Source organism: Lampetra planeri, chromosome 18, assembly GCF_965212315.1.
Source record: "Lampetra planeri chromosome 18, kcLamPlan1.2.h2, whole genome shotgun sequence".
Lineage (NCBI taxonomy): Eukaryota > Metazoa > Chordata > Hyperoartia > Petromyzontiformes > Petromyzontidae > Lampetra > Lampetra planeri.
In genome coordinates, this window is record NC_136124.1 from 8,307,692 (window position 1) to 8,379,780 (window position 72,089).

At 53.2% G+C, this 72,089-nt stretch overlaps 1 protein-coding gene across 1 annotated transcript; it reads right to left on the bottom strand.

Annotated features, from left to right (window-relative positions):
- Positions 1–22,838: 22,838 nt before the first annotated feature.
- On the bottom strand, positions 22,839–56,138 carry LOC144723718 (homeobox protein otx5-A-like). The gene is made up of 4 exons (XM_078602658.1): positions 55,585–56,138; positions 46,283–46,515; positions 29,370–29,521; positions 22,839–24,347 (listed from the first exon to the last, which is right to left on the bottom strand). Exons 2-4 carry the CDS (start codon positions 46,380–46,382, stop codon positions 23,706–23,708), a joined length of 894 nt encoding a protein of 297 aa, XP_078458784.1. The 5' UTR covers positions 46,383–46,515; positions 55,585–56,138; the 3' UTR covers positions 22,839–23,705.
- Between the last annotated feature and the right edge of the window lie 15,951 nt (positions 56,139–72,089).

A 72,089-nucleotide genomic window follows, 5' to 3' on the forward strand; every position in this document is an offset into this window, starting at 1 on the left:
TCTCAGCGGCATTGGGAGTCTCACTCATCTCTACGTAATCCACCAACCCTTGCCTCCGAAGCGCTGAAAGCATTCTGGCTTCGAGGCTGCATGCAACGGCGGTGTGGCCAGGTACTCACTTCAGGCTAAGTCGACCTAGATGTGGCCCAGGACCGATTCCGATAATCGTCACTGGTGTTGGTCGTGAGCGGGAATCGAACTCGGGCCACCGGGTTCGTAGCGCAACGCGCCACGACCCAAGTGCCACGGGTTGCCTGACTGAGACGACTTGCAGATGCACCACAGACACACAGCCACAAATATATACGCACACACGTAGACACACACACACACACACCTACACAGAGATAAACAAACATACACACACACACAGCCATAGTTAAACAAATATGTACACACGCGCAACACAAAGATCCCTTTATAGCCTGAACAGACTTGTGGGGAAAGTGCTGTGAGCGAGCACCTATGACGGCAGGCACGGCACACGAGGGGGTGGGTGGCAGAGCCGAACACACACACAAACACACACAAACAGACACACACACACAGACGACACACACACAGGACACCCACACAGACGACACACACACACATACAGACGACACACAGATGACACACACACACGACACACACAGACGACACACACACAGACGACACACACAGAGACGACACACACAGACGACACACACACACACGACACACACACACACACAGACGACACACACACAGACACAGGTGAAGCCTCTGAGTGCCCAGCACCAGGAGGTTCCAATTAGGCCGCGCGGCTCGCAAATGAGGGAGGAGGATGAGGAGGATGCGCGCGACCATCCTGCCACCTCCACCCGCGCGCAGACTTCTTCATCTTCGCTGCCGGTCGCCGGAGACGAGGCGTGACCCATTGCGTGCCAGAGATTTGCATGAATTTGAATGTCGTTTTTGCATTAAACCGAGACGCGCATTAACATAACCGCCCCCACACACTCCACCTGCTCCTCGTCCCCCGCGTTCACCGCGTTCCAGGTTCACGCGCCGCCCGCCTGCGCGTGAACCACGAGCGCGGCACGCACGCACGGACACGCGTGAACACAAAGGCAAAGGTCCCCCGTATAGCCTTCAGCAGACTTTTGAAGCAAGTGCTGTTCGCGAGGACCTGTTAAGGACCGGAACGGCAGGCGAAGGGGGTGGGTGGTCAGCGCCACGCCCGACCGCCTTTGTCTCCCCAGTGGTGATGTTCACACAAAGACAAAGATCCCCCGTGTAGCCTGAACAGAGTGTAGGGGCAAGTGCTGTTAGCGAGCACCTATGAAGGCGGGAACGGTACACGAGGGGGTGGGTGGCCAGCACCACGCCCTACCGCCTTTGTCTCCTCAGTTATGATGTTTACACAGCGCACCAGGTACTCATTTGAGGCTGATTCGACCTAGGGGAGGCCCAGGACCGGTTCACACACCGCATACATACACACACACGCAGACAGACGCATACGAACGCACACACGCAGACGACACAGAGTCTCATCCGTCCTGTGTCCAAGCAGCGCACTGCGTGTCAAAATAACACTTGGCTTACTGGCACCACATTTGAATTCCCTCCCATCGTCGTTTCATTACCCACTCTCTGCTAATAATAATAATAACCGTGCTCAATTGTGAACTCTTATCTATGACAACTTTAAGTGATGTTTGGTGAGGGCCGCTTGGGGTTTTGGGCTTGTGATTAGCAACTGAGATCTGAACACACACCCAAATACACCCACACTCAGATACACACACAACCAGATACACATAGACCCAGATACACACACACAGACCTAGATACACACAGACCCAGATACACACAGACACAGATACACCCAGACCCAGATACACACACACAGACCTAGATACACACAGACCCAGATACACGCACACAGACACAGATAAACACAGACAGAGATACACGCATACACAGACCCAGATACACACAGACCCAGATACACACACACACAGACACAGATACACACACACACACACTCAGACCCAGATACACGTATACGTAGATTCAGATACACGCATACACAGACCCAGATACACACATACCCAGATACACACAGACCCAGATACACACACACAGACCCAGATACACACAGACCCAGATACACACGCAGACAAAGATACACACAGACCGAGATACACACAGATAGAGACACACGCATACACAGACCCAGATACACACACACAGACCCAGATACACACACACAGACAAAGATACACACATACCCAGATACACACAGATAGAGACACACGCATACACAGACCCAAATACACACAAACCCAGATACACACAAACCCAGATACACACAGACAGAGATACACACACACAGACTCAGATACACACACAGACCCAGATACACACACAGACCCAGATACAAACACACAAAGATACACACAGACCCAGATACACACACACCCAGATACGCACAGACCCAGATACACACAGAGACACACGCATACACAGACCCAGATACACACACACAAAGATACACACAGACTCAGATACACACACACAAAGATACACACAGACAGAGATACACACACACACAGACCCAGACACACAGACCCAGATACGCACAGACCCAGATACACACAGAGGCACACGCATACACAGACCCAGATACAAACACACAAAGATACACACAGACCCAGATACACACACACAAAAACCCAGATACACGCAGTCGCAGATACTCGCAGTAAGTAGCGAGACCACAGCAGAGGCGCTGTGCGGCCACGGCGCTGCTGCTGGGTCCAATCGAGGACACGGGGGCGCTACGATTCCACCACAAAGCGATTGAACATTCCCCTCGCAGCTCACGAGTATGCCGTCGGATATATCATCATCAGCCATGGTCGATGCGATGCTGGATGAAGGCCTCCCCTCTCATCGCCGTGCGATGTCGTAAGCCACCCTGCACGTTAACTCATTGAAATGCCTCGATCTGTTCCGTGCACTTCCTTCTATGCACGTTGCCTGTCTAAACCCGCACGCACACGCACGTGTGACAGCAACATTTCACTGGCTGTTATCACATCCATGGCTGAAAGGTTGAAAAACTTTTCAATGGATAGAATTCACGGGGCGTTTTTGTTCATTTGTTGTTGACTTAGGGCCGTTTCAGCGGTCGTATACAACAACAACAATAACAACAACAACAACATCGTTCTTTTCTGCCTTCGAGTGCAAAATTATTCTCGTGAAATCACCACGTGGCTGATGTTAATTAATTAATTAATCCAACAACGTTGACTGAGAATCTACGTGTCCCGTATACGTGTTCTTGTACGAATATAAATGCGCGTGCTTGTGCATGTATGTGTACGTATGCGCGTCTCTACTAGATGCGCGCAACTACAGTGTTCGTCACCAGGGAGACAAAGGCGGCCGGGCGTGGTGCTGGTCACCCACCCCCTCGTGTGCCGTGCCGGCCTTCATAGGCGCTACTCGCTAACAGCACTTGCCCCATCATGCTGTGAAAGGCTATGCAGGGGAGCTTTGTACTTATACATATTTGTGCCTATGTGTATACGTAGGCCGGCAGTACGCATGTACGGGTACATGTTTGTTCATATCTATGTGTGTTTTAAGGCGGCTGCATTTTTGTTACGACGTAGCGACCTAAATAGGTGCTCTCTAACAGCTCTTTCCCTAACGGTGTATGGAGGCTACCTGGGGGATCTCTTTGTATGTTGTGTGCATTACTGCACGCATCGAAAGACACTGGGCACGATACTTAATAGATCAATGTGTATAGGTGCATCTTTGTATCTATGTGTACATTGATGTCGATATTTGTATGCATAGGTATATACGTGTGAATAAATGTGTGTATGCATGCACGTGTGTCTATCTGGACATATAGATACGATTTTATATCAAAGCATATGTGACTGCACACACATGTATGCACGCCTGTGTATATGTGTATGTGCGTGCATGTGGAGAGCGTGTGGGGAGCGGTGGTGTAGCGGTTAGCGCGCTGCGCTACGAACCCGGCGATCCGAGTCCGATTCCCGCAGCACGGCCAACACCAGTGACGATTATCTGAACCGGTCCTGGGCCTCCCCTAGGTCGACTCAGCCTCTAATGAGTACCTGGTACGGTGTGTAAATATCACCACTGGGGAGACAAAGGCGGTCGGGCGTGGTGCTGGCCACCCACCTCCTCATAGGTGCTCGCTAACAGCACTTGCCCCTACAGTCTGTTAAGGCTATATGGGGGATCTTTGTATATTTGTACGTACATGTATATATGTGTACGCGTGTGTGCGCGTGTCTGTCTTTGTGTGTGTGGGGAGCGGTGGTGCAACGGTTCGCGCGCTGCGCTACGAACCAGGCCACCCGCGTTCGCTTCCCGCCCACTGCCAAAGCCAGTGACGATTGATCTGCAACGGATAACAGCACTTGCCCCAACAGTCTGTTAAGGCTACACGGGGGATCCTTGTCTTTGTCTGTGGGTGTGTGTGTGTGCACGTGTACGTGTGCGCGTGTGTGTGCACTCGTTACGCTTGAGTGGTCAGGGCAAACGCGTGTTGACCCGCGCGGCCCCCGTGTCCCGTAACCCACACACACACACGCGCGATCACACTCACACGACAACACACATACACTCACATCAAACATGGATATATACGGGATCCCCCCCTCCCTGCCCACCGCAACGCATCATTATACTCAACATGTATGGAACACAAACGGAATCAATTCATGTGCGCATCTGTAGTCTGTTCTCCCCCCCCAAACCCACTCCGCCACCACCTCCACCTCCCCTTCTCTTTTTATATTTAAAAAAAATACATTTTGACAGGCAATTTGGTTACAATTACTGGAGCTGGTAAAACCAGTTTTCTAGGCTGCGCTTAAATCCGCCTGCGAGGATTACAGCCATCAGACCCCACGCACAATCCCCCCCGGGGGCAGCCCTGCCCCTGCGCTGCCCATGCCCGATGCATATGGTCCCCCCCCCCCGTGAAACAGCAGAGTCGACGATAAAGGCGCAGCCCTGCAATTGCCTCGCCTCGCACCATGCCGGCGGGAAGCGCCTGCTCGCCCAGAGCTACGGACTCGCGCGGTGGCGGTGGTGGCGGTAGTGGCGGTGGTGGTGGTGGCGGTGGTGGTGGTGGCGGTGGTGGTGGCGGTGGTGGTGGTGGCGGTGATGACGGTGGTGGTGGCGGTGGCGACGGTGGTGGCGGCAGTGGTGGCGGTCGTGGTGGCGGTGATGACGGTGGTGGCGGCGGTGGTGGCGGTGGGTCCCTGAAAATCAATCGCCCATCATCCACACCATCATCCGCACCATCATCCGCACCGCATACAAACCTCACGCGTTGCCTCGCCGGGCCCCTCACCGACACCCACCGACGAACTAGCACGCCACAACAACTGAATGGTCGACATTGTCGGGGATTTGCCAGGAGGAGATTCGTTGGGGCATCTCCGCTGCGCTTGACCATCGGTCGTGAAGCTCCGCATGGCTGTGCCGTGGCAAGTGGTTCTGCGGCGAGCAGCCCACAATGTTGGGAGCCGCTGCTCTGAACGATTCGTGATCCTCATGGCGGTACCCCGGGGTACCCGATAATACAAAATAGCCGATGCAATTAAATATGTTATTTCTGGGGTGTTACTTAACTCCGCGGCTGGGGTAACCAATCAATCCGAAATCGGTGCCACTCCGCGATGTCGAAACGACAAACGTGAGCAGAACAAAATCCGTTCTCGAAAAATTCAACTTTGAATCGTGCATCGTGAGTACAGCTCGTCGAGATGAGTCGATTGCCGCATCGCCCACCATCAACAGACTAAAACGACTGCATCGCGGACATTATGCGAGAGCCGGGGTCCTGTGGTAGTACCCCGGGGTACTGCCATGAGATTCATTTGGTGGCTTCCTCCACGTGCCCACACTTTGTCCCGGCGCACGCGACCTGCTGGCCGACTTTCTGCCTTGAGCTCATGTGTGTGTGCAATGCGTGTGTGTGTGTAATGCGTGTGTGTGTGTGCAATGCGTGTGTGTGTGCGTGCACTGCGTGTGTGTGTAGGTGCAATGCGTGTGTGTGTAGGTGCAATGCGTGTGTGTGCGTGTACTGCGTGTGTGTGTGTGCGTGCAATGCGTGTGTGTGTGCAATGTGTGTGTGTGTGTGTGCAATGTGTGTGTGCAATGCGTGTGTGTGTGTGCACTACGTGTGTGTGTGTACGCTATGTGTGTGTGTGTGCAATGTATGTGTGTGTGTACGCTGTGTGTGTGTGCAATGTATGTGTGTGTGTGTGCAATGTATGTGTGTGTGTGTGTAATGTATGTGTGTGTGTACGCTATGTGTGTGTGTGCAATGTATGTGTGTGTGTACGCTATGTGTGTGTGTACAATGTATGTGTGTGTGTGCAATGTATGTGTGTGTGTGTGTAATGTATGTGTGTGTGTACGCTATGTGTGTGTGTGCCGTGTGTTGAACTTCTTTCGCAGCGTACGTGGCCAACCGTGATAATCGGAGGTGCGAAAGAAGGCCGAACAAACTCAACACAAAAAAAGCAATTCTAAACTCATCTATACGGCTGAGTGGACAGAGGCGATGGTGGTGGTGGGGGGGGATGTGGGTGGTGGGGTGGTGGGGGGTTGGTGGGGGGGGGGGCGGTGCAAGACTCTCGCACCGTTGCGTCGACTGCCGCGCCAGCCACGGAGATGGCGTCAAACTTGGGCCCTTGTAGTCGCCGGTACAGGGCGCGTGGAGGGTAACTCTGAGTGGGGGGGGGGGGGTAACTCTGAGTGGGGGGGGGGGGTAACTCTGAGTGGGGGGTAACTCTGAGTGGGGGGGGTGGGGTAACTCTGAGTGGGGGGGCGGGGTAACTCTGAGTGGGGGGGGGGGGTAACTCTGAGTGGGGGGGGGGGTAACTCTGAGTGGGGGGGGGGGTAACTCTGAGTGGGGGGGGGGTAACTCTGAGTGGGGGGGTGGGGTAACTCTGAGTGGGGGGGGGGGTAACTCTGAGTGGGGGGGGGGGGTAACTCTGAGTGGGGGGGGTAACTCTGAGTGGGGGGGGGGGTAACTCTGAGTGGGGGGGGGGTAACTCTGAGTGGGGGGGTAACTCTGAGTGGGGGGGGTAACTCTGAGTGGGGGGGGGTAACTCTGAGTGGGGGGGGGTAACTCTGAGTGGGGGGGGGGTAACTCTGAGTGGGGGGGGTAACTCTGAGTGGGGCGGGTAACTCTGAGTGGGGGGGGGTAACTCTGAGTGGGGGGGGGTAACTCTGAGTGGGGGGGGGTAACTCTGAGTGGGGGGGTAACTTTGAGTGGGGGGTAACTCTGAGTGGGGGGGGGGGGTAACTCTGAGTGGGGGGGGGTAACTCTGAGTGGGGGGGGGGGTAACTCTGAGTGAAGGGTAACTCTGAGTGGGGGGGGGGGTAACTCTGAGTGGGGGGGGTAACTCTGAGTGGGGGGTAACTCTGAGTGGGGGGGTAACTTTGAGTGGGGGGTAACTCTGAGTGGGGGGGGGGGGTAACTCTGAGTGGGGGGGGGGTAACTCTGAGTGGGGGGGGGGGTAACTCTGAGTGAAGGGTAACTCTGAGTGGGGGGGGGGGTAACTCTGAGTGGGGGGGTAACTCTGAGTGGGGGGGGGGTAACTCTGAGTGGGAGCGGGGGTAACTCTGAGTGGGGGGGGTAACTCTGAGTGGGGGGGGGGTAACTCTGAGTGGGGGAGGGGTAACTCTGAGTGCCCTCCACGGCGCGTGCGTTCCATCTCCCAGTCCCTGGCCCCGCGACCGCGGTGAGCTCAGCGCTAAGAACCAGCGGTGTGGAGTGGTGGGGTGTGGTGTGGTGTGGAGTGGTGGGGAGTGGTGTGGTGTGGTTTGGTGGGGTGTTGGTGTGGTGGGGGTGGTGTGGTGTGGTGGAGTGTGGTGGGGTGTGGTGTGGTGTGGAGTGGTGGGGAGTGGTGTGGTGTGGTTTGGTGGGTTGTTGGTGTGGTGGGGGTGGTGTGGTGTGGTGGAGTGTGGTGGGGTGTGGTGTGGTGTGGAGTGGTGGGGAGTGGTGTGGTGTGGTTTGGTGGGGTGTTGGTGTGGTGGGGGTGGTGTGGTGTGGTGGAGTGGAGTGTGGTGGGGTGTGGTGTGGTGTGGAGTGGTGGGGAGTGGTGTGGTGTGGTTTGGTGGGGTGTTGGTGTGGTGGGGGTGGTGTGGGGTGGTGGGGTGTGGTGTGGTGTGGAGTGGTGGGGAGTGGTGTGGTGTGGTTTGGTGGGGTGTTGGTGTGGTGGGGGTGGTGTGGTGTGGTGGAGTGTGGTGGGGTGTGGTGTGGTGGGGTGGGGTGTGGTGTGTTGGTGTGGGGTGTGGTGTGGGGTGGTGGGGTGTGGTGTGGTGGAGTGTGGTGGGGTGTGGTGTGGTGTAGTTTGGTGTGGTGTGGTGTGGTGGGGTGTGGTGTGGTGTGGTGGAGTGTGGTGGGGTGTGGTGTGGTGTAGTTTGGTGTGGTGGGGTGTGGTGTGGTGTGGTGGGGTGTGGTGTGGTGGGGTGCGGTGGGGTGTGGTGTGGTGTGGTGGGGTGTGGTGGGGTGGTGTGGTGTGGTGGGGTGTGGTGTGGTGGAGTGTGGTGGGGTGTGGTGTGGTGTAGTTTGGTGTGGTGTGGGGTTTGGTGGGGTGTGGTGTGGTGTGGTGGGGTGTGGTGGGGTGTGGTGTGGTGTGGTGCGGTGCGGTGTGGTGGGGCGTGGTGGGGTGTGGTGTGGTGGGGTGTGGTGGGGTGTGGTGTGGTGTGGTTCGGTGCAGTGTGGTGTTGTGGGGTTTGGTAGGGTGCGGTGTGGTGTGGTGGGGTGTGGTGTGGTGGGGTGTGGTGTGGTGCGGTGTGGTGGGGTGTGGTGTGGTGTGGTGGGGTGTGGTGTGGTGGGGTGCGGTGGGGTGTGGTGTGGTGTGGTGGGGTGTGGTGGGGTGCGGTGTGGTGTGGTGGGTTGTGGTGTGGTGGGTTGCGGTGCGGTGCGGTGTGGTGTTGTGGGGTGTGGTGGGGTGCGGTGTGGTGTGGTGGGGTGTGGTGTGGTGGGGTGTGGTGTGGTGCGGTGCGGTGTGGTGGGGTGTGGTGTGGTGTGGTGGGGTGTAGTGGGGTATGGTGGGGTGTGGTGTGGTGGGGTGCGGTTCGCTGGTGCTAGGGTCAACGTGTCTCGCCGCTTCCTCCACCTTTTGTTTCGTCCTCGCGATGCCACTCCGGTGGTGAGTTGCACTGCAGGATATATACTGTTTATTTATATACAGTATATATACACTGTGTATATATACTGTATATACACTCTGTATATATACTGCATAGACCGAGTAGAACAACATATGTATTCCCACGGTGTCAATATATTTCAGTGAATTGCTTCCTTTTCTCTATTTCGCACTCATACCATTGTCTGGTTTTGTAGTTTAGTTGGTGACACTTGCTGACCCTCCCCTGTTGGGCACGCGTGAAAAGAAGCCTCATGGCTCCGCGGATTCCTCCAGGAGAAATTAAGATTCTGATTCTGAAAAAGATATTGTGTACAGCAATTATCGGCTTATGGACAGGCGTGCGTCGTAGTGGTAGTGCCTTACACTGAGTGGGCGAACGAGTCGGCAGGAGGGGAGAGAGAGGGAGGGATGAGTTGGGGGGGGTCGGGTGGCAGAAGGCGGATCGCTGCCCGGGATTGGGTAGTCAGAGGGCCGCGTGGAGGGTACGAGGGGAGACAGGGGTCAGGATCGGGGTGGGTGGGTCGCGTTGGGAGCGATGCGTGGCTGGCACGAAGCCCTGGTGCCACGAGCTGAAAGGGGCCTTTAACTTCCGCAGTTCTCGTCGCTCTGCGTCGGCCGGCACCTGGGCCCACTGCCACTCGCGGTGCCCTTTGCAATTGCAGCGTCTTGCACTCTTGGCAGCTACACATTGTCTAAATGCTCGCATAAGAGAGAATTTATGACGCAATCGGTTGTCTTTTTTACACGCTTTTATTTAACTCACGCTGTCTGTTGTTGTTGTCGTATCCTCAAATATTGTAATTAAAATTTAAGCCACTTCCCAATGTGGCATCTACTGCAAACTTGGTATACTTGTGTCATTTTGATGACAATACTATATTCTATCATTAAAAATAATATATATATATATTTTAAACATTCTTTTTATATGTTATGTTTCGGCTTGGGTCTAATTGTCCACGGTCAACTGACGTTGGCTGTAAATCACCACGCTCCCTTACGTTATAGCAAGCTACGGGGCCACTTCCTGGAGTCGTGGAGTTCTGCCATTACGAGTACGGTACATTTCATGAAAGTGTGTTTTAAAAAAAATATTTTTTTAATATTACTTATCACATTTATAAAAACAATCTTCAAAAGGTATTTATCTCTGATGTGTTTATACCCCTGAGTCAATGGCTGGGGCGAGTCTCTCCCTCCACAGGACACCCGCTGTTGGCATCCTCGCAAAGTGGTACTCACTTAACTGACCCCTGAGTCAACTCCTAAACCAGGATTCGAAGTCGCGGGAGTCTGAAGCGAGTCGCCAGCTCCACCGCTGAGCCACCCACCAGCCGAACATGATCCGGCGGCTGAGCTATTGCTCAAGAAAAACGAGTTTTTTTTTTGTCTTGAGTTTGCTCTCATTTCGATTTGCCCCTGTGCCACACTTTATTTGTTTTGTCATTGTGATGACCCCCGGTATCTCTTGCCAACGAGACTCATCCTGGTCTCTCTCGAGGTCTCACCACCGCGTTACACAAATTAACTTGAACCTGAAACTTGCACTGCCACCATCGCAGACGTCCTCCCCGCACTGGGCGCCCTGTGGCTCGCAGGCAGCGCATGGACAACGCGACGTGTGCGTGCCTCCAAGGGGTCGACTCAGCCTCAAATGAGTACCTGGTGCGGTGTGTAAACATCGCTACTTAGGAGACAAAGGCGGCCGAGCGTCGTGCTGGCCACCCACCCCCCTTCGTGTGTCGTTCCGAGCTTCATAGGTGCTCGCAAACAGCACTTGCCCCGACAGTCTGGTAAACGCTATACGGGGGTGATCATTGTCTGCGTTGTATTTGTGTTTGTATCTTCCTGTGTTTGTGACTGTGCGTGCCTTCATGGGGGCTCGCGAACAGCACTCTGCCCGACAATCCGTGAGGCTGCACGGGCGATCTCTGCAAGTCGCGATGTGAAGCCTCGACTCCCCGATTCTCACTCTGTAATCCCCTATGACCTCGCTCCATTCACTCCGCGTGTTACACGCTTAGCGAGTACACCTGCACGAGTGCTGTTTGTGGCTGGCCACTTGCAATTTTGGGGAACTTTGGGGTCTGTGCTGAGCAGCCGTGATGAAGCAAAACATCGATATTCTAAATACACACATAGCTTGTCTGTACATACACACACACATGATGTGTGTGTATGTATAGACACATACGACTTCTTCATATCAGCTGTGAGACAGATATTGCCCTGCAGCAGTTTGGCCAGGAGCGAACTCGTACTGCTCAGCACTGCGGGTTCCATCCCGACAGACGCGTGTGCTGTTTGTTTCTGGCCGCTTTGCGTTTCGATCTTTTGGGCCTGTGGCTAAGCTACCGTGATTAAGTGATATAGCAAAAGATGGTTGTGTATGTAATATGTCACATATGCATGTTACATTTTCCATTCTACATGTAGCGTGTAACATGCTACATGCAGCGTGTAACATGCTACATGTTACATTCATCCCGTAGGCGTCACCATGCCCGCCGCTTTCAGAGGCCGGACGCTGTGAACTCCTACAGAGAGCGGCAGTCTCTCTCCGTCTCTCTGTGTCTCTCTCCATCTCTCTCCATCTCCCTCAGTCTCTGTCTGTCTCTCTCAATCTCTCTCCATCTCTCTCCGTCTCTCTGTGTCTCTCTCAGTCTCTCCATCTTTCTCTGTCTCTCTCCGTCTCCCTCCGTCGCTCCGTCTGGATCGTTCTGCATCGCACCATCCAGTGACGCGGGGTGAAGTTTCCAAGCGGCGCTCTTGCTACCGAGTCCCAGAGGGTCGACGGCACGGCGCGTTAAATATCACACATCGCCTTCTCATTATATAGTTTTTTTTTCTGATGTGCCTGTGAAACCCAACAGCATGAATAGAGAATCAACAAAAACTAACCCCCCACCCACCCAAAACCCAACCGGGCCTCCGATACAAATCATCCGACTTCCAGCCAAGTTTGCACCAACTTACATCGCACGCAATCGCATCAACGACCAATGCAGCGCCGACTGTCGTCGAGCACAGTTGCGGGCTGTGGCTTTTGAAGTGCAGTACACACACACACACACACAAAGACAAAGATCTCCCGTGTAGCCTTAACAAGCTGTTGGGGCAAGTGCTGTTAGCGCGCACATATGAAGGCCGGCACGGCACACGAGAGGGTGCTTGGCCACCATCACGCCCGGCCGCCTTTGGAGCGCGCCGCGAAAACCAAGTGTCGATGGCTCGCTGTTGGCAGGTCACGGGACAGACCCAAGTGCCATGAGTTGACCGTCTGAGATGACTGCCAGTTGCCCCAGCCGTGTTCCTCGCCGTGGCAACTCGCCGCGTCTTACGCGCCCGTCGCTCCGCTCGTTGTCGTGAGCGCCGCTCCTCCGCCCTCCGTCGTTGTTGTTGTTGTTGGAGGGCGGTTGCCTCCACCTGCCCAGCGGCGTTCTTCACGAGCCTCCTCCTGGAACACACCCATCTGCATGTGGCATAATCGCACGCACAATTGGATACGCGCGCGCGGCTGCGCGTCGCTCGATGTGTCTCTTTGAATCTTGATTTGAAGCTTTCGTGACTGCAGGAATCCATACTCTTTGGTTCCTTCGGTAAAGAGTACGTCTCTTTTTTGGTTATTTCGGTAAAGAGTACGTCTCTTTTTTGGTTATTTCGGTAAAGAGTACGTCTCTTATTTGTTTGTTTCGGTAAAAAGTACGTCTCTTTTTTGGTTCTTTTGGTAAAGAGTATGTCTCTTTTTTGGTTATTTCGGTATAGAGTACGTCTCTTTTTTGGTTCTTTCGGTAAAAAGTTTGTCTCTTTGAACTCATTAATTCCACGGCGTGCGTAACGAGAGACGGCGCCGAGGCGAAGTCGACTCCGATCATCCAAATGTCGGGCGGCACCTGTCACGTGGATTCGCCTCCCGAGTCGTTGGCGCTCCTCCCTGGAGGAACGCTTCGTCAACGATCCCCGAACGACCGCGTCGGCTCAGAACTAGTTCCTCGTGGGCGTTATCCGCGGGACACCAAACATTACCCCCCCCCCCAAAAAAAACACATTAATGATAGTTTGTTTGGCGTGATGTGCGCGTGTGTGATGAGCACCGCGGGTTAATCGAGGATCTCAGTGTGTGCGTGTGTGCTTGTTTGTTTCGCTGCTATGTCAGTGTGTGTGTCACGATGGGGGGTCCTGTGGCTATCGGTCATCGCGTCATATTCTACGAACCCGGCGAGTACCGGAGTTCGACTCCCGACCACGGCCAACATGAATGGCGGGACTCTATCTGAACCGGTCCTGGGTTCTCGCCCAGGTCGACTCAGCGTTAAGCGAGTACCCGATGCGGTATGCAAACGTCCTGCGGGCCATTCTTAATAGGTGCTCGCTAACTACACTCGCTCCTACGGTCTACACGCCCCAACAGGCTGTGTGTGTGTGTAAATGTGCATGTGTGAGTCGGTTGTTTGTTCTGCGTGTTGCGATCAATCACTCCGTCGTGAAACAACACATCGAGTGTGAAGTCGTCTCTGCACGTGGAGTGAAGCAGCGGCCTCGGCGCTGAGGGATCGTGCGTGGAGGATATCAGAAGCACACACACACAGCCCCCGTGTAGCCACACACACACACACACAGCCCCCGTGTAGCCACACACACACACACACAGCCCCCGTGTAGCCACACACACACACAGCCCCCGTGTAGCCACACACACAGTGTAGACACACACACACAGCCCCCGTGTAGACACACACACACAGTGTAGACGCACACACACAGTGTAGACACACACACACAGCCCCCGTGTAGACACACACACATACAGTGTTGACGCACATACACAGCCCCCGTGTAGACACACACACACAGTGTAGACACACATACATATCCCCCGTGTAGTCACACACACACAGTGTAGACACACACACACATCCCCCGTAAAGTCACACACACACACACTCCCCGTGTAGACATGCACATGGCCAACCAAGGAGATGGAGCAATGCAACACGGCCATGCTCAGCTGCTGTGTGGATTTGTACATCGCAGGATCGTTAGAGGTGTCAGCTTGGTGAGGCCTGATGATTGTGGTGATTGTGGTGGTGATAGTGGTAGTGACGGTGGTGGTGATAGTGGTGGTGATGGCCGTGGCGATGATGGTGATGGTGGCGATGATAGTGGTGCTGATAATGGTGGGGATGGCGGCGATGATGATGGTGCTGATGATGGTGAAATGGAGTGGTAGTGATGATAGTGGTGGTGATGATGATGGTGATGTTGGCGGTGATGGTGGTGATGATTGTGGTGATGGTGGTGGTGATGATGCTGGGAAGCGGTAGTGTCGTGGTTAGCGCGCTGCGCTAGGAACCTGGCGACCCGGGTTCACGGCCAAATCCACGATTATCTGAACCGGTCCTGGGCCTCCCCTAGGTCAACTCAGCCTCAAATAAGTACTTAGTGTAGTGTGTAGTAAACATCGCCCCTAGGGAGACAAAGGCGGCCGGGCGTGGTGTTGGTCACCCCCACCTTCATAGGTGCTCGCGAACAGATCTTTGTCTTTGATGGTGGTGATGATGGTGATGATGATGATGATGGTGGTGATGATGATGGTGATGATGATGGTGGTGATGGTAGTGATACGTGGGGTCCTGTGCCCTTCTTTTCGGGTCGGATTCGCCTCTTGAGGAACCGGCGGAGATTCCGGCGAGCGTCCTGGCGCGTCGCCCAGTGCTGGTGGCGGTGGTGGTGGTGGTTGCGACACCGCTGAGATGACGCCTCACTCCCAGACAAAAAGTAGTCCGCCTCACTCCCAGACAAGAGGCCCCGTGAAGTCACAGCTCCGCGTAAAGTCGCGTCGAGAAAGTGGCGGAGTGAGTGGTTGAGTGCATTGTGGATTGAATGGTTGAGTGAGTGATGGAGTGATTGGCGGAGTGAATGATGGAGTGAGTGGTTGAGTGAATGATTGAGTGACTAGGGGAGTGAGTGATGGAGTGATTGGTGGAGTGATTGGTGGAGTGAATTGTGGAGTGGTTGAGTGAATTGTGGAGTGAGTGGTTGAGTGAAACAATGTGCAAGCGGTCACACGTGCCTACACTTATAACAAATAGACAGCTAGTGTCCGTCCACATTCAAGTTAGACGCAGAAAGTAGACACCGGTTCAGAATTTACTAAACACAATTACACAACAGCTGCTGCTGCTAATCGTTAGTGCGCAACGCCCATAGGGCGATGGACTGAACTCTACAGAGTTTACTGGACTCGCATGGAGAGACGGACTCTTGTCTTTGTGTGAAAATAAAATTAAAAAAATTCTGTTTCTCAAGGTCCTCCACGACGGCACCTGGTGGAGCCTGGTTGGTGCTTGGAGAGGCGGCGACCACCACCGCCAGGGCTTGCCGGGTGCGGCAGGCGAAGTGTGTCAGGCGAGGTGCGGCAGGCGAGGTGCGTCAGGCGAGGTGCGGCAGGCGAGGTGCGGCAGGCGAGGTGCGGCTGGCGAGGTGTGGCAGGCGAGGTGTGGCAGGCGAGGTGTGTCAGGCGAGGTGTGTCAGGCGAGGTGTGGATGACGAGGTGTGGATGGCGAGGTGTGGCTGGCGAGGTGTGGATGACGAGGTGTGGCTGGCGAGGTGCGGCAGGCGAGGTGCGGCAGGCGAGGTGTGGCTGGCGAGGTGTGGCAGGCGAGGTGTGTCAGGCGAGGTGTGTCAGGCGAGGTGTGGATGGCGAGGTGTGGATGGCGAGGTGTGGCTGGCGAGGTGTGGCTGGCGAGGTGTGGCAGGCGAGGTGTGGCTGGCGAGGTGTGGCAGACGAGGTGTGGCCGGGAGGTCGCGGCACCCAGTCACTTCCCCACGTGTTCGGTGGAGGCGAAGGATCTTCTCCGGGGGTCTCCGGGGGTTTTGTGCCCACTCGAAGTCAAATTCTCCTTCACGAAAGTTGCGCAACGCAGCAATGCAAAACAATCTTGAGGCTCGGTTCATGCTTTCCTGGCCACCGGGGAGAGATGGAGCGATGGAATTGATGAATGTGCTGCCTCGTGGACTCCCTCACCCCGTGATCGTGAGCGGTGGCGGCGGCGGCGGCTGGGCGAGGTTCTCCATCCAGCAGTGGAGTGACCACGGTTAACGATGGTGATTAGGTTTTACGCGTACCTGTGTGTTTTTACACCCTACCGATTAAAATTACAAGTTACGTAACGTTGCCATTCTACTCCGCGCCCCTCGCTATGTAAATACGTTTGAGCTAATTCACCGAGGCATCCAGAAAACAACCCAGGCATGCCGGGGGGGGACGGGGGGACGGTGGGGTTGGGGTGACACTCTATTCCATCCAGACGGGACAAGTAGGATCCACATTTCTGCTGTGCCGCCTTCTCCTGGCCAGCCAGGGCACGGCTCATCATCGATGACAACCCTCGACTCCACGGCGCTGGATTACATGCCAAGTGCGTAGCCACCACCGCCGTGTAATGGCGGTAGTTTGAGGATACTTCGCCGCGCTGGTCAATGCGGGCGATGCAACCCGATCATAATGAAGACATCGTCCGCAGTTCGGCAAATATGCGTGTGAAACACGAGTTGTTGAAACAGGATGAGAATCTTGATTTGTCCTGGAGGAATCCGATGAGCTATGAAGCTCTTCCCCCCCCCCCCCCCCGCATAGATGTCCAGTTAGGGGCGATTCAGCAAGTGACATGAAACGTCGAGACGACCGGGAATGCGCCCGAACCAAGCAGGTCGCAGCCTGTCCAGGGCCTGTACGAGCGACTCATCCCGAGTTGAGCCTCGCCACGCGAGACGCGCGCGGTGACCAATCCAACACGGGACTCGCCACGTGGCCGTCATTCACCCGTCAATCTCTTTACATCTTTCACCGCCCCCCCCCTCCGCCGGTTCGCATTCGCTCGCGTCGACGACCATTCGCTGACGAGGCAGCCCTCGTGCATTCGGGCCCACCACGCCACCCCCCATCGGGGCCGGCAGCGCGGCCGATGCGAGCGACGATTTTTTTTTAAATGTGCGTCTGTCCGTCCCATAAGCGCTTAAATCCGCTTCTTGTTTTTGATGTTGAACTGGAGAAGGGGGTGGGGGGGGAGGCGACTTCCATCAGCACTCTGGTGACGCCCCCCCCCCTCGAACCCCCACCCCCTGGGCCCCCCCCCTCCACTCCGTCGACCACACTTTAATGCCGGGTGTTGTCATCTACGGAATCAATTGCTTAATAAGTGGCGGCGAGGGGTTAATGCAACTCAATTTGGATTAGCAAGCCGGAGCGAACCCCGAGATGTCTGCAAAGCGGATTGAAACATCTCCCAAATTAGATGAGTGGAAATGGAAAGCGACGGACGGACGGACAGACGAGGCGCGGACAGACGGAGGAGGAGACGCGATGACCCACTTTGCAAGAGCGCGGAATCGCAGCGCTCTTCAGCACTCACGCCTCCCTTGAAGGGTGAGGCCGCGAGCGTTAGCGGTGCTCAGCGTGGCTCACACACAAAGGGCGTCTCTCTCTGTCTCTCTGTCAAAGTGAAATTACGCGGTGGTCATTTGTCAAGGAGTTGAGCGGCGCTGGGGTGAGCGCGCCGCGCTACGGAGCCGGCGGCCACCTGAGTTCGATTACCGACTACGGCTGACAGACATCAGTGGCGAATGATACGATAACCGCACCTGGGCTCCCACCCTCTTCACCAGTTGTTGCTGTTGTTGTTGTTAAAGAAATACTTTTGTTTACCCACGAAAACCTCACCGAATCTCGCGACTCCTTCTTTCAGTTTTTTTTCTTCGCAATCCTGGCCGATGATTGCTATTCACATTCCGAATTGAGTAATTTGCGGGTATTCATCTTATTGGTTCTTTCGGTAAAGTCACGCAGAAGGGAAGTAATAAAATAATAAAAATAAAACATAATAAAATAATTCTCACGACGTTTCGGCCACAACGCAAGCAGCCGAGTATTGTTTAAAATTAATGTAAAACGTGCACACGTACACCGGCGCACAATGACCTACACTTGCGAATTACGGTTATGCACCCGCAGTATTAATTAAGGCGGCCGCTGGCTTTGAACCGTGAACCTCTGCCACGACAAGCGGCAAAACGCAAGGCTGCGTCTCGGCCGAACGTTGTGGTGGGGTTTTTTATTTGCTCTCGGTTCGCCTCGCTCTCTTGAGTTGTTGATTAACGTTGGCGGCCCGAGTGTTGACTTTCTACAGCTGGCTCCGAATGTACGGATGTGTGTACAGAAATGTGCAAACTTCTTTCGCACCATACGTAGCCAACAGTGCTAATCGGAGGTGCGGGTGGAGCCCAGACGCGCGCGTGATGCGTTGCGTGGGAGTTGTGTGTTGGGGGGAGCGGTGGCGCATTGCTTAGCGCACTGCGCTACGGACCCGGCCACTCGAGTTCGATTCCCGCTCACGAACAATTACAGCGGCGAATATTTGAACCGGTCTTGGGCTTCCCCTAGGTCGACTCAACCTCAAATGAGTATCTGGTGCAGTGTGTAAGCATGACCGCTAGGGAGACAAAGGCGGCCGGGCGTGCTGCTGGCCCTCGTGGGCCGTGCCGGCCTTTATCGGTGCTCGCTCACAGCACTTGCTCCAACAGTCTATGCGGCTGTACGGGGGATCTTTGTGTGTAGCTGTGTGCAGCTGTGTGCAGCTGTGTGTAGCTGTGTGCAGCTGTGTGCAGCTGTGTGCAGCTGTGTGTAGCTGTGTGCAGCTGTGTGCAGCTGTGTGCAGCTGTGTGCAGCTGTGTGTAGCTGTGTGCAGCTGTGTGTAGCTGTGTGTAGCTGTGTGTAGCGTCTGATCCGTGGGACTGCATTGAAGCGAAATGAGCCTTTAAACAGAGTATGATCATTATTAAAACGTATTATTATTTATATTCTTTGGGTCTTTCGGTAAAGCCACGTAGATAGAACAAATATACGGCATGAATAATACTAAATACCCATTAATAATTTGCATTATTATATTGTTTAGACTGCCGCATTCCTCCCTGCGCGCCGTTTCGGTCCGGCATTGGTGCTTGTTTGACCATACTTCACCACGCTGGTCTCAGCGAAGAGATGGGGGGCGTAGGGTTATCGAGAGGGAATCTCTCTCTCTCTCTCCCCGTACTTTTCGTTTGCATCGCTTATCCCAAGGATGGGCGACCGGCGGCTTCGAAGCCGCATGCGGTGGCCCTTTAAGGACCGCCACCGTCTCCTATTCACCACGCAAGTGCATTGCGGCTCTTGAAATATTGGAGGGTTTTTTGTTGTTGTACCGAATTCGAAATAAAAGTCTCTTCTTGTTGGTCTGGTTGACGACCCCCCGTGGTGTATCCAAGATCGAGGCGAAGTACCGGCACGTCATGCTCGATCCCCACCATCCCTACAGACAGTCTATGGGGGGGGGGGGGGGGCTGGTCCCTGCAGACAGTCTATGGGGAGGGGGGCCTGGTCCTTGCAGACAGTCTATGGGGGGGGGCTGGTCCTTGCAGACAGTCTATGGGGGGGGGGGCCTGGTGGTACCGCGAGCTTCCAGCGCGGGGTACGCGTGAATTGCGAGCGGCCACGTGCGTTGAGCGCTTCAAGGGCTTAATGAGCGTGGCCACGTGGTCGCTATTAAGACAATGAGAGGGCACGGTGTAATTGTCGCGCGCGTGTTTACACTGAGCGGGCCCACTCGTTTGATTGCGGCTTTTGATTTAGAAACACCCCCGGCCCCTCCCCAAGCCGACGTGTGAATGTACGGGGGTGCTGTGGGGAGCGGTGGGACAGCGGTTAGCGCGCTGCGCTACGAACCCGGCTGACCCGGGTTCGATTCCCGCTCAAGGACAACACCCGTGACGATTATCTGAGCCGGTCCCTGGGCCTCCCCTAGGTCGACTCGGCCTCAAACGAGTAGCCGGTGCTACTCGCTAACAGCGCTTGCCCGGGCGCTTCGTTCCAGGCTGTGTGGATATGTGTAGCTGTGTATTTGTAGAATTGTAATAGATGTGTGTGTATATGTCTCTGTGTGCTTGATTTTGTGTATGTGCGATTATATGTTTATGCCTTTATACTGTATACGCGTGTGGGCAGCGGTTAATGCACGGCGTTACAAACCAGGCGAAGAATTCGATGCCTCTGTATGGTCACCACCAGTGGGCCACGATGTGAACCTGGTGTAAACATCAGCGCTGAGAAAGACAAAGGCGGCCGCGCGTGGTGCCGCTAGATAAAGGTCGTGCGCCGCATTTAGCGCTTGCTACAACAGCACTTGTCCCAACCGTCTGTGTGGGCTACACGGAAGAGCTTTATCCTTGTATATGCTGTGTATATGTCTGTGTGTGTCTATGTACGTGTGTATAGTTCCCTGTCTATGTTGTTGCTGCGTGGGTGTCATTTTGTATTTGTGTGTACGTTTGTATACATTTCTGTGTGTCTGCATCGATGTCTAGGTGTGTAAACTAGGGAGACAAAGGCGGCCGGGCGTGGTGCTGGCCACCCACCTCCTCCTCGTGTGCTGTGTCGGCCTTCATCGGTGCTACTCACTCAGCACTGCTTCTGCAGTCTGTTAAGGCTATATGAGGGATCTTTATCGATGTATATATTATATGGATATCGGTAAGTATATATACACACTATAGACACGTCTGTGTGTGCGTTGTAAGGGGTTAGGCGCAAAGCTTGCGCCGACTGAATTAAGATTAGAGACATGAAAATCTTAACGCTTAGACCGAGAATGCTTGCCCCTCCTCTCATCCCCCACGACCACCCCCCCCCTCATCACTCCCCCCCCCATCACCCCCCCCCCATTACCCCCCCCATTACCCCCCCCCCCATCACCCCCCCCCCCCGCTCCATCACACCGCGTAGCGCAGAGTAAAGCAGCCCCAAGTGCGCTGGCTCCGCGTGTTTACTGATGATCGGTTCCCTCCGCTACCTTGCTCTGTAGGTGCGTGTGAATAGCGGCCGATCCTGGGCCTCCTCTAGGTCGACTCGGCCTCAAACGAGTACCTGGTGCGGGGTGTAGTAAACATCGCCACTGGGGAGACGAAGGCGGCCGGGCGTGGTGTCGGCCACACCCACCCCCTCGTTTGCCGTTCCGACCTTCAAACCTGCTCGCTAACTTGCCCCAACAGCCTGTGAAAGGCTCTGGATGCTGAGATTAATTTCCGACTCGATATTTTCCGAAACACTTGCTTAGGCTGCCTTGCCCGAGTAGGCACTACCACTAGACCTGCAAGGCACGTCTAGTGCATAATAAACCTATACGATTGTACCCTATGTCCCTATAACCCAGCGCACATGTTTATATGAATGTGTAGGGAACATTGGGGGGAGATGATACGAGGTGAATTTTGCGTGTCCCACATAACTCCCACTGCAGCGATCCGGACTGTTCCTGAATAGGGCCATGCAAACGAAACGTCGACTTCTCGCTTCCTGCTGTCATGGATAATACATTTGATTGATAGTGTTTTCACATGCATGTACGTTTGCTTATTTATATACAATTGCATGTACATCCACTCTGCTTTGTATGTATCGTGGACTGCGATATACACAACACGTGTGTACTTTATAAACACACGCGAAGTATAATGCGTGCATACGCATGGTGCGTGCATACGCTGTGGCGAGCGCACTACCACCCACAACCCCTCACTTGCCACCCCGTTCCTTCCATAAACCCGCACTGACCAGCGTGGTGAAGTATGGTCAAACAACCCCCCGTGTCTGACAATGCATGGCGAGGCCGTCAGTTAGCAGAGGACTGAGAGAGGAGCTGCAAAGGGTTCATGATTGCAGTCATTTGTCGTGCTGAATTTCAGCCGCAGCAGTCCAGGATTACAATAACATATCACGTGCACCTCATGACTATCAGGAATATAGGAGATACAGTAACATTGCAGTATTACCGATAGATGTAGCTTGGCAGTCTAGTGGCAGTGCCTTACGCCGGTAAGACCAACAGCAGGGCGGCTTAGCTAGCAGCGTTCGTGAACATACCGAGTTCGATGAGTCTCTGCGTGCGTGCGTATGGATATGTGTGAACACGTGTGTGTATGTATGGTCCTGGGCCTCTCCTAAGTCGACTCAGCCTGAAATGAGTACCTGGTGCGGTGTGTAAACATCGCCACTGGGGAGACAAAGGCGGACGGGCGTGGTGCTGGCCACCCACCCCCTCGTGTACCGTTCTGGCCTTCATATGTGCTCGCTAACAGCACTTGCCCCGACAGCCTGTTAAGGCTATACGGGGGATCTTTGTCTTTCTATGTATGGATGTGTGTGAACACGTGTGTGTATGTATGGATGTGTGTGTATGTATGGTGGGGAGCGGTAGTGTAGCGGTTGGCGCTACGCTGCGCTACAAACCTGGCGACCCGGGTTCGATTCTCGCTCACTGGCCAACACCGGTGACGATTATCTGAACCGGTTCTGGGCCTCTCCTAGGTCGACTCAGCCTCAAATGAGTACCCAGTGCGATGTGTAAATATTGCCACTAGTGAGACAAAGGCGGCCGGGCGTGGTGTTGGCCACCCACTCCCTCGTGTGCCGCGCCGGCCTTCATAGGTGCTCGCTAGCAGCGCTTTCCCCAGCAGTCTGTTAAGGCTACACGGGGGATCTTTGTCTTTGTGTGTGTGTGCATGCGCGTGTCGGTGCGTCCGACGAGTTCGAGAGGACATCTGTGGTCTTTCAACAACTTTATTTGTTCCTCTATGCAACACTCATTTACAAATTTCCGGTCATTACAAACTGACCAAAATAGTTCTTGGATAGAGGATTAACGGGGGGGGGGGGAGGGGGTATTTTCGCATCATTACATACATTACAGAAAAAAGTTTAAAAATCCCAAGACATAATAATTTGACTACCAAACTAAAATAAATGGAATTCACTACAGCTTGATGGGCTATTCATCTCTAGAGCGGGAAAAGAACCAATGCCTTCGTAATTACAATGCGGACGGCAGAAGTGACGGTGATTTTAAATAAATTAGCTCAATAAACGGGAAATTCAGCTCCGGGTCGCGCTGGTGCTGTCTCCAATTTCCGGGCCACTCGACTCCACTGCTCCTCGAAATGCCACGCAGCAATATCGCGTTGCCCACAACTGTTTTTTTCTTTTTAATACATGACACCAACAAAAATAACATATAACGACGACATGAGGCCACTCAAAACTATAAGTACGTGGTTGGAAAAAAAAATATGGCAACTGAAAACCGGACACAAATGGATTGTCAATTTAAAATGTCAAAATACACTGCGGCAAGCTACATTCTAACAAGATTGACACGAGTGAGTGTGCGAGTGTGTGCGCGTGCGTGCGTGTGAGCGTATGCTGCGCAGTGTCGGGGCACGTGTACGAAATCGTCCTTGTAGGAGATAGCTGTGATTCTTCTCTGTAGTTGCGATATCCGGTCCGCACCGCCCATCGCTCGCCACTCGCGAATTCGGAGCCCACGTGCGCGGGAGTTGGTCGCGAACCGCCCCGCTGCGTCGGCAGCGGCCACCCTCGCCCCGGCAACGCCCCGGGTGGCCTCGCCGCGCCTCTCAGAGCACCTGGAACTTCCACGAGGACGGCTGGTCTTTGTAATCCAAACAGTCCGCCGGGTTGAAACCAAACTTCCACGACGCCGCCTGTTCCTTGTAGTCCAGGCAGTCGGGCGAGTTGAAGGGCAGGCCGCCGCCGGCGTACCCGGGCGCCCCCAGCGCCCCCCCGTGCGACGCGGCCGCTTGGCCGATGTGGCCTCCGGCCATCGACGAGGCCATGGGGCTGAGCGTGGCCCCGGCCGCGGGCAGCTGCGGGTGGACGGACGCGGGCAGGTAGGAGCCGCAGTCCACCCCGCCGAAGTACGAGCCCGAGCCCGAGTAGCCGGCGGCCGCGGACGCCTGGCTGTACGCCTGGCTGTAGGTCATGGCGTAGGCAGACGAGCGCTGCATGCAGGAGGCTGCCGTCGTGGTGAGGTGGTCGCCCATGGGCGAGATGGAGGCGGGGCTCCAGATGGCCACGCTGGCGGCCGAGGCTTGCGGTGCCGCGGCGCTAGACGATGGCGGCGTGTACTGGCTGCTCGCCGTGCTCTCCGAGCTGCTCTCGCGAGGCGGAGTGCTCTTCTTCTTGGCCGCGCGCGCCTTGCTCTGCCCGCCGCTCTGCTGCTGCTGCCGGCACTTGGCGCGGCGGTTCTTGAACCAAACCTGCGCGACACGCCGCCACACGGGGGACACGGACGCCACGGCCACGCGTTAGAGCGGCGGGGTGGGCGCGCGGTGCGTCGCGACGCGTTTGCGGTGGGGCAAGGACGTCGCCATGGAGTCAACATTGGGGGGTGGGGGGGGACCAAATACTTCCAGGGTGTCTGGGGGTCCCAACCCAGAAAAATATCTAAATTTGAAAATTCATGTCCTGCTTAAAATATTTTAACATTCAAGAACACCTGGGATGGACTTTTAAATATTTTTTTACAATAATGTCGAATAATGTATTGTATTACATTGCTCTGTTTTCACTTTTTTACCATTTCTTGTTTCATTGTACGTAATTTCAGAGATTAGGGATTAAGAAAGTACAACCATAACCTACAATCATATTAACAGAAATCTATGCATTGATGTATATGAAGACAAATCCAGATATTGTGGCCAAGGTTTAGCAAATTGTTATTTTTATTTACATAGCATAGCATTTATTTTTTAATAGCAATATATTTGGGGGGGGGGGGACATTTTGAGCATATTTGAATATTGGGGGCATGTGTCCCCCCAATATATATTATAATTACGGCCTTGCGGTGGGGAACCAGCTCCTCTCAGATGGGGTCAGGTGGGGGGCAGTACAGATGTTGTGTGGGGGGGGGGGGGGCACCGTAGTGACCGCTAAGGAGGAGAGTGAACCTGTGTGGGCTGCAGGGACATCTGGTGGTGTGGCACACCCCCCCCCCACCACCACCACGACACGTGAGCACGTAGGCAGTCTGCTCAATGCGGAGGGGGGGGGCATTGTGTGAGGAGGTGGTAACGAGTTTGTGAACGCGACCCTCGTTCCGTGACGATGTCGCCTTTCAAGTAACGGAATGCGTTGTGTGTGGGTAGCACGGTGGTTGGCAAACCTGTGCTACGAACCCTCAGTTCGATGCCCGTTCGTGGTTAACACGACTCTGCAAGCGATATCCGATCACGTCCAAGCACCCACCCCCTTCACCAGTCCGCACTGACCAGCGTGGTGAAGTATGGTCAAACAGACGGCGACGACTCATGCTGTATACATCGTGGTGACGCCTTCACCCGCTGGTGGCTAAAGAAAGGCTGCAAGTTACGTTCATGCCGTCGAGATACACTAACGAAGACTTAACAAAGCTGTGGCGGCAATAGAATGGTGCCCGTCCCGAGAGGAGTCGTGTAGAGGCGGAGTTGTGTTTGTTTGCATACATGTCCCGTACACTATGTTGAACTTCTTTCGCACCGTACACAGCCAACTATGCTAACGGAAGTGCGGGAAAAAGACCACAAACTAAACGCAAAAAGCCGTTCTAAAGAGCGAATTAGTTTTCAATTTAGATGTAAACGTGCCTAGCTCCAGTCGCTTCCTAATGTCGGAAAGAAGAGCGTTCCAGACGGCCGCAGAAGCGCGATGCAGTGGCCACCGTCTTTGTTCGATGGCTACAGCCAAATGCCATTGCGAGAATAACCCGAGTTGGCGTGGTGATTCATGATTCATGCTCCCTGACGACATCTGAAGGGTATTGTGGTTCACTCGTGGCGAGCACTCTGTGTGTGTACTGAGCGCGACCTTCCAACGTATTCGTTCGGCAACCGGAAAGCAACGAAGCTCGGTATTGGTGAACCCAATGCTGCTTGGTGAAGCCCGAGACTGTTTCAAATTGGTTTTATTGAACCGCGTGATAACTCAATGGGACCAGGATAGAGTCTCGATGGAAAAAAGTATACCCGAGTTACCAAAATCACAAAAGCAAAATAACCCAAATAATTGACAACAATACAGCAAAGCGAAATCTGTGCAAAAGCAACGGCGGCACGTGCAATATATTGCAACGAGCGTAGATCGGCGTTAAATCATGAATTCCCTGTCGTGGGCAGAGATTCTTACTTTTCGCCCGAGACATGAAACGCATGCACGGCGACTCTCGCCTCCGAAGGAAACGCTTCGCCGAGGCCGCTGAGCGAGCAGCCATTGTGAGGACGCGCGTCGCGTCTTTAGTTCATGCCAACGAGGTCGACATTTTGTAACAAACAAACAAAAAAAAAACCCTGAATATATTTCGCCTCGATAATTAACGTGGCCGCTTAACCGCTCTACCGTTTACAATTGTATGCGGTGACCCGTATAAAAACCATACATCGGATAGGCGTGTAGTGTTGGGCAGGTATGTGCGGGGCTGCTTAGATGGGGTCCTCGCCTGTAACATCGGGCAGTTCACCAGCAGCATTGATTGGTTCAAGCAAAGCCTGACTGCTGATGAGACACGGTATGTCGCAACCCGTCCGGGTTGTTGCTTGTACTGAATCAAAATGCTGCTGTAACGGCGCCACTCCCCCGTTAGGCCGTGTTCGGGTGATGGAAAGTGTCAACCGGCAAAGTAGATTTTTTCGTTTCGACGTGGAGGGGGACTGGACAAAGGAAGATGCATTAATCGTCGTCTTATTGTTGTTTACGTTGTTTAGAGCGTGTCACTCCAGTGACGTCACTAGAGGGCGCTCCTAAAACTCACTTCTTGTTTAATCGCCCAGCCCCCCCCCGCCCTAAGTGACGGTGATAACAACCCACGTGGCACACCACGCGACTCGCCGGATGGACGTGTGGTTCACAGCAACAAGAACAACACACATGTTGGCGGGGTTTAAGGAAAGTCTACAACGATTTATTTCGTTGGGGTGGGGAGAAGGAGGGAGGCTGATGCGAGGTTCGGCGGAATCCACATTTTCGCCTAAAATTGTGTACGTAAAAAACGATTAACTTTTTTTTTATTTAACCAGGTAAGGAGCACTGAGCTAAAGAGCTCTTTTTCAGAAGCGACCTGGCCACGAATGATAAATCAACGAAGTGGCTTATCACGTGGACATTTATAGCAGCCAAATACTCTAAACGCGTGACGTCAATTCTAAATGTGGGGGGGGGGGGGGGGGAACTGGAGGCGCCCGGGTAAAGATTCATGCGACCACGGGGAGATCGTGCAAACTACAAATATACAGCAGCAGCAGGCGTTAGCGTCGCGATCGAACCCACGACCTCCTGTATACCAGGCGAGGTAGTTAACATCTCCTAGCCACCGTGATGATGATGAGAGAGAGTCGCGCAAATTCCAATTCCAAATATACAGCAGGCGTCAGCGTGGCGATCGAACCCACGACCTCCTGTATACCAGGCGAGGTAGTTGACATCTCCTAGCCACCGTGATGATGATGAGAGAGAGAGAGACACGCAAACTCCAAATATACAGCAGCAGGCATCAGGGTCTGGATCGAACCCACGACCTCCTGTATACCAGGCGAGGTAGTTAACATCTCCTAGCCACCGTAACTCCCGACACGGGAATCGCGCGGATCCAGTGGCGCTCACTCGGAATTCGCCCGAGCTCGGCTAAGCGGGGCTAAGCGGGGCTAGGCCTGTCCCGTGCTGGGAAGGCGACCGCTATGCATGCCAGGCACGGGGTGGGCTTCTGCGGGGCGACATTCTCACAAACTGAATAGGTCGAATTTGCGTTCGCAGTGAGTTTACTCTGCCACCAATACCTCATTCGTAACACGGTCGGAAAACTGCGGATTTGCGAGCGCAGTGTTCATGGCAATTGCGCTAATGAGCTCAGAGTGGGAGCGTACAACAGCAGATGCTGTGTTGTCGAAATCAGCTTGATTAAGCAATTAAACATATTTTTTTCGGAACAGAAAAATCCGTAATGCAAACAAAACCCCATCAGACAGATTAAGTGCGCGTTGTGTGCGCGGTGTGTACGTTATGCAGTTACAGTGCATTATTTAAATGTTTATGCGTGCTTGCAATCCTCCCGGATTATACGCAACGCAACGGTAATCCCAGAAATCGCGATTTTAATCCGAATAAAGTCTCTGCCCGTGTTCGATTCCCTATTCCCATCAAAGCAGCCAACAGCAGCAGCAGCAGCCGCCTTCGCGTGGAGGGGCCTCGGTCACGTGGCGACAACTCTACGAACAATGCCGTGTTGTGTAAATAAATAATGATCATCTATTATTGGCATGAGCAGCACTTGGTCGAGAACGGCGTTCTGCGTCAACTGCACCGCCTCCTATGATGGCACCGCAATGAGATTTGCCTACTGCGGCATTCGCCTCTTGTGTCGAACAGAGGGCCCCCAGAGTTGAGATGGCACGCTCGCCCCCAAGATCGTGCGGTAATCCAGAAGCATTGCTTTATCGGAGCTCGACTCTGCTGGTTAGAGCCACAAGGTTTGAAATCGGTCCGGAGGTTTTTTTTTTGTGCTCGCGTAAACGAACGCCGCTCGATGATGTTGGTGCGGAAAGCCAACAGGCCGACGGGGACTCTGCGGCGCGTGTGTTGTGTGTTCCACGTGTGGAGAGACAGAGCGGCGGAGGAGCGCTGCGTATTCACGCGGTTTGCGTTCACCCACCTTGAGCTCGCGTGTCTCAAAGAGCGCTGAGCCTACTCGTGCTCAGATTGTGCGCGCGCATTTACTTGGGAGCGGTGGCGCAGCGGTGAGTGCACTGCGCATGTGAAACCGAAAAATCCGCGTACGATTCCCGGTAATGTGAAAATAAAACATCAGTAGCAAGTGTCATGCACGCCCCGAGGTTCACGGTTTGATCCCAGCGGCCGCCCCGATTAATACTGCGGCGTGCGTATTAACCGCAATAATCCTACTGCGCGCAGTTTGCTTTGCCCACGGTGAACGTTAGAGATCCCCTGACGCCATTCGCAAGAGGAGGCCATTGTGTGCCTCGGTCAAGGTTCAAAATCTTCACATTGGAAAATTACACCGCCAAATGTTCCCCAGGTGGGATAATTAAACACAACAGCAGCAGCAGCGACGATTGCCCCATCTGCTGGCAGACTCGTGCCCCGGTTCGCCCTGACGAACGAGACTCATCCTGGCCGCTAGAGTTCTCACTACGAGGTTACACAACGCCAACTTGAAACTCGAGCAGCGCTACGACTGCAGGACTAGGAGGTGAGGATGACGATGATGATGATGATGAGGAGGAGGGTACCTGTACGCGAGACTCGGGCAGGTTGATCTTGAGCGCCACCTCTTCGCGCATGAAGATGTCGGGGTATCGCGTCTTGGAGAAGAGCGCTTCCAGGACGTCGAGCTGGGCGCGCGTGAATGTCGTGCGCTCGCGGCGCTGCTTACGGTTCGGCCCTGGGGGGGGGGGGGAGAGAGCTGTCAGTCACCACCTCGTCACTCTTCTACCGCTGCTACTGCTACGACCCCCGTGGTTACTCGACTCGTGAACTCTGCTCATCGTTGATGACTCTCTACCAGACTGTTCCGTCTCATCCACACCGTGGTCAACCACCACACCGCAGGTCGCGACAACAACAACAACCGCCTTTCGCCACTAAGTGGCGGTGACGTCACCACGACGCTTGTGCCAGGCCATGTGCACCTTGAGGCCACGTGAAGTGTCGAACGCCCGCGTCGCGACAACACACTCACCCACCTACCCACCCAGCTACCCACCCACTTACCCACCCACTCACTCACCCACCTACCCACCTACTTACCCACCCACTCACCTACCCACCCACTTACCCACCCACTCACCTACTCACTGGCCCACCTACCCACCTACTTACCCACCCACTCACCTACTCACTCGCCCACCTACCCACCCACTCACCCACTCACTCACCCACCTACCCACCTACTTATCCACCCACTCATCACTTACTCACCCACCTACCCACTCACTCACCTACTCACTCACCCACCTACCCACCCACTTACCCACCCACTCACCTACTCACTCACCACATTGCAGGTCACAGCACTTCGACGTCTGCTTCTTCTCTCGCACTGTCCCACTTTGAAATTCCCTCTCATTGTCTATTCACCCAAACTCTTACGAATATAAACTTTAATAGTGCTGTTTGTTACTGGCAGTTTGGCGCTTTGGGCTAGCGGGCCTGTGCCCAGCAACCGCGATAAATTAACAAAAACACCGTCCTCTGTGCGCGTTGTTGCATTTGTGTAACGCTACCTGTGATCGCTGCCCCCACTTGGCCCGCGACTTACGGTGGATCAGAGGGGATATGCGGGGGGATCTTTGTCTTTGTGTTCACGCCCCGAGTCGGCCAACACCGCTCGCACCAACACCGCTCGCAAGTTCGCGCGCCGAGCTACGAAAGCCGCCCGCCTGCGTTCGACTCTCGGCCACGGATAACGCCCGTGGCCCAGTGCTCTCAGAACTTGTCCTGCGTCTCCCACTGCAGTCAATAAATAGGTGACCTGGCGCGCTCTGCGCTACATTCATTGAATTCATTCAAGTGTCGACTCGTTCTTAAATGAGCGATTGCTGTGGGGTAAAAGAGTACCGGGGAGACAAAGGCGGCCAGGCCTGGTCCTGTATTAAAAGGTGCTTTGGAAACAGCACTTTGCCAACGTGGGTTATATGGGGGAGCTTTGTCTTTGTGTCCAGAGAAGCCTCGCCCAATCTCAAGACTCTTGTTCTAAGGATGGATCCACGCATGGGGCCGTTTGACCACTCCCATGAATGGCGGTGTGCGTGGTGGGTGCACAATGGACGGATGAATGGGGAGCACAGGTGGCACATCTGCCGGTAGCCCGGCAGGGTATCCCATCCCATCTGGGGCTGTCCCATATGACCACCTGCCCGCGGGCTTTTGCCACGTGACCTCAAGGTGCACCGAGCTTGGCCCAAACGCCGTGGCGACGTCATCGCGAGTTTGTGGCGAATTGCTGCCTGTTGTGTGTTTTACGTACGCGGCGTGTATTTGTGTACGAGTGACTTAGTGCGTGAGTGAGTGTGAGTGAGTGGGTTGGTGTGTGTGAGTGAGTGTGTATGAGTGTGTTGGTGTATGTGAGTGAGTGTGTATGAGTGGGTTGGTGTGTGTGAGTGGGTTGGTGTGTGTGAGTGTGTATGAGTGATTGAGTGAGTGGGTTGGTGTGTATGAGTGGGTTGGTGTGTATGAGTGTGTGAGTGATTGAGTGAGTGGGTTGGTGTGTATGAGTGTGTTGGTGTGTGTGAGTGGGTTGGTGTGTGTGAGTGTGTTGGTGTGTGTGAGTGGGTTGGTGTGTGTGAGTGGGTTGGTGTGTATGAGTGGGTTGGTGTGTGTGAGTGGGTTGGTGTGTGTGAGTGGGTTGGTGTGTGTGAGTGGGTTGGTGTGTATGAGTGAGTTGGTGTGTATGAGTGAGTTGGTGTGTGTGAGTGGGTTGGTGTGTGTGAGTGGGTTGGTGTGTGTGAGTGGGTTGGTGTGTATGAGTGGGTTGGTGTGTGTGAGTGGGTTGGTGTGTGTGAGTGAGTTGGTGTGTATGAGTGAGTTGGTGTGTGTGAGTGGGTTGGTGTGTGTGAGTGGGTTGGTGTGTGTGAGTGGGTTGGTGTGTGTGAGTGGGTTGGTGTGTATGAGTGAGTTGGTGTGTATGAGTGAGTTGGTGTGTGTGAGTGGGTTGGTGTGTGTGAGTGGGTTGGTGTGTGTGAGTGGGTTGGTGTGTGTGAGTGGGTTGGTGTGTGTGAGTGTGTTGGTGTGTGTGAGTGGGTTGGTGTGTATGAGTGTGTTGGTGTGTGTGAGTGAGTGGGTTGGTGTGTGTGAGTGAGTTGGTGTGTGTGAGTGGGTTGGTGTGTGTGAGTGGGTTGGTGTGTGTGAGTGGGTTGGTGTGTGTGAGTGGGTTGGTGTGTGTGAGTGTGTTGGTGTGTGTGAGTGGGTTGGTGTATGTGAGTGGGTTGGTGTGTATGAGTGAGTGGGTTGGTGTGTGTGAGTGAGTTGGTGTGTGTGAGTGGGTTGGTGTGTGTGAGTGAGTTGGTGTGTGTGAGTGGGTTGGTGTGTGTGAGTGGGTTGGTGTGTATAAGTGTGTTGGTGTGTATGAGTGGGTTGGTGTGTATGAGTGGGTTGGTGTGTGTGAGTGTGTTGGTGTGTATGAGTGTGTTGGTGTGTATGAGTGGGTTAGTGTGTGTGAGTGGGTTGGTGTGTGTGAGTGGGTTGGTGTGTGTGAGTGGGTTGGTGTGTGTGAGTGGGTTGGTGTGTATGAATGAGTGGGTTGGTGTGTATGAGTTGGTTGGTGTGTATGAGTGGGTTGGTGTGTGTGAGTGGGTTGGTGTGTGTGAGTGGGTTGGTGTGTGTGAGTGGGTTGGTGTGTGTGAGTGGGTTGGTGTGTGTGAGTGGGTTGGTGTGTGTGAGTGGGTTGGTGTGTGTGAGTGGGTTGGTGTGTATGAGTTGGTTGGCGTGTGTGAGTGGGTTGGTGTGTGTGAGTGGGTTGGTGTGTGTGAGTGGGTTGGTGTGTGTGAGTGGGTTGGTGTGTATGAGTGTGTTGGTGTGTATGAGTGGGTTGGTGTGTGTGAGTGGGTTGGTGTGTGTGAGTGGGTTGGTGTGTGTGAGTGGGTTGGTGTGTGTGAGTGGGTTGGCGTGTATGAGTGGGTTGGTGTGTGTGAGTGGGTTGGTGTGTGTGAGTGGGTTGGTGTGTGTGAGTGGGTTGGTGTGTATGAGTGTGTTGGTGTGTATGAGTGGGTTGGTGTGTGTGAGTGGGTTGGTGTGTATGAGTTGGTTGGCGTGTGTGAGTGGGTTGGTGTGTGTGAGTGGGTTGGTGTGTGTGAGTGGGTTGGTGTGTGTGAGTGGGTTGGCGTGTATGAGTGGGTTGGTGTGTATGAATGAGTGGGTTGGTGTGTGTGAGTGAGTTGGAGCGTGTGGACGAGTGTGTCTTTGTGTTGCTCAGGAGCGTTTCCGTGGCGAATATTTGAACCGCTGCGTCAACATCAGCACGGGGAGACATTGGCGGTGGTGGTGGCCTCAACTCCCCTTTGTGTGCCCTGCCATGTTGCTCGCACTTGCCCCAGCAGCCTGTTTGGTCTACACGGGGCCTCTTTGCCTTTGTTGCTATCGGTTCGCGGTGTCGCTTGCGTTCGATTGCCGGTCGTGGCGAGTTTCACCAGCACGCATCCTGCACCTGCGTTGGGTCCACTTCGCCTTACATGAGTCGACTGCTGTAAACCTGCTGGTGCATGGTGGATGTTGTTGTTGTTGTTGTGTGTTCAGTAGAGTGGAGACGGCGCTGTATTGGCTACACTCGGCTGCGAAAACCTCGCCTCCTCCGCGAGTTCGAGGCGTCGTAGTTGTGCTACACTCGGGGTGTGCAGCTTCTTCGCTTGCTATCGGCTTTAGCGTCACACTCCACTAGAGACGAATTGCCAGGTTCATTGTTGACGGAGGCAGTGGGAGTGTTTGTTGTGTTGTTGATGCCAGGAGAGTTACAGAATGATGTGCAGCTCGTGACCGACCCCCTGCCCGAGTTCTGACCCATCAACATCCGCGTCGTCATTTTGGTGGCCCGAAACGAATTCCACAATGTTGGCTTTCGAATCGCTATAGTTGGAAGCGCAGATCGGACAAATGTCATGCTTTCTACTCCTTCTAGAACGTTCTCAAGATGTTATTACATCAGACACTTGCGCATCAAGCGACCACCATCTCCATGTGCGCGTCTTTGTGTTTTTTTTGTGTGGGACTTCTAGGTTGACTCGGCCTTAAATGAGTACCTGGTGCGGTGTGTAAACATCGCCACTCGTGAGACAAAGGCGGCCGGGCGTGGTGCTGGCCCACCCCCCACCCCCTCGTGTGCCGTGCCGGCCTTCATAGGTGCTACTCGCTAACAGCACTTGCCCCAAGAGTCTGTGAAGGCTATAAAGGGGGTCTTTGTCTTTGTATGTGAACACACCCAGTGTTTTACAAATACACAACATGCACACAATGTTCTATGTCTTTGTTATAGTTCCGTGTGACCATTAGGGACACTAAGACTACAGACACGTGACGTTAATCGATATTGTGGACTGAATCGGTGATGTGTTTTAACATTTGTTTTGTAGAAAAACCATTACAATAAAAAGACGCGTTTTCGTTTAAAACATTTAGCAACCCTTACCATAGAACTATAATCGTATATAACTATAATTGTACTTGTCCATTGCATCCAACTCCCGAAGCCGTGGATCGTCACTTGGTCATCATTGGGCTTGAGCCGGGAATCAAACTCGGGTCGCCGGGTTCGTAGTGCGGCACAGAGCTGCGGTGGCGAGATGTTTACTACCTCGCCTGGTATACAGGAGGTCGTCGATCCGATGCCAACCCTAATGTCTGTATATTTGGAGTCTGTGTGTCTCTGTTCCCGTGGTCGTATTTGTCTTCGGGTCCTCCGGATTTCCCCTCCACATTTAGAATCAACATCACGCGTTTAGAGAGTATCTGTCTGCTGTAAATGTCCACGTGATAAGCCACTTCGTTGAGCTGTCATTGGTGATAGCCAGTGGGCTTTACCTGGTGATTTTTTTTTTTACAAAAAAACGAGTTTAAATAGTAACAGTGCTAAGGTAACGCACGTTACGCCTGCCTAGAAGCCCGGACACTTTCGCTTGCCCTGCGCTCTTGACGACGATGTCCGTGTCTGCAGTACAACAGCCTCATTGACACTGATGGCTGGACGGGAGCCGCGCGAGTCGGGCCGCACGCGAATCGAATTGAGAGCCACGCGGACTCCGTGTGAACCCGACAGCGCCGGTAATTGATTATAATTAATTGTTATATCCGAGCCGACCATAAATAATTATCACCGCGTTTCACGATTAGAGGCACGATAAATGACTTCCACTTAATTCCAATAAAATATGTATCTTTGATGGAATTCAAAGCGCGCCCAATGCATTCATTAACGGACGAAAGAGATGCCGATTAAAGACTGGGGGGCTGGAAGGGGGGGGGCTTGCCCATCTTTCTTGCGGCTTTTGCGTCGCACTCCACCGGAGGCAATTTACTCGGTTCACTGATGACGGAGCTCCTCGTATATTTTGTCGGTGCTTAGCATTGAAGGCAAATCGATGTAGAACGTCAGGCTGAGCTTACACTGTTGAGTACAAACCAATCAAACTCCGGCTTGTAATTTTGGGGAACGAAATTTTAAGGTTTATTTTTTTATTTTATAATTTTTAAAAAACGTATATTTGTTGCACAATTCAGCTTTCTACCGCTTATAGAATAAATGATCTATTTCGCTCCAGTAACTCGTGCGTGTGTGCACAGCAATGTGTATTTGTAGGGGGGTGTAATTAACGGAGGGATGTACACGTTCATGTATAATTCGGCCAATCGATTTTCCAAACACGTTTAAAAAATACAATTGTAACCCGAGTGAGTTTAATCTGTAAACTGTGTATTATTCTCTCCACTTCAGCACTTTAACCAAAAGAATCGTAATAATTGAACTCGGCTGTCATGAAGATTATTTTTCGATTTAAAGCTTTCGTGACTGCAGGGATTCATCTTCTTGGTTCTTTCGGTAAAGTCACGTAGAAGGGAAGTAATAAAATAATAAAAATAAAACATAATAAAACAAGATTATTTTGCTATTTGCATTCAAAAAGGACGCGATTTTATCGGCTACTTAGGGCTCAGAATCGGCACACACAGAGCTCGCGAGCGGGTGGTGCGTCTCGGTCAGTCAACCCATAACACCCCGGGTCTGTCCCGCGACCTCCTGCCAGCATAGAAAGCCTTCGGCACTCGACGTGATAGCCTCACCGTGCACCTATCCTGGCACCAAACGCTGTTGTGAAGTCGCTGCCACTCAGCGTCGAATGGCGGCTATTGTTGCGGTTGCATGGCAGCAAAGTTGAGATGATCACGGTTTAGCGAGATGCCTTCATCCAGCAGCGGATTGATCATGGCTGGTGATGATGATGATGATGATACACGCTCTGATGTACAGAATAAGGATTCTGCACACGATCTCAGCTGTCCTTGTCAAACTAATATTGCCTCCAGTGGTGCATCGCTACAGTTGAATGAAGTCGTGTTGCGCTGTGTAGATGTGTACGGCTCTCTCGGCTCACGTCCTCACTGTAACATTATACGACTGTTTACTTCGCTATAATTTAACTCGCAGTGAGTTTTAATTTTGGTGGCTTTTTCTGCTCGAATAATTGCTGATTTCATTGCGATAACGCGATTTGGGAAATCAGTCACGCCGATTATATACAGCATTGAATCTACATACATATATATATAAACACACACACACTCAAGATTAGCGCACACACACATATATATAAGCATCATAAACGTTTCTCGCCCCCACACACACACGCACAAAACAAGCATTCAAGAAGCAGTGATAATGGCACAGAGAGACACACACGAATCCACGCGTGTCTAAGTGAAGTGGAACTCGTCCGTACTTGGAACTAGACATCCAGGAGACGCACGGTTGTGATGCAAGTTTGAGTAACCTCCAATGCAGCAACATCGAGACGTCATCCCGTGAATTCTCCGTGCCACTGCGTGATTCACTCTGCGTGCCACTGCGTGATTCACTATCTGTGCCACTGCGTGATTCACTATCTGTGCCACTGCGTGATTCAATATCCGTGCCACTGCGCGATTCACTATCTGTACCACTGCGTGATTCACTAAATGTACCACTGCGTGATTCACTATCCGTGCCACTGAGTGATTCACCCTCAGTGCCACTGCGTGATTCACTCTCCGTGTCACTACGTGAGTCACTCTCCGTGTCACTGAGTAATTCACCCTCCGTGCCACTGCGTGATTCACTCTCCATGCCACTGCGTGATTCACTCTCCGTGCCACTGCGTGATTCACTCGCCGTGCCACTGCGTGATTCACCCTCCATGCCACTGCGTGATTCACCCTCCATGCCACTGCGTGATTCACTCTCCGTGCCACTGCGTGATTCACCCTCCGTGCCACTGCGTGATTCACCCTCCGTGCCACTGAGTAATTCACTCTCCGCGCCACTGCGTGATTCACTCTCCGCGCTCTCTGGCCACTCGAGTGGCAGTCCACGGCGACACTCACTAGAGAGGAGAGTGAGGAGAGAGATGAGAGAGAGGAGAGTGTTTCTCACGCCGCCCCGTGACTCATACCAATCAGCCTCTGCGTCGTCAATTGTTAGTGGCCCGAATGGCGATTGTTATTTTATCGTGGAATTTGTACAACCTCATGAAAACTATAGACTCGACTTATGCGTGCATCCAATCTCAGCTCGCTAACCCGTCGACAACGTGGAGAATTCACATCACTCCTTCACGGATTCATCTTTGCAATGCGTTCACAAACGTCACGCGCACCGCGGCTTCACGCCCTCTCTCTATCGATCAGCGCACGCTACGGGGCTGAACTGCACTCCCTCTGCAAATGCGAAGTGTAGCCGGGGTGGGATTCGAACTGGGAAGTTTTGTTTCTCGCAGGTCCCGATGGGAAGGCAGTCGCCCTCTGTGCTCGCGACGACGCAATTGCGCTTACGTAACCCAACTGTGGTTGCGTGGCGATGCCAGCGAGTGTGATTCATCAGCGCATACCACCAATCCCCACCACGTACCCGCAATCCACGTGTACACAGAGACAAAGATCACCCGCATAGCCTTAACAGACTGGTGGGGCAAGTTCCGTTAGCGAGCACGTGAATTCTTGCACGACACACGAAGGAGGGAGGTGGATGCCAGCAACACGCCCGGCCGTCTTTGTCTCCCCAGTGGCGATGTTTACACATCGCACCGGGTACTCATTTGAGGCCGAGTCGACCTAGGGGAGGCCCAGGACCAGCTCAGATAATCGTCACGGGTGTTGGCCGTGTCGCCGAGTTCTTAGCGCAGGGCTCTAAACGCTCCCCGCATACATAACACGAAGATGTACAAAGACAAAGATCCCCCGTGCAGCCTTTAACAGACCGTTGGGGCAAGTGCTATGAAGATCGGAACGGCGCACCGAGGATGATGGACAGTGTTGCCAGCACCATGCCCGACCGCGTCTGTGTTCACAGCGGTGATGTTTATTATGCACCGACCTCATTCGAGGTTAAATCGACCTCGGGGAGGCTCAGGACAGCTTCAGAGAGTTATGCATCGCTCATGTTGGCCGTGAGCGGTAATGGAACTCGGGTTGCTGGGTTCGTCGCGCAAACCACTGCGCCACCGCTCCGCACACGCGTGCTAGGCAAGCGCAAAGTCACACACACACACGCGTTGCATCGTGCACTTTCAGATGCACTTCTGCGGCCGTCTGGAACGCTCTTCCTTCCGATGTTAGGAACCCACTGGAGCGATGCACTTTTAAATCATCTCGATTAAAAACTAATTTCTTTAGAACTGCTTTTTGTGTTTAGTTTGACGGTCCCGGCACCTCCGATTAGGACGGTTGGTTAGCTACGGTGAGAAAAATGTTCTGCATCCATGTAACACACAAATATACATAGGTGTATACACACGTACACATATGCATAAATGTAACAATATAATGTTTTAAACTTACAGGCTACGCGCGCACGCGCACCGACCAACACTTAGAGACGTAACATACACGCACACTCACACAGGGAGGCATACTCAAATACACACTCACAAAGCATCCGTACACATACACACTTACACATGTACACATTCGCACGAGTGAACAAACACAAGTACAAAGACAAAGATCCCCCGTATGTCCTCAACAGAAGTTTGGGGCAAGTGCTGTTAGCGAGCACCTATGGTGGCCGAAACGGCACACGAGGGGGTGGGTGGCCAACACCACGCCCGGCCGCCTTTGTCTCCCCAGTGGCGATGTTTACACACCTGCACCAGGTACTCATTTGAGGCTGAGTCGACCTAGGTGAGGCCCAGTACCGGTTCAGATAATCGTCACCGTTGGCCGTGAGCGGGAATCGAACTCAGGTCACCGAGTGCGTAGACGCTGCACTACCGCTCCTCACTACACAGGCTCGCACTTACACACACACAGGCTCGCACTTACACACACCCCGGTTCGTACGCGTCCCTCTCAGCGTAAGCGATGAATGGTGCATTGCACGCGGAGGCGAGTCGTGATTGGCTGAGGAGGTGATGATGGCTTCTCCAGCATCACGGAGACGAACGTAACAACAACAATAGTCAAATAATTAACAAAAAATAAACTCAGTTTTTGAAAGATCCGAGGCTGGGCACGGGAGAGCCACATTTTAACGAGACCACAAACAACACAACACGCACGACGTAGCACCAATACACACGCATACAAAGACCTGGTCGCGTTACATGAAGACCAACATGAACACAGCATCTAAAGATAGAGGAGCTCACGCCAAGTGGGAAGTTGTGATGGTGTTTGAGTCGACACAGAATGACACACACAGCCGTCTCCATGGAGAGTGGGTCTCGCGTGCCGGAACCAGAGAGTGTGCAGTGTGTGTGTGTCACGAGTGTTCTCTGTGTATGTGTGTGTCACGAGTGTTCTCTGTGTATGTGTGTGTCAATAGTGTTCTGTGTGTGTGTATCACGAGTGTGTGTGTCACTAGTGTTCTCTGTGTGTGTGTCACGAGTGTTCTCTGTGTATGTGTGCGTCAATAGTGTTCTGTGTGTGTGTGTATCACGAGTGTGTGTGTGTGTCATTAGTGTTCTGTGTGTGTGTGTCACGAGTGTTGTGTGTGTGTGTGTCACGAGTGTTCTCTGTGTATGTGTGTGTCAATAGTGTTCTGTGTGTGTGTGTGTATATCACGAGTGTGTGTGTGTGTCACTAGTGTTCTCTGTGTGTGTGTCATTAGTGTTCTGTGTGTGTGTGTCACGAGTGTTCTCTGTGTATGTGTGTGTCAATAGTGTTCTGTGTGTGTGTGTGTATCACGAGTGTGTGTGTCACTAGTGTTCTCTGCGTGTGTGTCACGAGTGTTCTCTGTGTATGTGTGTGTCACGAGTGTTCTCTGTGTATGTGTGTGTCACGAGTGTTCTCTGTGTATGTGTGTGTCAATAGTGTTCTGTGTGTGTGTCACGAGTGTTGTGTGTGTGTGTGTCACGAGTGTTCTCTGTGTATGTGTGTGTCAATAGTGTTCTGTGTGTGTGTCACTAGTGTTCTCTGTGTGTGTGTCACGAGTGTTCTCTGTGTATGTGTGTGTCAATAGTGTTCTGTGTGTGTGTGTATCACGAGTGTGTGTGTGTCACTAGTGTTCTCTGTGTGTGTGTCACGAGTGTTGTGTGTGTGTGTGTCACGAGTGCTCTCTGTGCATGTGTGTGTCAATAGTGTTCTGTGTGTGTGTGTATCACGAGTGTTTTGTGTGTGTCACGAGTGTTCTGTGTGTGTGTATCATTAGTGTTGTGTTGTGTGTGTGTCACTTGTGTTGTGTGTGTGTCACTAGTGTTGTGTGTGTGTCACTAGTGTTGTGTGAGTGTCACTAGTGTTGTGTGTGTGTCACTAGTGTTCTGTGTGTGTGTGTCACGAGTGTTCTGTGTGTGTGTATCATTAGTGTTGTGTTGTGTGTGTGTCACTTGTGTTGTGTGTGTGTCACTAGTGTTGTGTGTGTGTCACTAGTGTTCTGTGTGTGTATCACGAGTGTTGTGTGTGTGTCACTAGTGTTCTGTGTGTGTGTGTCACTAGTGTTGTGTGTGTGTGTGTGTCATTAGTGTTCTGTGTGTGTATCACTAGTGTTGTATGTGTGTCATTAGTGGTCTGTGTGTGTGTCACTAGTGTTGTATGTGTGTCATTAGTGGTCTGTGTGTGTGTCACTAGTGTTGTGTGTGTGTCATTAGTGTTCTGTGTGTGTGTCACTAGTGTTGTATGTGTGTCATTAGTGGTCTGTGTGTGTGTCACTAGTGTTGTGTGTGTGTCATTAGTGGTCTGTGTGTGTGTCACTAGTGTTGTGTGTGTGTGTCATTAGTGTTCTGTGTGTGTGTGTATCACGAGTGTTGTGTGTGTGTCACTAGTGTTCTGTGTGTGTGTCACTAGTGTTGTGTGTGTGTGTGTGTCATTAGTGTTCTGTGTGTGTGTCACTAGTGTTGTGTGTGTGTGTCACTAGTGTTGTGTGTGTGTGTGTGTCATTAGTGTTCTGTGTGTGTATCACGAGTGTTGTGTGTGTGTCACTAGTGTTGTGTGTGTGTCACTAGTGTTCTGTGTGTGTGTGTCACTAGTGTTCTGTGTGTGTGTCACTAGTATTGTGTGTGTGTGTGTCACTAGTGTTCTGTGTGTGTGTGTCACTAGTGTTCTGTGTGTGTGTCACTAGTGTTGTGTGTGTGTGTGTCACTAGTGTTGTGTGTGTGTGTGTCACTAGTGTTCTGTGTGTGTGTCACTAGTGTTCTGTGTGTGTGTCACTAGTGTTCTGTGTGTGTGTCACTAGTGTTCTGTGTGTGTGTCACTAGTGTTCTGTGTGTGTGTCACTAGTGTTCTGTGTGTGTGTCACTAGTGTTCTGTGTGTGTGTGTCACTAGTGTTCTGTGTGTGTGTGTCACTAGTATTGTGTGTGTGTGTGTCACTAGTGTTCTGTGTGTGTGTGTGTCACTAGTGTTCTGTGTGTGTGTGTCACTAGTGTTCTGTGTGTGTGTGTGTCACTAGTGTTCTGTGTGTGTGTCACTAGTATTGTGTGTGTGTGTGTCACTAGTGTTCTGTGTGTGTGTGTCACTAGTGTTCTGTGTGTGTGTCACTAGTATTGTGTGTGTGTGTGTCACTAGTATTGTGTGTGTGTGTGTCACTAGTGTTCTGTGTGTGTGTGTCATTAGTGTTCTGTGTGTGTGTCACTAGTGTTCTGTGTGTGTGTGTCACTAGTATTGTGTGTGTGTGTCACTAGTGTTCTGTGTGTGTGTGTCACTAGTGTTGTGTGTGTGTCACTAGTGTTCTGTGTGTGTGTGTCACTAGTATTGTGTGTGTGTGTCATTAGTGTTCTGTGTGTGTGTCACTAGTGTTCTGTGTGTGTGTCACTAGTGTACTGTGTATTGTTACAAGTGTTCTGTGTGTGTGTCACTAGTGTTCTGTGTGTGTGTCATTAGTGTTCTGTGTGTGTGTCACTAGTGTTCTGTGTGTGTGTCATTAGTGTTCTGTGTGTGTGTCACGAGTGTACTGTGTATTGTTACAAGTGTTCTGTGTGTGTGCTGTATTTCTCACCGCATGCATATATGTCAAGGCCCCTTATTTCCGAAGTGTGTATACCAATATGTATATACACCATGCGTAGTATGTATATACGTGGCCTATTTTGTGCATATATGAGTGGCATATGTAGGTGCCCACGTGTCTAAGTAAATGTGCGTGGATCTCTCTCTCCTTTCTCAAATAGAGCGGCGATCGGGGAATTCTTTTCCATCTCAGCCCTGTCCGCGACATCGACTCAACAACTTTGCATCAGATCCTCCTCCTCCTCCCCAGTTGCATCCGACCCTTCGCATTGCTCACGGGACTCACAATTCGCCCACTTCGCCCGCTGTTTGTGGTGTCTGTAATTGCCACAGTCAGAACACAGTCTGCGTCCCGTGTTCTCAAGACGTCTGTCTGTGTGTCTGTGTGGGAAGCTGTCGTGCAACAACGGTGAGCGCGCTGCGCTACGAACCCGGCGACACGGGTTCGATTCATCGCTCACGGCCAACACCGGTGGCGATTGTCTGAACCGGCCCTGGGCCTCCTCTAGGTCGACTCGAGCTCAAATGAGTACCTGGGGCGGGGCGGTAAACACCGCCACTGGGGAGACAAAGGCGGCCGGGCGTGGTGTTGGCGTGCCGTGCCGGCCTACATAGGTGCTCGCTAATAGCACTTGCCCCAACAGTCTGTTATAGGCTATACGGGGTATCTTTACATTTGTATATTTCGCGGTATATAAATATGTGTGTACGGAGCATTGATCAAGTATGTGATTCGCATTGACGTGTTCACACATACACATGCATTGTTTTGTAAGCATACGTGCAATATACATGTGCTCGTTTAAGGTTGAGTCGACCTAATGGAGTCCGTGGACCGGTTCAGACATCACTCAGGTCGCCGCGGGCACATCACCGTGTATGGAATCACGTACGAATACAACACGCACGCGTACGTATGCAACGCGCCGTGTGCATAAGAAGCGTGTGCCTCCCCTAGGTCGACTCAGCCTCAAATGAGTATCTGGTGCGGTGTGTAAACATCGCCACTGGGGAGACAAAGGCGGTCAGGCGTGGTTCTGGCCACCCACCCCCTCGTGTACCGTTGCGGCCTTCATAGGTGCTCGCTAACAGCACTTGTCCCTACAGTCTGTTAAGGTTATATGGGGGATCTTTGTCGTGTGTGTGTGTGTGTCCACATGTTTGTAAGAACACGCTGAGTGTGTGTGGGCGCGTGGGGAGCGGTGGTGCAGCGGGTAGCGCTCTGCGTTACGAACCCAGACAGCCCAGTTCGATTCCCGCTCCTGGTCATCCTCTAAGTCGACACCAGCCTCAAATGGTGGTGATGGTGGTGATGATGGTGGTGATGATGGTGATGATGTGTTTCAACGTCGTCTGGAGAATCGAAGGCGGCCGGGCGTGGTACTGGCCACCCACCCGGTCGTGTGCCGTGCCAGCTTTCCATTTCGGATGTATATAGCGCCAGCACTTGCCCCAAATGTCTATTAAGACTACACGAGGGGTCTTTGTCTTTGTATATACAGTACTGGTAGCTGCAGTGGGTATGCTTCATGCTCCATAGCGACTGCAGCGTCACTCGCGTGCGCGCTGTTCATCTTGGAGCGTGTGTGTGTGTTTGTGTACGAGGATATGGTGCGCGCATTGAATTATGTATATGTGCGAAGGGGATCTCCATGTATATATGTACTAAAATATTTTATAATACAAAAAAAAAGTAGGAAACGAGTTGTGAATGTACGTGGTTTGGATAAGTTAATGCAATATGTTTTCAGGGTACTTTACACACGTACGTATCATAAACGGTGTTATCTACATATCCATGAAATAATGTGTGTGTATATAACGTAAATGTGTAGTATTTATTCCAATGTTTTGTACCTCTTTTAATCAACAAAGTCGTTCTCCAGTGCACAAAGAAGCATGGAGTGGTGCATTCTTAGAATGACAGAGACGGGGGGGGGGGGCACGTGGAGTAGAGACGGGGGGGGGGGGGGCACGTGGATGAACACGTGGAGTAGAGACGGGGGGGGGGGGCACGTGGATGAACACGTGGAATAGAGGATAAAAGCGCGTTCAAGACGTCATTCACAATGCAGAGAGATGCGAGTGGGCTTGGGGGTCAGACCGCCTTTGTCTCCCTAGTGTCAATGGTGGCCAGTGGTCAAGAATAATAACGGAGTGGCAAACAAGGACTAGAACGCACTCAAGGGAGTCGGACCTCCGAGGAGATGGAGCGATAGAATCAGCTCGTGTGCGGGTTGTATCGGTGGATCATTAATGACATCGCGAGGGATGGCGGCGGCTTGGGGAGAGGACCTCATCCAGCAGTGGATCCGGTCATGGCTGATAACACTGGTCAACAACAACAACAAAAACTTTTTTTCTGGCCTGGACTTTTGCAGCTGTTTAGACTAATTTCAGGGTGCTGATTCCAAATCTGACCTCAGATTTGCTCTATCACATCTCATTTTTATGCTATCGGCATACCCCATTTTCATTGATTTTACCCGAAATTAACTGTGTCACTTATGATTGCAAGTTGTTGCGAGTCAGGGACTGCTTTAGTGTTAAAATATGGTGCTGTATTTTTAGGATAGTGTGTTTATAATATCATTTTATGTAGATATCCACATTTATTTAATATTTTTCTTCTGCAGTTTTTATTGAAAAGGCAATATTTGATATCTCAAAAACCTGATGTGATAGACAAAAACTGATGCCAGATTTGGAATCAGCACCCCAAAATTACATTAATACCGTTGGAATACCTTATGCCAGAAAAAGTGTGTTGACCAGTGTATAATATACGCGATGCGCTACGAACCCGGCGCACGGCTCCCTGCCCCTGATGTCCGTTCACCAACCCATAGTAACCAGCGTGGTGAAGTATGGCCCACTAAACCCTGATGACCAACACGGTTATGCGGGAGGCCTTCATCCAGCAGTGGATCGATATTGATTTGGCTACAAAGGTTATATGTGTAGCAATATATACATAACATACGTAGTGTGTTTACGCACTGTGTATATATATGTGTATTCTGACATACGCGTGCATGTTTGACGTTTCTGTGCAAACGCTGTGAACGTGTGATGCTTCTCTTACGAAGTACACGCGCAGCTCCACCAATCACACGTGGCGCTACGAGCCCTGTCTCCCATCATAATCATCATCATTCTCATCATCATAATCATCATAATCAGCCACCAGGCACCAGAGCCCCGCGTCCTGCATGCCCAGATCCTACATCATCATCATCATCATCATCGTGAGCGGTGATCTATCCACTGCTGGTGCAGGCTTCCCCAAGCCGTCGGCACCTGCCTGCCGCTCCGTTGTTGGTCTCCACCATCGCCACCGTTCTGCCCAAGCCCCACTCGCTTCTCTTCAGCACTTTGGGGTGATGTCGTAAACTTGCGCAACCTCTATCTCTCTCTCTAACCCACGTGTTCCTCTCTCTCTGCCTCGCTCGCCTGTGTCAATTCCAAGCGCGCGTCTCTCCACGCGCGTATCACTCTCATCACGGCCTATCCACTAGTGGACGAAGATCTATGGAAAGTTGTAAACCTGCCCGACAATAACAACAACAACACGCGTGCCATAGGAGGTTCTAATGGTGTAAATGCTTACCCCGAGCTCTCATACTCTGATGGTGCATTGTCTTTGAGTTGTGCGCCTTTTGGCGTCATCTAGTCCAACACCATGTGAGACTAGGCTCTAAGAAAAGCTGTCTCGGGTGTGGACCAATCAATTTCAAGGACGGTGCATACATTATCAGAGTTATGTTTTTTGTTTGCATTCCGACCGCAGGTATTGTGGTCAATGCAAACATGACTCCTCGTAAAAAAGGTGTCAGTTTTGTTGCCAGATAAAAGGGTAAAAAACCAATTATCATATTTTGCTACTGGAAAAAGAGGTTCCAATGGAACACGCGTGCCATCTCTAGGAGCGTTCAGACCCACCACCCCCATCAACGGGTTAAATAAAACCGAACCACTCGTCCCCGAAGGAGTCGCAACAACTCCACATCGGACTCGACGCTCTCTTACCGGGGTAGGCGACGGCCGGATGGTGGAGGAGCTCCATGCCCGGAGCGCCCAGACCCAGGCCGTTCATGGCGTAGGGAGACTGCTTGAGATACGACATCATGCCTGGGACGCCTCGCTCGAGCTGCTTGGGGGGGTGGGGGAGGCGGGGTGGGGGTAGCTTCTGGACGAGGGGAACGAGGAGTGGCGGTGATGCCCGAGGAGCGAGTCGCAGGTTCGCTCCCGTGGTCAGCCTCCTGCGCAATCGGTGGGGTCAGGGGAGGTCGGGAGCGAGAAGGGGGTTAGTGGTGGTCAGCTGGGAGCGGTGGTGCAGTGGTTAGCGCACTGCGCTACGGGCCCGGCGAAACCGGGTTAGATTCCCGCTCACGGCCACCACAAGTGACGATTATTTGAATCGGTTCTGGGCCTTCCCCTAGGTCGGTGTGTAAACATTACCACTAGGGAGACAAAGGCGGCCGCGCGTGGTGCTGGCCTCCCTCCGGCTCTTGTGCCGTGCCGACTTTCGTAGGTGCTACTCGCTAACAGCACTTGCCCCAACAGTCTGTTAAGGCTACACGGGGGGTCTTTGTCTTTGTTTGGTGGTCAGGAGCGAGCGAGATGACTCCCCATCTCTCTCGCCCCCACAGAGTACAGTCATCACAATTACGGAACTGTTAATTAGTTAATTGATATTCACGATGAAATTGTTTTTAACCTCTCGACATTCGTCAATTACTCTGCCCAGAAGTTGAACTATAACTGGCGAGGTTTCTGGAGTTCTTGTGCACGTGTGTGCCTATTTGTATTATTTTACGGCCGCGTGTTATTTGTGCACCACAGCCAACGCAGCATCACAGACATCTCGCCTTGTAACAGACCAATGGAGCGTTCTGACGTTTGTCCAGCAAATTACCCTCGATAAAGTTCATTCAAACATACTTCAAATAGGCTGTGCGCGCGCGCGCTCGCTCGCGTATGTGTCCACCGGTTGTGCGACGACAACGGAAATGTTTTTCGGTAATAATCACGATGACAACAACAACAACAACAAAAAGTGTCACTCTCTAGAGAGAGTCACTGGCACACGCGCCCACGTTGCGATCCGGTCGCGATCGCACGAATCACACCGCGGTGACGTCACGGCGTTCATGCGTTAAAGTGAACGCGTTGTTAAAGTGAACGCGTTAAAGTGAACGCGTTAAAGTGAACGCGTCGTTAAAGTGAACGCGTTAAAGTGGACGCGTTGTTAAAGTGAACGCGTTGTTAAAGTGAACGCGTTGTTAAAGTGAACGCGTTGTTAAAGTGAACGCGTTGTTAAAGTGAACGCGTTAAAGTGAACGCGTTGTTAAAGTGAACGCGTTGTTAAAGTGAACGCGTTGTTAAAGTGAACGCGTTAAAGTGAACGCGTTGTTAAAGTGAACGCGTTGTCAAAGTGAACGCGTTGTTAAAGTGAACGCGTTGTCAAAGTGAACGCGTTAAAGTGAACGCGTTGTTAAAGTGAACGCGTTGTTAAAGTGAACGCGTTGTTAAAGTGAACGCGTTAAAGTGAACGCGTTGTCAAAGTGAACGCGCTGTCAAAGTGAACGCGTTGTCAAAGTGAACGCGTTGTTAAAGTGAACGCGTTGTTAAAGTGAACGCGTTGTTAAAGTGAACGCGTTGTCAAAGTGAACGCGTTGTCAAAGTGAACGCGTTGTCAAAGTGAACGCGAAGGTCGATCGCTTTCTCTCGAGGCTCGCACGCGGACCGCCCTCGGTGTGTCTCTACAAGACAAACAGTTGATAATTAGGGGGGGGGGGGTGATCGAGTAATTTAGGCATTCCTGTAATTGATTAACTTAATCATCCGCAGTCGGGAGCCTCGCACAAGTTGCGGGCACTTCCAAGTCCGCTTACGATCGGACGTGGCTGAGACGGGTTGCCTATTCATCATCATCATCAGCAGCAGCAGGAGCCATGGTCAATCCACTGCTGGATGAAAGCCTCCCAAAGCCACCCGATGATGGAATAATCCACGTAGCGCCCGCCTGCGCAACAACTGGTTTCATCGCTCCATCTCCACGCATCACGAGGTTCCTTGGCCGTCCGCTCGGTTATCACGATTGGATGAATGTGCGTGTGTGTAAGTATGCGGTGGTGTAGCGGTTAGCGTGCTGCGCTACGAACCCGGCGGACCGAGTGCGATTCCCGCTCACGGCCATCGCCAGTGACGATTATCCGAACCCGTCCTGGGCCTCCCCTAGGTCGATTCAGCCTCAAATGAGTACCCGGTGCGGTGTGTAAACATCGCAGCTGGGGAGACAAAGGCGGCCGGGCGTTGGTTGTTGGTCACCTACCCCCTCGTGTGCCGTGCCGGCCTTCATAGGAGCTCGCTAACAGCACTTGCCCCAACAGTCCGTGAAGGCTGCACGACGGATCTCGTGTCTCTGCTACATCTCTGTTGTGTTTGTTTGTTTGTGTCGCCGGCTCGGCTGGCCGTGGCTCTCCGAAGCGGCGCTCATCAATAATGCACGCGACAGGGCGACGACTCGAGGTTACACTCGAAGGGCCTTGATCGTGGCGACCTTTAGCGCGATTGATGTCGTGCCGCTGTCCGGCAGCCGTCGAGGCGCGCGCCGCGGCCACACGCGCTCGTACCGCCGACTGCCACCACCACCACCACCGCTACCACCACCACCACCACCGCCACCACCACCGCAACCACCACCACCACCAACGGCGCTGCCACCACCAACTTGGGGCGCTGCGGTGTCTAGGAGATGTTAACTGCCTCGCCTGGTCTACAGGAGGTCGTGGGTTCGATCCCGACCATGAGGCCTGCTGCTGTATATTTGGAGTTTGCGTGTGTGTCTCTCTCTCTGCCCGTGTCCGCGTGAATCTTTCTCCGGATCCCCCGGTGTTTCACTCCACCACAGTTTAGAAACACGCGTTTAGTGTGTTTGGCTGCTCGAGACGACCACCTGATAGCCAACTTCGCCGAGCTATCATTGGTGATCGCGAGGTTGCTTCTGAAAAAAATTGCTAAAGAGCTCAGCGGGCCTTACCTGCTAAAATAATAAAAACTAGTCTTAGAGTACTCCTAGGTTTTTTCGGTAAAGTCACGTAGGTAAAAAATTAAATTAAAATTAATAAAAGTAATAATAGAAATAAAATAAAATAATACATCACGACGTTTCGGAGGCAACACAAGTCTCCGTCATCAGGTGGGACCCTCACAGCTAAATTTACTGTATCTTTTATTTTATTTCTATTATTACTTTTATACAATTTTAATTTAATTTTTTACCTACGTGACTTTACCGAAAAAACCTAAGAGTATGAATCCTTGCAGTCACGAAAGCTTCAAATCTAGAATTAGTCTTAGAGTGTTTAACGTCCGTGGTTGCACATGCTTAGCGCTAAGCACCCGCGCGCGTGTCCGACCCCAATGATTCAACCATTGATGCATATTCGTTGTACTGTACAGACAGGGCTTCGTTTCAGCCAGAACGGCCCGGCACATCCATCGCGCCTTATTTGATCCTCATGATTCTGCGGTGTGTTCATGAGATTGTAGCAATATAGGGTGCAGTAATTTAGGATTCGTATTATTGTTACGACAGATATGCGTATTTTGTATGTATGTTGAACTTCTTTCACACCGCACGTAGCCAACCGTACTTATCGGAGGTGTGGGGGAATGACAACAAATGAAACACAAAAAAGCAGTTCTAAATAAATAGCTTTTAAGTGGTAATGCCTTAGGCCGATAACCCCTTAGTCCAAGCCAGTCGAGTGAGAAATGAAGCCGTGCCCTACTGAGTTTGGTCCAGGATCGTACGGCCGTAATGGTTAACGAGAGATGAATGCGGAGATGCATACGAGTATGTCCTTAGAGGTTTGTGTAATGTAGCGAGTTAGATTACATTTATATTTTAAACGAATTTCATAAATTATGTATGTGACGGTTACAGCCTCCAGGAGTCTCAGGATTCCTCTTCAGGCGAGGCCTGCCCACCAGTTGCCCGCCTCGCGTCCTCCTCTATGTACGGAGCGTGCTGAGAAGCTGCACTATCAACCCCAGACACCGCAGTTCGATTCCCGGCCGCGGCTAACGTCAGCGTGCGAGTTTAAATCGTAGCCGAGTTCCCCCTCTACGTTGCCCCGCCTCCTCCTCCTCCTCCTTCACCACCAACTCGCACTGCACGCTGACCAGCGTGGTGAAGTATGGTCAAACAATCCCCCACGGCCAACACGGTGCGGGGATGCCTTGCGCTGTGAACTTCTATTGGCTGTGGTCACGAGCCGCTATGGACCTCGCTGTGATGGCTGCTCCGTCCTGTTACGGGGCTGTCGCTCACGCAGGGACGGGTTGGTGGTCAAGGCAATGTCCTTTGGTTCTTTCGGTTAAGTCACGTCTAAAGATAAAATAATAAATTAAAATAATATGCTATTATTATAATTTATTATTTTATCTTTAGACGTGACTTAACCGAAAGAAACCAAAGAATAATTCCTGCAGTCACGAAAGCTCCAAAATTAAGGTCAAGGCAATGTCCGCTAGCTCTCTCCATCGTGTAACAACTCAACAACAACAACAATAATAATCATGCTCATAATCACCACCACTGCCATCATTACTACAGTCATTGTAATCGTCTATCCAGCAGGGCCTTGCAGAGTCTGGGTTTCGTATTTTGCGCGGCTATGTCTGTATCGCGTACGTCTATGTGTCCGTGTTGCTACGTCTGCCCTGCTTTATGTATGTGTTTAGAACAAAAACACACTCGTTAAAAAATTTTATCCGCAGTGTTCTTAGCAAGGGACGCAGCTATCGATTCAATAATTATACCATCGAGAGCCCACGAGTGCGCGCTTGCGGTCAGCTCTAACCCCGTACACATGAAACAACGAGCGCAACTTATGAATGCGTAATCACAATGCCCCCACCCCATCATACTTATCACCGCCATCGCCGAGGTACGCGCGGATCTAAAAACGTCAGCTCGGCTACAATCCCTGGGATCTTAGCGCGGGATGAACTCTCGGGGTGCCGTTTGCGTTGCGAGTCAGCGGCACGACAGCGGCGCTCCGCTGTTGCTCGAGGTTCGCGCGCCGTGATCAGCTGGACGGACGGCGCGCTCCGCGAAGTTGTCCATGAAGAGTTCGTGAAGAGTTCGTGAAGAGTTCGTGAAAGCGCGCGACTCTGGTGGTTGGGTTCGGACGAGCGGCCAGGCGAAGCGCGCCGAGTCAACGGAGGGGGGTGGGGGGGGGGAGTTCGGACTCTGGAAATTCGTCAATTGCGGCGCATTTCATGTCTACCCACACCGAGGCATCGTTTCTGCCCGAACGCAAATGGCAACGCGGACTGTATCGCCACACACGCACACACACGCACACACACGCGCACACACGCAAAGAACAAAAATCCCCCGTATAGCCTTAACAGACTGCCGGGACGAGTGATGTCAGCCACACACGCGCACACGCAGGCGCGCGCCTGCAAGTTAGTTTGGCAGCAAAGATTTTGCCACGTTGTTTGGGAGATGTTGAAATGTCGCAAAAGTTGCGGGTGAGCGCAACTGTTCAGCAGCGACGGCACAGATAGCGAGCGAGCGAGCCGTGCGGAAGAGATGAGCCGTCGCCTCGTTGAGCGCGCTGGAGAGAAGGAGGAGGAGGAGGAGGAGGTGGAGGGGGGGTGCGTGTGATATGCGTGGTGTGTGAATCGAGATTTTGCGTCCGCAAATGTTTTTGTTGTGTAAGTCGCGGGCGCTCGGAAACACGCACGCGGGATTAGGCGACACGGGGCGATGCGCGCCACCGTGGCCATGCATGGCTTTAAAGTTAATCAGCAAAGCTTTTGGGAAAAAATCCTAATTTACGAGATATATTAAAATGCTAATTTCTTTGATCGCTGCGATTCTCTGAAGCATTTCTTTTATATGCTGGGGAATTTTTTTTTTATTTCGGGCTGGAGGCGATGGCGTATGGAACGCGCACGTGCGCGTTCCGCGGTGCTGAATGAATGGGGCGCGCGCGTTCGCTCCGAACATGATTAATTATGCCGTCTCTGTGATGAAGAATTGATTTAAATAAATGACTGCTTGATAGTGTAATTAGATAATCCGGGCCGCCTGTGTTTGTTAATTATAAACGAGCTGTGACAAACAGCGCTGCAACTCCTCCGCCCACGCCGAACAGGAGCACGGCGAAGCTCCGAGGATGAAGAAACACCGTGGGCGCGTGCCGCAATACGCGCACAGACACACACACACACAGACACACAGAGACACACACACAGAGACACACACAGAGACACACACACAGACACACACACAGAGACACACACAGACACACACAGACACACACAGAGACACACACACACACAGACACACACACAGACACAGACACACACACACAGACAGACACACAGACACACACACACACACAGACACACACAGACACACACAGAGACACACACACACACAGACACACACACAGACACAGACACACACACACAGACAGACACACAGACACACACACACAGACACACACACATACACACAGAGACACACACAGACACACACAGAGAGACACACACACAGAGAGACACACACACACAGACACACAGACACACACACACAGACACACACACAGACACACACATACACACAGAGACACACACAGACACACACAGAGAGACACACACACAGAGACACACACACACACACACAGACACACACACAGACACACACAGAGACACACACACAGAGACACACACACAGACACACACACAGAGACACACACACAGACACACACACACAGACACACACACAGATACACAGACACACACAAACAGACACACACACACGATACAAAGATCCCCCGTATAGCATTCACAGACTGTAGGGGCAAGTGCTGTTAGCGAGTACCTATAAAGGCCGGCACGGCTCACGAGGGGGTGGGTGGCCAACACCACGCCCGGCCGCCTTTGTCTCTCTAGTGGCGATGTTTACACACCGCACCAGGTACTCATTTGAGGCTGAGTCGACACACACAAACAGACACACACACACACAGACACACACACACAGACACACACACACACAGACAGACACACACAACTAACAGTGCCGCTTGTTTTAGCGCTGCACCCGCGTAGGTGAGTTTTCGGGTTGTGCTGTTAACATCGCGACACTGAGGATGACTCACATCAACGCCAATGCGATGAGACGCGCGCAATAATTGAACACGAATAACTAGACACACATATATATATTTTTCAAAATTTCGATATACGAAAGTTGAAATGATTAACAAAAAAAATCGACAAATGGATCAGACCGATAACAAATGGTTTATTTTCAAGTAATTAATTTCCTAATTAAACGCTGATAGCATTTGGTAAATGAGTCGCCACCAGGTTTCCTCCCGCCCTAAACCTAGCGAGATAGCATCTTGCGCGCTGCAAGTCGAGGCTGCCGATGCTCTTAGAGCCGCCTCCATGTGCGACTCGGTACCTGCACGGCGACTCCACCAAACGCCGTGCCCCCAACACTCGCCGAGAAGTTTAACTGGAAGCGACTTTTCTCGGTGCGGCTCTTTCATTCAGCCCGCCCCCAGCCGTCGCTTTGCCCCGAAACACAACCGAGGCCCGCACATCTGCCCACCCGCCTTGGGAAACCCGAGCGCAGCTCCTAAACACCCCTCCTGCCTGGTCGCGGCAGCCACCACCACCACGCCTAGGCAATTAATGGAACACGCATCCACGCGACGCCGTCATTTCCGAACAACGAGCCGAGCGCGCACAATGCCGCGATCTGGTGGGAATCGCGCGCGGCTGCGCTCCATGGAGCACAACGCGGAGCACAACGCGCTGTTCACTCCTCGCCCCAAACTCCGAGGCGTTGTGCCCCCTCGCTCCGCTCCGACTGAACACGCCGCAAGTCGAATTTAAACCTCGCCACCAACACAGAATACAACACACTGGCCATGGCCCACAGAACACAACACACTGGCCATGGCCCACAGAACACAACACACTGGCCATGGCCCACACAGAACAACACACTGGCGATGGCCCACAGAGTACAACACACTAGTTATGACCCACAGAATACAACACACTGGACATGGCCCACAGAGGTCAACACACTGGACATGACCCACAGAATACAACACACTGGACATGACCCACAGAGTACAACACACTGGACATGACCCACAGAGAACAACACACTATCCATGGCCCACATAACACAACACGCTGGACATGATCCACAGAACACAACACACTGGACATGACCCACAGAGTACAACACACTGGACATGACCCACAGAGAACAACACACTATCCATGGCCCACAGAACACAACACACTGGACATGACCCACAGAGTACAACACACTGGACATGGCCCACAGAGTACAACACACTATCCATGACCCACAGAATACAACACACTGGACATGACCCACAGAGTACAACACACTGGACATGGCCCACAGAGAACAACACACTATCCATGACCCACAGAATACAACACACTGGACATGGCCCACAGAATTCAACACACTGGACATGACCCACAGAGTACAACACACTGGACATGACCCACAGAGAACAACACACTATCCATGGCCCACAGAACACAACACACTGGCCATGGCCCACACAGAACAACACACTGGCGATGGCCTACAGAATACAACACACTGGACATGGCCCACAGAATTCAACACACTGGACATGGCTCACACAGTACAACACACTGGCCATGACCTACATAGTACAACACACTGGACATGACCCACAGAACACAACACACTGTCCATGACCCACAGAACACAACACACTGGCGATGACCCACAGAGAACAACACACTGGACATGACCCACAGAGAACAACACACTGTCCATGACCCACAGAACACAACACACTGGACATGGCCCACAGAACACAACACACTGGACATGACCCACAGAACACAACACACTGTCCATGACCCACAGAACACAACACACTGGATATGGCCCACAGAGGACAACACACTCGAGATAGCTCACAGCAACGTGGATACTCGTCACGGCCGCTAAGTCCCTGACGGCCCTGGCGCGTTGTTACATTCGTGGAGTAACATCCAACATTTTATCTCCGGTGGTGCCGCTGACCCGAGGTTGATTTAATTTATTGAGAATCGGATTTCTTTAATCTTTCTTCTTCTCCTGACCCTGAATCTCTCGAAGGGGGCGACGCGCGCGGGAGCGGCCGTGACCAGCCTGTTGTTTAATTGTTGTTGATGTCGCTGCTGTGGCCGTGGCGAGCCGCTGGTGCGCCCGTTGGCGAACTCACCGCAGAGAGAAGGTCGGGGAGACGAGACGAGAGACGCGCGGAGGAGCGAGGGGCGCGGATCGGCGGAGTGCGGCCGGACGGACGAGAAGAAGGCGATTGAGCGCTTCCCTCCGTCCCTCTCTCTGCGTCACGCTCTGAACGAGGCGCGCAACTTCGTTAATTCTCTCCTGCAAATCCACGGGCTGCTCGGATTTCCTGAATGACGATGATGATGATGATGAGGAGAACGATGCTGCTGATGGTGATGATTGGGCACCTGAGCAGCGTAGTGGCTGCTGCTGCTGATGATGATGATGATGAAGAAGGCGATGATGATGAAGAAGGCGATGATGCACGGGCGCGGAGCCGTGCTCGAGCGCGCATTCGGTGTGGGGGTGGAGATGTTGGGTATCGTGGCAGAGGGGGCGGCGGTGGTGATGGTGATGGTAGTTAGTGATAGTGGTGTTCGTTGGTGATAGTGATGGCGATAGAGGAGGATAAAGAGGAGGAGGAGGAGGAGGAGGGGTGGCTGGCGACACCACGAAGGACGATGTTAACTTGCCGGTGTGTGGACACGGGCTGGAGTGACGGAGAGACCCTCATCGCTTCGCGTCCTCCTATCCGTCCGCAAGTGATGTCAGCCACAGCGAGCGCCAATCAGCGCAGCGGCTCGAGGTAGGGGTGGTGGTGGTGAGGTGTGTCCCTGTGTGTCCGTGTGTGTCTGTGCGCGCGGTGTGCACGCCTTGGTGGGGCGGGAGGGGGGGGCTGCTGGGATTAATCCGGACTCGTGTTTGATTCGCATCAAATCCACGAGTCTCCCGGTCGCGCTTCGGCACCCGTCCGGGTCCCCGTATCGCCGCAGCCGCAAGCGGCACGCCACTCGATTCACTTCGCGTGTATTCATTAACTGCTGTGAATGAACGAGTCTTTGCCGCGCAGTGCTGTTTGTTGTGTGCATTTTACCACGGCGGCGGCGGCGGCTGCTGTTGTTGTTGTTGTTGTTCGTTTGTTTGTTCGCATCGGGACTGGGAGTTGGGAGCTCCGGGGATGTTCTGGCGGCGTCCGTTTTGTCTGGGCACGGTCGCATGCCCGAGGTTGTCGCTCGTATCGGCATCGCGCAAAAACTTTGTGCTTGGTGATCAGTCGCCCTGCTGCCGAGTGGGTGGGTGCCTTCTCGGCTCTGCTGCTGGCTGCTGTGTCGCTCTCCCGTGTGGGGTTTTCGGGTTTGTGCCGCGTGCCGTTCAGAACGATGTCCCGACGTTTCGCTTCAAGTTCTGCGTGCGGTGGTGGGTGGGGGGGGGGGTGGGCAGCTTTGTCTGGAGTTTAAGGAGGAGAAGCTGCCACTCGGAACGTCGGACATCGTGAGTCTCTTGAAGGAACGCTGCGCGGTGCGACCCGCGACGCGGATTCGTGTCTCGGTCGACGATGATGCTGCTGCAGCAGCTGCTGCTGCTGCCACAGTGGTCGCGTGATGGTCAGCGAACTAGACTCGCAATCCAGAGTTTCGCGGGTTCGACTCCGGCTTTTATAGCGCGAACACATTTAATTGTTTTGTTTTAGAAAATTCATAATTATTACAATTGTGGTCGGCGTCTTCTCGACGCGCGCGTGCGTGTGCGCGTGTGTATGCTATGAATATGTATTCATATAAGCGTCGACTTTCCGCTCGGATTGGAGTCGCGAAGCCCGTGGTGGCACGGGCGGCGCGCGGTGCGGAGGAACCGCGACTCCGCGACTGCTTCCGTGGAGCCGCGGGGAGCGACATAAAAAACCAGCGCGACCATCGCGAATCTCGACGTGGTGCGCGTCGCCCGAGAACAGCGACGAAGACGAGAGCGACGACGGCGGCGCGACACGCCGTGGCCGGCGCGTTAACGTGTGTTCGGATTTTCTTAAAATGGCAGTATTGGATTTCAGTTGTGCGCCGGGCTTTGTTCGCGCCCTGCGCTGTTCGCCCTAAAGTGGAAAATGGTCGGGCCCGGCTGAATGCCAGATTAGACCCTATTGCTATTCGGAGGTGGTGGGGGAGTAGGGGAGTGGAGGGGTGGGGGCTTTCGCTGAAAGGGTTGTGCAGTGAACGAGAAGGGATCAGCTCTGGTGATCGGAAAAAAAACCTGGTGCGGTGGAGGAGGGGAAGGTGGTGGCTGCCGTGGCGAGGGGATGGAGGGGCCACGATTGTTCACCACCTTCAAAGCCCCCAACCCCCTCTACCCCCCTCGCAACGACCCCAGCAAGACCAACGCCCCCCCCCCCCCCTCAATACACGCTTTGCCGGTGCTGGCCCTGGCATGGGGGGTTGGGGTGGTTTGGTGGAGGTTGCGTCTGCCGAGGTGGGGGTGTTAGTTGGGTCCTGCCCCCCCCCCCCAGTCTCTGAACCCCGCGGGCGAGGTCCTATTCCCATTCTGCGAGCCCCCCCCCCAGGTGAATGCGCTTCGGCCCGAAGCGCGCGGCCACCGACGGGCAAAGGCCGCGCCGTGCCGGCCCCGTATGTGGCCGCGGGCCTTTGTGTGCGCGCGCCTCTTTTTTTCCCCGAGGGATTTTTTTTCCACCCTCCTTTTCTTTATTTAGTTCCCCTTTCTCTCTCTCTCTTCTCTCTCTCTCTCAGACGCCTTCCTTCAGCCGCGGCGGTTAATGCGCACCATCCCGCCTTTCTCGGCGCGACGCACGGGAAACCGAGCTAATGCGTCTTCACCCACACAAAGCGGTCCGCCACTAGTCCCCCGAGATGCCATCCGTGGTGCGGCCGTCCTCGACACGTGATGTGTACACGCCGCGTTTACACCACAACCGCCTTTGCAGAGGGGTCCTTTATCCAGCAGTGGATTGATTACGCCCGCCGCCGCCGCCGCCGCCGCTGCTGGTGATGATGATGATACATAGACTGCATTCGCTTCTGCCGTGCGGACTGGATCACCGCGGTGATTGATGCTGTCGAACTCCCCAGAACTCGCACACAGGAAATTCACTCGCTCGTCGTCAGCGGTGGCGATGGACGAGATATTCATGCTTCTCTGACGCAGATTCTCGCGCGTAATAATATTAATAATGATAACCCCAAACGCTGTTGTCTTTACGATGGAGTAGCGCCTTAATGGGGTAGGGGTTGGAGTTCTTGTGAGACAAAACATAGCAATCTAAAATGATAACTCCAAGAGGTGTATCATAATTAACAAGCCATGGTCGACCCACTGCTGGATGGAGGCCTCCGAAAGCCTCCGCCACGGTTCACGATCCTGCGATGGAATAATCCAGCGAGTGAACATAATGATTCATCGCTCCATCTCCACGGCGGAGGGATTTACTCTCGGACGCATTCCATTCCACGGCTGCCACCCCTTTATGAATCTTGACCCTCGGTAATCAATCCCCGTCTAGCGGGACGGATGGCGCGTTCGAGTGTCACAGCGAATTCCCCGTCTCCACGGCGAGTCCGTGGAGTTGTGACTCTTACGTTGCATCAAACCAAGCGTCGTCTCTCCCGACCCGTGCCGCGCGTCTCTTGCACACGAACCGCCGTGACCCACCGGCTCATCGCCTTCGTGGGAACGACGTTCAAGGAGGGTTGGTTGGAAAGCTGAAATTCGTCGCGAATAATTATCAACATCGCGAAGATGAAGAACGAAATTTGAGCGGTTCTTTTTGTTGTTGTTGTTGCGCCTCTCAGAAAGGAGGGCGCCGAGCTGAGTGAGTTCAGAAGCAAGGACGGCTCGCTCCAGAGTTCCACATCGGTTCGCCTGTTGCACACTCACTCAATACACGAACCCATCATCAGTGAACCGAGTAGCTTGCCTCCCGTTGAGTGAGACGCTAAAGCCGATAGAAAGCGGCCGGTTACGAGTACAAGCACACGAACATATGTCGCGTGATAACTGCCCAGGACATGCTGATAATTAGACATCTTTCGAATAATAATACGAATGTGTCATGATGCACGGCCCTTTATCAATCCACTGCTGAATGAAAGCCTGCACGCATCGTGTCGACCGTTTGGCCATACTTCACCGTGATGGTCAGACCGGGGCTGGCGGAACGCGACACAGTCAGGACCGGGTCACATTTCACTCGACACTCAATTTAAAACCCTGGCCGAGACTCGAACTCGGGTTTTTTGAGTTTGAAATGCCGTGCCCTCGCCGCTGCTCGGTCGCTCCCCCTGTTGCACTGCGTGAATGTTTATTCAAATCACACCAAACACACGCGGGTTGCCAGATTCGGCGGTGAAATCCGCATCGTCAAACAAACGCAGCATCAACAACGCTAACGGCAACGATTAACGCGCTGCCTGCGAACCGTTCAAAGAAGCACCAATGCGTCGCAGCGATTGAATGTATTTATTCATCATCAACATCATTAGCCATGGTCAATCCACTGCTAAAGGTCTCCCCGGACCGCTGCCGTCACCACCTCTCACGACCCCGCGATGTGACGACAATAACAACAACAACAGCAGCAGCAGCAGTCCCACGCCGTTCGCTCTCATCGGCGGCGCAACACACGCGGCCAACTCGGGCGAGTTCCGTTGCGACGAGCGACGCTCCCCGTTGCGCCTCTGCAATACACAACACGATTTGTGTATCGCAATACACAACACACAACGAGTGCTGTGTGTATCGCTCGGTCTGCTGCCCCTGCCGCTTCCTCTGTCCTCCGACCGCTGTCCGCGCGTGACCAGCCCAGAGCCTCCGCGCGCTGCCGCTGCTGATAGAGAAGCACGTGGGGGTAGCAACACCGCGCGGGCGCTAACCCGGGTCGCCAAAGGTTAATATGATCTCCAAGGGCCGCTTTTTTTTCGTTTTGCAAATCATTCTTGCTGCAGCCGCAGTCGCGAGTCTGTTGACATTAATTGGGGAGGCGGGGGGGGGGATGGGTGGTGGGGGCGGTCTAACGCCTCTTCGCACGAAGCGGCCGCAGTAATCAAATTTCTCTCCTCCCGTACCCTTCCACTCCGCCTTTGTATCTCCCCGCTCGCAGGCGTTCGTTGCGTTAAAAGCGAAAGTGGATTTCCCGCCCATCATCCTGCCTCCAGCTTTGTTGAGCCGGTGGTGGGAATTCCACATTCCTATGGCTGAGACGAGTCTGGTTTAGACCACGTCACTCGTAATCCCCGTTGGTCTTTCTCTCTGAATGTATGTATGTTGTGCAGGGTCATTGCACGAAACGTTAGCCCCCGCTTGCTATGCATTTGTTTTAGCTGTCAGGCATTGTTAATAATGGAGGTGGATGGGTTTATGGTTTGGTTGTAATTTTACACCACTTCCAAAACAGCTCCCTAATTATAATGTCCGTACAGCATGATCATGGATATTACTATCCCGTGTGTATAGAACAATAGTGCACACATACACACACACCATCATTTACAGCCCCTTCGTGAAGCCACAACTGGATGAAGGTCTCCGTACGCCCTATAGCGGTCACGGGGAGGTTGTTTGACCATACTTCACCACGCTGGTCATTGCGGGTTCGTGACCGGTGGTGGTGCCCATGCAGGCCCTGGTCTAGACATCTCTCGCCGCTGATTTTAAATCCGTGGCCGGCACTCGAATTCAGGTCGCTCGGTTCGCAGCGCAGCGCAAGAACCACGCCACTGCACTACCACCGTCGCCACCGCCGCTCCACACGTGCTCCATGGTTATCTACAACCATGCGACAACCTCGCCCTCCCACTCGAGACACACAGAGAGAGAGAGAGCGAGAGCGAGGGACAGAGAGAGAGGGGGAGACTTGTTGTCTGAAAGGAGAATCTTTGTCTGCTGCTGCTGCTGCTACTACGACTGTGGTACCTATTTTTCGATTTAAAGCTTTCGTGACTGCAGGGATTCATCTTCTTGGTTTTTTCGGTAAAGTCACGTAGAATTGAAATAATAAAATAATACAAATAAAACATAATAAAATCATTCTCACGACGGTTCGGCCACAACGCAAGTAGCCGTCCTCAGGTGGAGAACAGGTCTGTCGAGGAGACAGAGGTCACGTGAGATGTAATTCCACCCAACCCCCCTCCGCGAGGAAGGACAATCGAACCCCACTCAGCGTCTCAATTGCGCGCTCTCAATGCTGGGCATCATCCCATCATCATCATCATTAGGCAGTGTCTATCCACTGCTGGATGAAGGCCTCTCACGGTCCACCGCTGCTATGAGCATCTCACTTCGACACTCCGAGCTGACATCGCCGCTCCATCTCCGCGGCGGTTGTTCCTCGTGGACGCGTTCCCTCCTTTGGCTGCCATTCCGTCACCAGTCTCGTCCCTCGTCCCGTCTCGCGATGACCTCTCGTGGCCCAGGCCCGCGCTCGCCGTCACTGTCACAATGTTTCTCTGATTTGTCTTTTTTTTTGCAGATCCCTCTCGTTTTTTGTAACGAGAAATGCGCACAATGTGCGCAACTGTTGTGCACGTTGCCGCGTCTCCGTTTGAGGGAATCATATCAAACGCAGACAAAGATGCCCCGTATAGCCTTCGACAGCATGCTGGGGCAAGTGTTGTTAGCCACGGAGTGAGTGGCCAGACTCACACAAGACCGCCTCTTTAGCCGCAACGCTGTTATTTACGGCTGAGTCGACCTAGGGGGTATAGGATCGGTTCAGATATCCGTCAACGAGCGAGAATCGAACTCGCTTCGCCCGTACGCTCACCATTGCGCCACCGCTCCCCCCCCCCGTTCACAAGCGCGCATGTGAGAGTTACCAACGCAGTGCGAATCAAACTCAGTTCAACCGAACACCGAACTCCATTGGCCGATGGCTCGTGAACTCGAGTCTGACGCACACACGACTCGGCACACATGCACCTCGACCAACTCAGCCGTCACAAGCATCGGCCCAGAAGGCATATCATCATCAGCAGCAGCATCATCCATTCGCGTGCAACTCTGGAAAGTTGAACACGTGCTCAGGGAGGTTCGTGTTACGCTTGAATGGGTGCTCTCTAACAGCACTTGCCCAAACAGTCTGTTCAAGGCTATAATGATCGGGGAATGGGGGGTACCTTTGTATGTACCTCTATTTATTGACAAGGTGAAGGTTTGAGCTGTTGTTAAGATAAGGAGTTCGGAGGGCGTGGAGTGTTGGACGTGAATTCAGGGCAATTCTCTCATTGCGAGTAACATCTGCTAAGTACGCTCCTCATGCACGCGCGCACGGGCACGACCGCACTCCGTCTCCACGTGCCCGCAAGCCCCCGGGTTTTAGTCCGTCGCGCTCGCGGTTTTCTCGACCGGCGTGGATTGCCAGCTGCTGTTGGCGAGAGCACTCCGTGTATACACCACGGGACCCTGTGTGCACAACGCACGTCGCGGACACGTCGCGGACACATCGTGGGTCACGGTTCCAAGGCTCCATCCGGACCGCTCTCTCCGCATGGAAGACGCACACCGCTTCCATGCGGCGTCTTCAGGCGTGGCCGTAAACACACGCCGCCCCATAAACCCGCAACAGTGGATTATTGCACGGCGCGGAGTGGTGGTAACGGAGTAACGTGGAGTGTATACCCAACCAAACACACCGCATGTGCTAAGAATGTGGGTGATACCACGCGTCAGTCCGGCGCTCTTACATCTCTCGTAGAAAAAACAAAAACTTGGGGTGAAATGGTCTCATTCCTGCTGCGGAAGTTATGGCTATGAACTTTGATTTAGATGGCGTTATTCTCACGCCCGTGGGTTGACACGCGCACAGACTGTGTGTCTGTGTGCATGGGTATTGTTCGGCCGGATAGAGGGGGCTAAGCGGGCGCGGCACGGGCTAGAAAGGAGATGGAGTGATGTGGAACAAGAGGATGTGGAGCTGAGTGGACTTGCCAAAGACCGGTACCAGCGGTGTCAAGATCGGCCTCTGTGTGAGGAGGCTCGTGAAGGACGCTGCTGGGCAGTTGGAGGCAGTCGCCCTCCAGCAACAACGTAGGGCAGAGGAGCGACGCTCACAACAACGAGTAGAGCGCCCGGCGGATAAAATTCAGAAAGTTAGCACAGTTGGGGGTACAGGTGGTGCATCGGCCAGCAGTCATCTCAGTCAGTCGACCCGTGGCACCTGCTGGGTCTGCCCCGTGACCTCCTGCCAGCGGGCGTTCGACACTTCACGTGGCCTCAACGTGCACATAGCCTGTGGCGAATGGCGGTTGTTGTTGTTGTTGTGTATTGGGGAGTTAGCGCCCTGCGGGACGAAACCGGCGACCCCAGTTCGATTGCCGCTCACGGCCATCGCCGCTGACAATTATAAAAAAAGCGGTCCTGGGCCTCCCCTACGTCGACTCAGCCACAAATGTGTACCTAGTGAGATGTGTAAACATCGCCACGAGGGAGACAAAGGCGGTCTGACTTGGTGCTGGCCACCCAGTCCCCTCGTGCGCTGTTCCGCCCCTTCATCGACACCGGGGCGTTGGGGGGGGTGGATTTTGCCTTTGTGCGTGCGTGAGTATTCTTAAATAACTGTGTATAGAATGAAGCAGATCTCTTAGGTGTGTATACACACACACACGCGCTCCGGATTTAATACGCTGTAGGCTCGTGACTCTGAGTGACGGATGGACGACCGAGTGATGTTAAACAAGGGCTACGAGACAGCTGACATTTGACAGAAGCATAATTGAGTTCATGCTGATAATTAGAACAAACATTCTCAGCACCTAATTTTCGACTTTGGGTCCCATAACTGGCGGAGGAGAAGTTTATTGTTTTCCCTCGGAGGGCGGGCAGGCTTCAGCCGCCTCGAGTTCCACATCGCGCCACGTATCCTGCCTCACACTCGTACACTCACACGCGCGCCGTCATCATCATCATCATCATCGGTGGACCGAGTAATTCGCCTCCCGTGGAGTGCGACGCTAAAGCCGGCAAAAGTGGACCAAGCCCCTCCACCGGGAACTAAAATCATCGCTGATGTATCCAGGAGAGGCACACTGAGTCGTGTGGCTCTTTCTCAAGAGGTTCCTGCTGCTGCTGCAATGGGAGTTTTATTTGTTTTTAAAGATGTTTTCGGCCGATGGATGCCGAGTTGTGTTTGTGCACAACGGGGGCAAACCCACGCTAAGTGGACTCAGCATTAATTCACACATTACATATATTCACACACACATGTAATTTCGGGCACTCGAATGCGCAGGTAATTACTGGAAACTTAGTAGCGAAGCCCACAAATACAATGTATGTCTCGCTGTCACAAATATACAAGTAAGCCTCATTTCGATTTGCGTTATTTATTTTACCGGGTAAGACCCCACTGAGCTATGCAGCACTTTTTTCAGAAGCGATCTGGCTATCACAAATGCTAGCTCAAACGAAGTGGCTTATCATCGTGTGGACATTTACAGCAGTAACCAACTACTCTAAACGCGCGGCGTTGATTCTAAATGTGGAGGGAAAACCCGGAGAACTTGGAGAAAAAAATCCACGCGACCACAAGGAGAGCATGCAAACTACACATATACAGCAGGCGTCAGGGTCTGGATCGAACCCACGTCACATCAGCATAGTGGCCTTCTGGACCAACGCGTTTCCAGCAACCAAACCCACGACCGGCTTCGACTTTGCTGAGTCTCGTCAGCAGGGTGTGGCCGGTCAAAACAAATGCGACGCGATCGCTCCTGCAGTCGTGGTGTGCAGGAGGAAGACGTGGACCCTCGCAAAAACTCACCCACGGTCCGACACCAACACACCTGCTCAGTCGTTCATCCACTCAGTCGTTCACCAACTCAGTCATTCATCCACTCAGTCGCTCACCCACTCAGTCGTTCACCCACTCAGTCATTCACCAACTCAGTCGCTCACCAACTCAATCGTTCATCCACTCAGTCGTTCACCCACTCAGTCGCTCACCAACTCAGTCGTTCACCCACTCAGTCGTTCATCAATTCAGTCGTCCATCCACTCAGTCGTTCATCCACTCAGTCGTTCATCCACTCAGTCGCTCACCAACTCAGTCGTTCACCCACTCAGTCATTCGTCCACTCAGTCATTCATCCACTCAGTCGTTCATCCACTCAGTCGCTCACCAACTCAGTCCTTCACCCACTCAGTCGATCACCAACTTAGTCGCTCAACCACTCCCCCAAAAACCCGCACGCCTCGGGCCCCACGCACTGTTGCCAACACCACCGCACGTGTGCCCACCGCACGTATGTCCCCATCGCACGTGTGTGCCCACCGCACGTGTGTTCCCGCCGCACGCACCAACGTCAACGAACGCAGCCGCTACTTGCACGGTCGCGCGCACGAGACCACGGGCCGCGCTGTGCGCCCCACTAAGCCGCGTATCCGAGACCCCCCCACGCGCAGCGCACGAACCCAGGCACACGCTGCGCCCCGCGGATGTAGCCTCGCGCGCGCGTACCCATCAGGTACCCGTCCGTGTACGCCCCCGAGGACCCAGGCGCACGGACGTGAATTACGCACTCGACCGTACACGCGGAACTTACATCACCACCACCAGCATCACCCTAGAAGGCGACGATAGCTCACGAATTTCTGGTCGCATTTATCGCTGTGCGTGTACACGTGCACACACACACATATATACACAAAGATCCCCCGTATAGCCTTAACAGACTGTAGGGGCAAGTGCTGTTAGCGAGCACCTATGAAGGCCAGAACGGTACACGAGGGGGTGGGTGGCCAGCACCACGCCCGACCGCCTTTGTCTCCCCAGTGGCGATGTTTACACACCGCACCGGGCACTCATTTGAGGCTGAGTCGACCTAGGGGAGGCCCGGGACCGGTTCAGATAATCGTCAATGGTGTTGGCCGTGAACGGGAATCGAACCTGGGTCGCCGGATTCATAGCGCAGCGCGCTAACCGCTACACTACACTACTATATATATATACACACACACATATACACACACACATATACATACACACACAGTATATAGTGGGGAGCGGTAGTGTAGTGGTTAGCAAGCCGCGCTACGATCCCGGCGGCCCCAGTTCGATTACCGATAATAACAACCCGTGACGATTATCTGAAGCTGAGTACAGTATTAGGAGCCGTGTGTGTAAACATTGACAGGAGGGAGACAAAGGCGGCCGGGCGTGGTGCTGGCCACTTGCCGCCTCGCGTGCCGTTCTCTCTCAGAGCACTTGGCCCAAGTCTGTGTGGTCTATGCGGGAGATGGGGGAGGGGTGGGTGTTTGTTTTTGTGTAGATAGATAGAAAGATGCAGTGGATGCGCGCCCACGGTGTGAGCGTCGCGCCTATAGGTCGCCTGTGCGCGGCCGTGCGAACGCGCTCTTGTGTCGAACGTCGTGTGAACGTCGCGTGAACGTCGAGCACCAATACGCGCGTGCATTACCCCCGTTATTAATTACGAGAGATAGAGAGAGAGAGACTTCGAATCGCGGCTGTCAAAGTGCGCGCCGAGTTCGTGCGACGAACAACAGCGACTCGTTAACTCCATCACCATCATGATGATGATGATGATCGTCATCATCATCACAACCGTTATGATGATAATGATCATCGGCATTATCCTACCGAGCGATCACGTGAGCGCAGGAATGATCTCCTGCTCTCCGTAACATATCCACACACGTGTGCTGTGTGCTGTGTTTTCATGCGTAACGAGACATCACCGATTGCGCGTGCGTGCGTGCGCGTGCGTATGGCACTGTGTAAGTGTATCTGCATGTGTGTCCGCGTGTCTGTGTGTTCTACGTGTATATGTATGCTTGCGTAAAAGTATATGTGCTTGAATGTGCGCACATGAATGTGCGGATGTTTCTGCGCGCATGCGTGTGTGTGTGTCTGCGACAGTGAGTGTCCGTGATGGTGTGTGTGTGTGTGTGATTATGCCGTTGTATGTTTTAACGGGTGCGTCTGTACGTCATCGTGCACGCGTGCCGGTGTGTATTTGTGCGCGTGTATGTATGGGCATGTGTGTGTGTGTGTTCAGTGACTCACCACTCACCCACAGCTGCAACCGAGGTATCACAGCCGAACTTTTTCAACTTTACCATGTGTGCGTGGTGTGTGTGTGCGCGTATGTGCGTCTGTGTGTGCGTGTGTATGTGTCTGTATGTGCGCGTGTGTTGTCCTTGTATGTCTGTAAAGGCGGCTCGTGTCTTGTGTAGGCCTTCATCGGTGCTCGCTAACAGCACGTGTTCCAAGTCTCTTGAAGGCTATACGGGAGATCTTTGTTTTTGTATGTCTCTGTGCGCTCGCGCGTGTGTGCGCGTGCGTCTCTGTGTGTGTCACTGTGTGTGTGTGTCACTGTGTGTGCCACTGTGTGTGTGTCACCGTGTATACCTCCACGTGTGCACTTCACTCCGCCACCCACATCCACCAGGAGGGGATGAACACGGGCTGCTGCTGTTGCTGTTGCTGCTGTTGCTGCTGTTGCCGGACACTTGATCTGGGTGCGTGGCTGCTATCGAAGCGCGTTGTGCACGAGCGGTACTACAATTACGATGATTCGCTGATGTCGACGCGAAGGCAGATGCTGCCCTGGCCGGACGCGGCGCTGATGGAATCCGGAGTGACGCGGCGAACAAATGAATTCATCACCGCAAATTGAGTGGGCATCTCTCGCCGGACCGAGAGCCTTCTGCTGCCGCACGGTGACTGGCTGGCTAGAGACGGTCACCGGCGGCTGGTCTAGCGGTAGCAATAAAAAAAAGATACATATATATGTGTAGAGAGAGAGGGAGCGGTGGGGAGAGCCCGGAGAGAGGGGGAGCCAGCGAGTGAGAGAGAGAGACAGATCCCCCCTACAACATGCAGCGTCTAATATCCGGAGCATAATCCTGCACCCATTCCGCTGGATTCGGCTGCAAGATTCAATATCTATTAAAGGATTACACAAACAAATATAACAACAACAACAAGAACGCGATGCGTTCATCGGCGAGGTCCGCGGAGGAAGCGTCGGGAGTCGAGGGGTGTGCAGCGAAGAATGTTTCACGCGCGTGCGTGAATGTATGCGCGCGCGTACGTGTGTGTGTGTGCACGTGTCTTCAGCGTGTGTACGTGTGTGTGTGTAGTGTAAGGGGAGCGGTAGTGTAGCGGTTAGTGCGCTGCGCTACGAACCGGGTGACCTGAGTTGGATTCCCGCTCAGGGCCAACATCAGTGACGATTATTTGAATCGGTCCTGGACCTCCCCTAGGTCGATTCAGCCTCGAATGAGTACCTGGTGCGGTGTGTAAAAACATCGCCACTGGAAAGACAAAGGCGGCTGAGCGTGGTGCTGGCCACCCACCCACTTGTGTGCCGTTCTGGCCTTCATAGGTGCTCGCTAACAGCACTTGCCCCTACAGTCTGTTAAGGCTATACGGGGAATATTTGTCTTTGTAGCGGTGAGCGCCCTACGCTACGAACCCAGCGGTCCGAGTTGGATTCTCGCTCACGATCTATAAACAGTGGCAAATATTTGAACAGGTCCTGGTCAACCCCTTGGTTGACTCAGCCTTATAAGAGTACCTGGTGCGGTGCGTAAAGGTCACCACTGGGGAGACAAAGGCGGCCGGGAGTGGTGAAAAAAACTCCACTCCTCGTGTGCCGTTTCGGCTTTCACAGATGCTCGCTAGCAACACTTTCCCCAACAGTCTGTTAGGGATATCCATGGGATCTTTGCCTTGGTGTGTGCGTCTGTTTATGTACGCGTGTGTGTGCGCGTCTCTCTGTCTCTGTGTGTCTGTGTGTGCATTTGTCCGTGTGTGACTTTCTGTGCGTCCTCTGCTCGTGTCCGTGTATGTGCGCGTCTGCGTTTGTTTACGTTAGTGCTTATGCACGTGTGTGTATGCGTGAGTGTGCCGTGCCCGTGTTGACGTGTGTAGTGGGGTAGGGAATTGCGCTGCGAACCCGGTGACCTGACTTCTGCATCGCTTCTGGGCCTCCACTAGGTTGGCTCGGACTTAAATGAGTACCTGAAGCAGTGTGCAAACATCAGCGCCGTGGCGGACAAAGGCGGTCGGGCGGGGTTCTGGCCACACTGCCCGTTTCCCCCGTGGGTCGTGCTGGCTTTCATAGGCGCTCGCTAATCGCACTTGCCCCAACAACCTGCGTTGACTACACGGGGGATCTTTGTCTGTGTCTTGTCGGGAACCGAACCGGTGCTCAAGTACGGTGCGAGAGTACAGGAGGCCACGAGGCAGTCGCCCCTCTATGATGAAAAAGGGCCATTATCCGAAACGTCGCACATCCTTCCTAATGCCACAGTGTGATTACGGAATGCGTTGTGCGGCATGAAGGTTGGAGACCCGATCGTTGTGATTGTGATCATTGTGATTGTTGTTGTGATTATGATCATTGTGACTGTCGTTGTGATTATGATCATTGTGATTGTTGTTGTGATTATGATCATTGTGACTGTCGTTGTGATTGTGATCATTGTGATTGTTGTTGTGATTATGATCATTGTGATTGTCGTTGTGATTGTGACCATTATGACTGGTTGTGATTGTGATCATTGTGATTGTTGCGATTGTGGTCAATGTCATTGTTGTGATTGTGACCACTGTGAATATTGTTGTGATTGCCATCACTGTGACTGCCATCGTGAACATCGCGACTGCTGTTGTGATCGTGACATTTGTTGTGATCATCGTGACCGTTGTTGTGATCATCGCCACTGTTGTTGTGATTGTAGCGCGCGCGTGATCCGCGCGCTGTGCCCGCGGAATCCGTGCAGGGTGTCTCGCGCTGACGCAACGCCGCGGGCAGTGTTGGGAGAGGGGCTGTGAGCTCGAGAGTTAAGGGAGGGGGCGCCGGGCAGCGGGCAAACCCAGGGAGGGAGCGGGGAGAGACGGGGAGGGAGCCGGGAGGGGGCCGGGAGAGACGGGGAGGGAGCGGGGAGGGAGCCGGAGAGACGGGGAGTCGCGGTGGCTGCTTCGGGAGGAGCTCGCAAGGTACGAATCCCCCCCATGCCCCGGGCAAACGCAGCCACCGCTCCGGTCTGCCCCGCAAGTTGTTGGGTGGCGGTGAGCGCTGCGCTGCGCTACGACACCGAACCGGTCCTGGGCCTCCCCTGGGTCGACTCAGCCTCAAATGAGTACCTGGTGCGGTGTGTAAACATCGCCACTGGGGAGACAAAGGCGGTCGGGCGTGGTGTTGGTCACCCACCTCCTCATAGGTGCTCGCTCACAATATTTTTCCAAAAAAGGTTTGTTTAGGCTAGAGGGGGGGGAGGGGGTCATTGTCGTTGTGCTTTCATTTATAGCCCCCAGGTCGATCCACTGCTGGATTAAGGCCTCCCTCGCGCCGTCTCGTTCATCATGGGGGTTGTCTGAGCACGCGCGGGTCGGTGGAGGAGAGGGGGGCAGCCGGGTTCACTCATCGCTGATGTTCGCCGTGACCGGGATTCCAACTTAGCTTGCCGGGGCCAGAGGGCAGTGCGCTAACCGCTGCGCCACCGCTCCACCACGGTGGGTCCCATCGATGAGTGGAGGATGCTGCTGCGATGCGCGCTTGCGAGGTGTGCAGAGTTGCTTCTGCCAATCCACTGCTGGATTAAGGCCTCCCCACGTCTTGAGGGGGAGGGGGGGGCGAAGGCGAGCATAGACAGATGAGCACAGAGGTACAGTACAATAGATGATACTGCACTGCCATCCGCTGGCAGCCACTGCTTCAAAGACAAAGATCTCCCGTATAGCCTGTAACAGACTGTCGGGGCAAGTGCTGTTCGCGAGCACCTGTGATGGAGCTCCGAGCACGCCTCTGCGAAACCTGGCAGGCGCGCGAAGGGCACCGCTCCTCCACTCACGCAGCCTCTCCAGGCTCACAGCCTGCTTAGCTTCCCAAGATGGAACGGGATGGGGCGCATTCCGGTGAGGTTTGCTCATGGGCTGAGTGGCCACGCATAGCCACACAACTCCGCGTGTGCGTGGTGTGTCCGTCTGCCTTTGATGTCTTTGCACTCGGGCAGAGTGTGCGCCGTATTGACTCTGCACGGGCTGATAACATGCAGATATGCATACACACGTGCAGGATATACAGTACGTACATGCTCTTGTACGTGTATGCGCACAAACACGAATATGCACAGACTCTATAACAATGATAACAATTGCAGACCTTTGTCAATCCGCTACTGGTGATCGCCTACCCACGCAGGGTGAGGGACGGGGGCTGTTTGACCATACTTCACCACGCCGGGAAGTGAGAGTTGGTGGTCTGGGACCTGTTTTGATATCGCTTGCTGCTGCTGCTGATGTTACCCGTGGCCAGGAGTCGAACTCGGGTGGCCGAGGTCAGCGCACTAACTGCGCCACTGACCCACCCCGTAGTATTATTGTGGGAGTAAACATTATTTATACAATTAGCCACGAGTCTCAACGACAGCGCTTAATGAGGTTTTTTTTAATTACACAAATATACCAACGTCATTTTTGTATGCACGCATAGCCTACTCACTGCAGTTAAGTACATGTACATACATACACTGCACAGATGCACACACAGTATAACACACTTATCAAACCCATACGGTTCACCCCGTGTTCTTGTACATGGAAATCGAGTTTTCAGGTCCACACTGCGTACAGCCGTTTCATTACGGCCAAAACAAAATGAAAACATTTTGTCTATTCGTTTGTGTTTC

What these genes read in the sequence shown, in the direction of transcription:
- LOC144723718 (XM_078602658.1), bottom strand. Translation starts at nt 46,382, where the DNA reads ATGATGTCGTATCTCAAGCAGTCTCCCTACGCCATGAACGGCCTGGGT. An exon ending in TCCGGCCGTCGCCTACCCCG is followed by an intron (nt 29,522 to 46,282) that starts GTAAGAGAGCGT and finishes CCCCCCCCCCAG; the next exon opens with GGCCGAACCGTAAGCAGCGC. An exon ending in TGCCCGAGTCTCGCGTACAG is followed by an intron (nt 24,348 to 29,369) that starts GTACCCTCCTCC and finishes CGTGTCGCGCAG; the next exon opens with GTTTGGTTCAAGAACCGCCG.